Raw genomic sequence first — 72,089 nt, forward strand, 5'->3', positions numbered from 1 at the left:
CTGAGTCGTGGACAAATCCGAGACCGACGCGTGCCTTCTTCGTGTCAGCTTCTGATAGGCCCGAAGCCGAGGTCCAATAGAAGAGCGACGCGCCTCGCATCGGTGTCCCTTCCGAGCCTCGCTGGCCTTCGCTGCATCCGACGCGTGTTCGCTTCTCGACCCTTCGCATATCCCGCCTCCGTGTCTCGCCCCTTCACTGCCACGTCCTCCCTCCGTGTCCGAACCTGGCAAGCACTACGTGGAGCTTCCTCAGCCACGAAGCCCTTGGCCTCGCACCCTATATAAAGGGGGGCTGCGAGCCTTCTCGTGTACTTTTGGAAATTTGACATTTTTCACCCTTAAACTTATATTTTGACTATTTTGACTTCCCCCGAAGCCCCGATATCATTTTTAAAGCCCGAAATACGTCCCGAAGTTCCCGAAAACCTGGAAAATTTTATCTTTTCAGTTTTGAAGCTCCAACTCTCGCAAAGCCCGGTTTCTCAATAAAACTCCTGGTTTTATCAGAAACGATCATTTTAAGGAACGAATTACTGCCCGATTATCATCAAATCAAGTGAGTGTATAGTCACTTTCATCTTACACACAGATATGAAGTATTTTCTATAAAATACGTGTTATGTTTAATTATATTGATTGTTTATTTGAGACGATTGTTGAATACAATGTTTTATACAAGTTACAAACTGTATATGTATTTTATCTACAAATATGTTGGGTAAAACATGGGTAGACGAAATAGTTGATGTGTGTTAAAATGATGAGAGGCCTTGATGTTGTTGTTCCAGTCATCTAGCGGAGTATGGATGACGACCACAGACTTTTCTAGACAGTCTAGTGGAAGGCTAGCAGGCTCGCAACCTGTAGGTGTTTGTGAGCTTGATGTTCACCGGTGTACTCCATCCCCCTCATGGTTGCCTTACGTACATATATGGCTGAGGAATCCCCTTAGCAGTAAAGTCCATCCCGATGATAAAATCCTTAGACTAGGTCCCTTGTATAGGTGTTTAGGGACGTAAAGTGAGGATAACGGGAATGGGTAATCAGGGTTATTGTTGGTTTGATGAAATTAATAAATTTATTGTTGATCGATGAAATGAATAAATTTATTATTATTATTTGTGGGTTGAAAACCCAATATGCTCACCAGGGTCCCAAGCCTGACCCACTCAGTTTTATGTATTACAGGTAGTGGCGCTCGAGCATAGTTGTGATGTGTTGGGATGAAGGATTACGGATATAGGCCTGTAAATATGAAATAATGTAGTAAGGTTTATATTGTATTGTTTATACTTATGTACTGTATCGAACATGACATCCCAAGTCTTTTAATGAAATACATTTTAAGGAAATGCTTTTGATAAATCTTTATCATATTATTGTTTTGGGACAAATTCCGCAATTCTTTTATTAAAAGGTTACTCTGATTTTCAAATAAAGTATAAACAAAACTGGTCTTTTCTGGCCGTGAAATTGGGAATGTCACACAAAGCTTCCCAAGACCGTACGTGGGGTAGATTCTATCTGGGTCATCGTGGATCGGTTGACCAAGAGCACACATTTCATACCGATCCAGGAGAGCATTTCGTTCGAGAATTTGGCAGACATCTACATCATGGAGGTAGTAGCTCGGGATGGTGTGACAACCCGATATTTCAACTCTTTGTAACGACCAAAATGGGTCAAGTATTGTAACCACTTCTGAGTAATAAAATTTACTTTCATAATAAATGTACAAATAAGTTCTATTTTTTTTCCTTCTATGATTAAATGTCTTTGAACCATGATCGTACGTGAAAAGACCGCCCAAATCCGACTTCATTTAGCAAAATTATGAATTTTCCAAATTCGACTCAGCAACAGACAGCTAAAAACTCGAATCAGAAATCGAGTGACTTTTGACCGGAATGACCTAAACGAGAATCGAAGGTCTCAACAATGGTATTCTAGCGGTAAAAAGTCTGGCAAAAACCGACATCAGATAAAGAAGTTACGAATTTTCAAAGAAATTCCTTAAACACGATAGATTTTATATTTAATAAAAAAATAATTTTGGAATTTGCCGACGGAGTCTAAACGAAAGTTGAAGAGCGTAGTCTCACCTACGCGGGGATATAAAGATCATCGAAAACGGAGTTCGTATGAAGAAGATATGAATTTTTGAAGTTTATTAAATAAATTATTTATTTATTTAAATCAATATTCGGATATTATCCGAAGGGGAGTCAGCATACGCGTTACGCGCCGCGTACTGCTGTACGCCCCGCGTACCCGAGAGTGCTCGGTCTCAAACAGTCCACGTCGCACGATCCGAAGACCCGACCCGACGTCCCATCCGACCCGCGTGCCAGCGATCCGTCCCATCCGACCCGCGAACCCAGGAACCCGTCCCGTCCGAGGCAGAGGCGGTCGGGTTCGGTCACGCATGACGCACGCGTACGCGCTGCGTACTAGCGTACGCCCCGCGTACCGAGGCAGACCAGCCTCCCTATAAATAGCATGCGAGGGTTTCCAAAGAAGGGGCTCATTTCTCTTCTCTCTCACTCTACTTTACCTCGTTTTCCGTGCCCTTTCAAACCCGAAGCTCTGGTCTTTTTGGCTCAAGTCCCGAAGGTCGTTTTTACTCCCGAGATTCCCGAGAATCCCGAGGAAAATCCGTTTCCCGAGACGAAACTCTGCCCGGTCTTCCATCTCGCTATCTCCAAAACTTTCAGGTGAGTTTCATACCCCTTAATCAACCGTTTTAATTATTCTAAATACTTTTATATGCTTTCAAAGGGGGGGATTACAAGTAAAACACACGAGTATTATCGTGTGTTACATAAAGAAACTCTTTTATATACTGTTAAATACTCAAATCACATTCGGTTTATAAACTTTTAAAGGAACTTTTATATATAAATACAACACATATGTTACAATAGTATTCGAATCTTTTAAAATATGAAGTTGTTGTAATACATGTGTAAAACTAAACTGTTCTTAAATTATTCTTTTTCTAAGTATTTCTAAACAAATAAAGCACACTTTTCGAAACTATAATAGGTATAGTTTTACGAATAGATTTCTAACTCTTATGTACTAGAAACATATATTTCAAGAGGTTTACCTTCGTATACAAGAACAAACGTAACATTTTAACAAGTTGATCTGTTTTTATACCACGGGTTTGTGAGACACTAACTTCATGTACGTTCGAGTACACATCTCAAGTCCTGTATTATATACCAGAATCCCTTGGAGGGGGAGCATGGTGTTTGTGTATAGATCTATACGGGCTTGACAACCCGCGCCCTGACTGTTAGCTACAGTCCACCGTTTGGGGTGACAAACGTCATAACATTCCAACGCCTGAAGAACGTTGTGTATAGGCATTTCGAGTCAATAGTATGGTTATAAAACTCACAAGGGGTATTAAAAACGCATTGATTTACAAGGTTTTCAAACTCATTTATTATTTTACTTTTACATACATTTTGGAAACAAACATTGGTCTCGAGTGAAGGCTACTTTTATGCTAGTAGAAAATATAGGATTTTCTAAACACACACAAGAAAAGATAAAACATTTCATTTCATTTAAACATTGTCATTTAAATACTTATGGAATTCACCAGCTTAAATGCTGATCAACTCTTTCAAAATTACTTGTATGTCCCAGGGATTCAGTAAATTTCAGGTACTAGTATGCTTTTGAAGAAAAGATGCTGCGGCGCCAGTTTAATCTCATATTTTGACATCATATTGTAATTGGTTTTGAACATGTAACTTTTGACAAATGTAAACTTTCAATTATATATATGATGGTTGTATTGCTTTCTTTACTATGTATTCATTTGTTACGCTACCACATGAAGTCATCCACCCCCGAACATTTCCGCCGTTCAGGTTTGGGGGTGTGACAGATTGGTATCAGAGCAATGTTTATAGTGAACTAAGTATATCGAACCACATAAGATATACAAACTATAAATGCTTAAGGGACTAATACTCTCTAACAAAATAAATTTCTTTTTACACTTAAGCAGCATTTCGTTCAACTTAAATTAATAGTTCGTTTAAGTACAATTACATGCATACCACAAACTATTTTCATGTTATACAATTTTACAAGTACATAGGCAAGTTGATACGCACGAATCAAGGAATGACCATTGTGAGCAACAAGTCAAACCTTACCAAGTCATTACAAAAATCAAACACAAAAATTTAAATACTATAGGAGTATTTGTTATCTAAAACTAGTTTAACTTACACGTTTTACATGTTCCGACGTTATTCAATTCTTATAACCTTAATTCTCGTATAGTCAAATGGCTGGATTTCACCACCCTGGCGATCCCTACTTTCCCAACCAAGGTAACGGAGGATGGATCGAAGATGATCCCGAAGAGGACGAGGAACCCATAAACGTGGGTGATGACTCCGGTACCGACTCAGAGCCGGATGTCATCGATCCACCACCCATTCAACCTCCCGTCTTCATAAGGAACTTTCAAGGACCGACTCCCGTCTGGGGAAGTCACCTCCACCATTGGAGCCAACAGCAGAACCTACGCCCTCCCTACGGCATGTGCCGGGACTTCTATGATGTCCGCGGCGGAGGTTCGGCTGATCGAGCACTCCCAGTAATGGTGGGTAAGTTAGCCAATCAGTCCTATCAGTCTGGAGTACAAGCTAGTCGACTCCGGGATGTCAACGTGGAAGTGCAGGTTCACACTTCTGACATCCGTAGGTTGGACAATAGGCAAGACAACGCTCAGTTCCAAACTGAAGCGTTTCAAGCGCAAATTATTGCAGCCCTCGCCGAACTAAGGGAACAAAAAGCCGCTTTAGATAGACGTTTAATGGAGTCAAAGCAATCAGATACGGAGTCAAGCTCCAAACACAACTTTCGACGCAAGTAGTGCTTGTCAAGAACTCAAAATTTTGTTATAGCTTAGGACCTCGGCTAAAAGTCTTTAAATTTCTTAAACTTAGTAAACGGAGATCCTTATAAAGGACAAATTTTCTTGATCGTTGTAACAACTGTTATATTAATATAAGTGGCACTATTATTACTATGTGGAGTATTTCGTTCGAACCTTGAATGGTCCTTGGGAACCCAAATACTTGTTTCATACCTTCAGTCTTACAAATAACTTTCATTCTTCTATTTTAAGACTCATGCTATCCTTTGTTGTTGAATTATAGTGATTTAATTCATGAGACACATACATTTTCCATTTCATGAAATTCTTATCATTGTTTTTCCTTCCATCTATAGTTGAAGGATGCCTCCGCGTAGGAATCCAAGGCGATACAACAATGAGGAAATACCTATACCACCACCTCCACCACCCCAATTTGATGCTGTAATGTTTCAAGCAGCCGTCACCGCAGCAGTGGCAGCTGCCATGTCACAGATCAATAACTCGAGTGCTAATGTCTCGGGATCTGGCGTACACACGTCCAATCATGGCGAGAGTCATGGACCACCTCGGGAATGCAACTATAAGGACTTCACCAATGCCAAGCCCCGGATGTTTTATGGTACTGGTGGTGTGATGGCCCTGAGACAGTGGATTGAAAGGACGGAGGCAGTCTTTGAAATATGCTCCTGTCCCAAACACAGCAAGGTCAAGTTTGCAACCTTCACCCTTCTCGATAAAGCTTTAACTTGGTGGAATGGCCACGTTAAAGTACTTACCCTAATCGTGGCAAACTCCATAAGCTGGGAGAGCTTGAAGGCCATGATGATGAGAGAATACTGCCCGCGGGGAGAAATTCAAAAGCTTGAACACGAACTATGGACTCTCGGAATGGTGGGTACCGACATCGCTACTTATACCAACAGATTCTGCGAACTGGCAATCCTTTGTCCAGACATGATTGCTCCCGAGAGCAAGAAGATAGAAAGGTACATCTGGGGACTGACGCCCCAGATGCGGTCAAGCGTGTTAGCTTCCAAACCTGACACCTTCGAAAGTGCTAAGGAACTGGCACAATCTCTGATCGACTACGGAGGTCATCAGAACTCAACCACTTCTGCACCAGCACCACAGAAAGGAAACAACAACTACTACAACAACAACAACAATGGCAGGAAGAGAGCGTGGATCAAAGGAAAGGGTGGATCTTCCCAAGAATCCGCAAAGAAACCACTTGTGTCGGTTAATGCTGCTATTGTACCTGCTACAGTCCCTACAAATACCTACCCAACAAAGCCTTATGTAGGCAACCTCCCAAAGTGCACCAAGTGCAATTTCCACCACCATGGACCGTGCCGAGATATGCAGTGTGCCAACTACAACAGGAAAGGACACACGGCTCGTTTCTGCAAAGAACCCGCAAAGCCGATCACTCAAATTCCCGGTGCGGGTGTAGGGCAGGCTTGCTACGGTTGTGGCGAGGTGGGCCACTACAAGAGGAACTGTCCTAAGGCAGCAGGCACTGGAGGTGTAGGACGAGTTTTGGCAATAGGCCACGACGAAGCTGTAGCTGACCCAACTATAGTTGCTGGTACGTTTCTTCTCGATAATTCATACGCATGCATATTATTCGATAGTGGAGCGGAGAGAAGCTTCGTAAGTCAAAACCTTATCCATTTACTTAAACCTAAACCTAGCAAGTTAAAAGAATCATTCACTGTAGAGATGGCCAATGGAAAAACCGAAAGCACAAATTACATATACATGGGCTATACGTTAACATTGGACGGCCATTCTTTCCCAATCAATCTCATGCCAGTACAAATTAAAAGTTTCGACGTCATAGTCGGCATGGATTGGTTGAGTCTCTTTCGCGCTGACATCATGTGCTTTGAGAAAGCAGTCCGTCTTAATCTCCCGAACAACGAAACATTAGTTATCTACGGCGACAAACCTAGTACAAACCTTCGCATCATTTCGTGCATCCAAGCTCGAAAGTGCTTGCGGAAGGATTGTCAGGCATTCCTAGCACACATCGTCGATACAAGTCAAGAACTGAAGGACATCAAGAGCATCTTGGTAGTACGCGACTTTCCCGATATCTTTCCAGAAGAACTACCAGGATTACCACCGCAACGCCAAGTCGAGTTCAGGATCGACTTAATTCCAGGAGCTACCCCAGTAGCGAGGTCGCCTTATCGCCTCGCACCAGCAGAGATGCAAGAACTTTCCAGTCAACTTAACGAACTCCTTCGCAAAGGATTCATAAGACCAAGTTTCTCACCTTGGGGAGCACCGGTCTTGTTTGTAAAGAAGAAAGACGGATCGTTCCGTATGTGCATCGACTACAGAGAGCTGAACAAACTTACTATCAAAAACCGCTATCCTCTACCCCGTATCGACGACCTATTCGATCAACTGCAAGGGGCGAACTACTTCTCAAAAATAGACCTACGATCCGGATATCACCAATTACGAGTTCTAGAGGGGGACATTCCAAAGACAGCTTTCCGAACTCGTTATGGACACTATGAATTCGTGGTGATGCCGTTCGGATTAACCAATGCACCAGCAGTATTTATGGACCTAATGAATAGGGTATGCCGCCCTTACTTGGACCAGTTCGTCATCGTCTTTATCGATGATATACTTATCTACTCTCGAAGTGAGGAAGAGCATGGTCAACACCTACGAAAGGTCCTAGAAACACTACGAACGGAAAAACTGTATGCGAAGTTCTCTAAATGCGAATTTTGGATTCGAAGAGTCGAATTTTTAGGTCACGTTGTTAGCGAAAAGGGTATACACGTGGACCCCTCCAAAATTAAGGCTATTGAGAATTGGTCGGCACCAAAGACACCTACTGAAATTCGTCAATTTCTAGGTCTAGCTGGCTACTATCGCAGATTCATAAAGAACTTTTCGAGCATTGCGAAACCTCTTACTTCATTAACCCAGAAAGGTGTGGCCTTTGACTGGGAAAGGAAACAAGAGAAGGCATTCCAGACACTAAAGCAGGCCTTGTGCACCGCACCGATACTAGCCCTCCCCGAAGGAATAGAAGACTTCGTTGTGTATTGCGATGCTTCAAATCAAGGACTAGGTTGTGTTCTTATGCAGAGGGGAAAGGTTATCGCTTATGCCTCCCGACAGCTTAAGACACACGAAGTGAACTATACGACACACGATCTCGAATTAGGAGCTGTGGTATTTGCTCTGAAGATCTGGAGACACTACTTATACGGAACAAAGAGTACCATCTTCACCGATCACAAGAGCCTTCAACACATTTTCGATCAGAAGGAACTCAACATGCGACAACGACGATGGGTCGAGTTACTGAATGACTACGAATGTGAGATTCGTTACCATCCTGGAAAGGCCAACGTAGTAGCCGACGCCCTCAGTCGAAAAGAATACACTGGTCGGAGGGTCAAATCTCTGACCATGACTATCCATTCCCACTTATCCACACAAATTAAGGAGGCACAAATGGAAGCTTTGCAACCCGAAAATGTGGCAGGTGAATCCCTGCGAGGAATGGAGAAGAATTTAGAAGTCAAGGGTGGCGGAGCCTACTATCTCATGGACCGAATCTGGACCCCAAAACATGGTGGTTTCAGAAACATAGTCATGACTGAAGCTCACAACTCAAGATATTCCGTTCACCCGGGTTCAGATAAAATGTATCTGGATCTTAAGAAACTGTACTGGTGTCCTAACATGAAAGCAGAGATTGCTACCTTCGTGAGTAAATGTCTTACTTGCGCTAAGGTTAAGGTCGAGTATCAGAAACCGTCAGGACTACTACAACAGCCAGAGATACCGGAATGGAAATGGGAGCGGATTACTATGGACTTCATAACCAAGTTACCCAAGACGACATGTGGACTCGATACCATATGGGTCATTGTCGACAGACTGACCAAATCCGCGCATTTCCTACCCATCAAGGAGACTGACAAAATGGAGAAGCTTACAAGGACTTACTTAATGGAAGTAGTGCGACTGCATGGTGTTCCGATATCCATTATCTCCGATCGAGATAGTAGATTCACTTCAAGGTTCTGGCAGTCACTACAAAGTTCCCTGGGAACTAGGCTGGACATGAGTACGGCCTACCACCCACAGACAGACGGACAAAGTGAGAGAACGATACAAACTTTAGAAGACATGCTGAGAGCCTGCGTGATTGATTTTGAACCTGCTAGAGGGCGTTACGAATTTCGTAGTATACTATGACACGTCTATCACAAGCTTAGGTGCAATATTGATGCAGAGAGGATGCGTCTTCGCTTACGCCTCAAGGAAGCTGAAGCCTCACAAGGTGAATTAACCGACACACGATATGGAGTTGGAGGAAGTTGTTTTTGCCCTAAGGATTTAGAAACACCACCTTTATGGGGTCCGCTGTATAATCTACACAAACCACAAGATCTTGAGGCACTTGATGGATCGGCCAAATCTAAACATGAGGCAGCGACGTTGGTTGGATGTGGTGAAAGATTACGACTGTAAGATCCTCTACCACCAGAGGAGGGCAAATATGGTGGTTGATGCTCTCAGCCGCAAGGCGACCGCGACCCCGATGCTGGATATATGCTTGAGAATGGCAGTGACTACTCCGTTGCTCGAGCGGATTATAGGGTAGGTGAATTCATTCGACTATGACAGCTATGGATTGTTGACATTGCATCGTAGGGTTTGGGTTCCTTACTAGGGTGGAGTGTGCCAGGTTCCTATGAAGGAGGCGCACAAATTGAGATTTTCCATTCACCCCGGGGTGACGAAGATGTATCGGGACCTTCGCCCTAATTATTAGTGGCCCAGCATGAAGCGGGACATAGCTTGGTATGTGGAGAGGTGCTTGACTTATAGGAAAGTCAAGGTCAAGCATTAACGACCTCACAGAAAGACGCAACTGTTGGAGATTCCCGTGAGAAAATGGGAAGACATCACCATGGATTTCATCACAAAGTGTAACGCCCGTGTTTCTAGGCTAAAAGCATTAATAATGTTGTAAATAGTCTAGGTCAACCTTTGTAACTCATTTTAAAGTAATAAAGAGGAATTATGTGAATTATATGCTTATTTGCTTAATTATTATGATTTAATTAATTAATAATGAAAATAAGCATTGAAAATAAATATAATAAAAAGCCAATATCTTTTAAGAAAGTTTTAGTGGCCAAAACAAGGATTCCGGAGATATAAAGAACGCCGAAATCCGAGTTATAACGAAGAACTTATGACCTGTCGAAGTTTCGCGACGAAACCGACACGACACCGGGAAGCGTAAAAAGTGAATATTGCGATAAAGTGATTTTTAGCCTTAACAATCTAAACGAAAGTCATATTATTCATTAAACTGAGAATTTTGATAAAAAGAATGTCAATATCTGACTTCGTATGAGGAAGTTATGATTTTTCTAAGTTTTAGCTTAGCAGTAGACAGCTAAATACTTGAATTTAAGATCGAGCGATATTTAGCTGACACAACCTAAACGAGAATCAAAGTTCTCGTCAATAGTAGTACAACGGTAAAAAGATTGACGAAAACGGACGTCGGATGAAGAAGTTATGAATTTTTAACGGATTTTCTGTCCCGATCTGTTAAAAATAATAATATTAAAATTAAATTCAAAATTAGACGAGGAAGTCTAAATGAAAGTTGTAGAGCGTAATTTTAGATACGCGTGCATATAAAGAACGTTAAAAACGGAGCTCGTATGCGAAAGTTATGGATTTTAGAAGTTCGGGGCTCAAAATTCGAAAATTTCGCATGAACAGTAACCGCCCACGTCACCTCGCAGGAAGCTGCTGCGTCACTGAGTCGTGGACAAATCCGAGACCGACGCGTGCCTTCTTCGTGTCAGCTTCTGATAGGCCCAAAGCCGAGGTCCAATAGAAGAGCGACGCGCCTCGCATCGGTGTCCCTTCCGAGCCTCGCTGGCCTTCGCTGCATCCGACGCGTGTTCGCTTCTCGACCCTTCGCATATCCCGCCTCCGTGTCTCGCCCCTTCACTGCCACGTCCTCCCTCCGTGTCCGAACCTGGCAAGCACTACGTGGAGCTTCCTCAGCCACGAAGCCCTTGGCCTCGCACCCTATATAAAGGGGGGCTGCGAGCCTTCTCGTGTACTTTTGGAAATTTGACATTTTTCACCCTTAAACTTATATTTTGACTATTTTGACTTCCCCCGAAGCCCCGATATCATTTTTAAAGCCCGAAATACGTCCCGAAGTTCCCGAAAACCTGGAAAATTTTATCTTTTCAGTTTTGAAGCTCCAACTCTCGCAAAGCCCGGTTTCTCAATAAAACTCCTGGTTTTATCAGAAACGATCATTTTAAGGAACGAATTACTGCCCGATTATCATCAAATCAAGTGAGTGTATAGTCACTTTCATCTTACACACAGATATGAAGTATTTTCTATAAAATACGTGTTATGTGTAATTATATTGATTGTTTATTTGAGACGATTGTTGAATACAATGTTTTATACAAGTTACAAACTGTATATGTATTTTATCTACAAATATGTTGGGTAAAACATGGGTAGACGAAATAGTTGATGTGTGTTAAAATGATGAGAGGCCTTGATGTTGTTGTTCCAGTCATCTAGCGGAGTATGGATGACGACCACAGACTTTTCTAGACAGTCTAGTGGAAGGCTAGCAGGCTCGCAACCTGTAGGTGTTTGTGAGCTTGATGTTCACCGGTGTACTCCATCCCCCTCATGGTTGCCTTACGTACATATATGGCTGAGGAATCCCCTTAGCAGTAAAGTCCATCCCGATGATAAAATCCTTAGACTAGGTCCCTTGTATAGGTGTTTAGGGACGTAAAGTGAGGATAACGGGAATGGGTAATCAGGGTTATTGTTGGTTTGATGAAATTAATAAATTTATTGTTGATCGATGAAATGAATAAATTTATTATTATTATTTGTGGGTTGAAAACCCAATATGCTCACCAGGGTCCCAAGCCTGACCCACTCAGTTTTATGTATTACAGGTAGTGGCGCTCGAGCATAGTTGTGATGTGTTGGGATGAAGGATTACGGATATAGGCCTGTAAATATGAAATAATGTAGTAAGGTTTATATTGTATTGTTTATACTTATGTACTGTATCGAACATGACATCCCAAGTCTTTTAATGAAATACATTTTAAGGAAATGCTTTTGATAAATCTTTATCATATTATTGTTTTGGGACAAATTCCGCAATTCTTTTATTAAAAGGTTACTCTGATTTTCAAATAAAGTATAAACAAAACTGGTCTTTTCTGGCCGTGAAATTGGGAATGTCACACAAAGCTTCCCAAGACCGTACGTGGGGTAGATTCTATCTGGGTCATCGTGGATCGGTTGACCAAGAGCACACATTTCATACCGATCCAGGAGAGCATTTCGTTCGAGAATTTGGCAGACATCTACATCATGGAGGTAGTAGCTCGGGATGGTGTGACAACCCGATATTTCAACTCTTTGTAACGACCAAAATGGGTCAAGTATTGTAACCACTTCTGAGTAATAAAATTTACTTTCATAATAAATGTACAAATAAGTTCTATTTTTTTTCCTTCTATGATTAAATGTCTTTGAACCATGATCGTACGTGAAAAGACCGCCCAAATCCGACTTCATTTAGCAAAATTATGAATTTTCCAAATTCGACTCAGCAACAGACAGCTAAAAACTCGAATCAGAAATCGAGTGACTTTTGACCGGAATGACCTAAACGAGAATCGAAGGTCTCAACAATGGTATTCTAGCGGTAAAAAGTCTGGCAAAAACCGACATCAGATAAAGAAGTTACGAATTTTCAAAGAAATTCCTTAAACACGATAGATTTTATATTTAATAAAAAAATAATTTTGGAATTTGCCGACGGAGTCTAAACGAAAGTTGAAGAGCGTAGTCTCACCTACGCGGGGATATAAAGATCATCGAAAACGGAGTTCGTATGAAGAAGATATGAATTTTTGAAGTTTATTAAATAAATTATTTATTTATTTAAATCAATATTCGGATATTATCCGAAGGGGAGTCAGCATACGCGTTACGCGCCGCGTACTGCTGTACGCCCCGCGTACCCGAGAATGCTCGGTCTCAAACAGTCCACGTCGCACGATCCGAAGACCCGACCCGACGTCCCATCCGACCCGCGTGCCAGCGATCCGTCCCATCCGACCCGCGAACCCAGGAACCCGTCCCGTCCGAGGCAGAGGCGGTCGGGTTCGGTCACGCATGACGCACGCGTACGCGCTGCGTACTAGCGTATGCCCCGCGTACCGAGGCAGACCAGCCTCCCTATAAATAGCATGCGAGGGTTTCCAAAGAAGGGGCTCATTTCTCTTCTCTCTCACTCTACTTTACCTCGTTTTCCGTGCCCTTTCAAACCCGAAGCTCTGGTCTTTTTGGCTCAAGTCCCGAAGGTCGTTTTTACTCCCGAGATTCCCGAGAATCCCGAGGAAAATCCGTTTCCCGAGACGAAACTCTGCCCGGTCTTCCATCTCGCTATCTCCAAAACTTTCAGGTGAGTTTCATACCCCTTAATCAACCGTTTTAATTATTCTAAATACTTTTATATGCTTTCAAAGGGGGGGATTACAAGTAAAACACACAAGTATTATCGTGTGTTACATAAAGAAACTCTTTTATATACTGTTAAATACTCAAATCACATTCGGTTTATAAACTTTTAAAGGAACTTTTATATATAAATACAACACATATGTTACAATAGTATTCGAATCTTTTAAAATATGAAGTTGTTGTAATACATGTGTAAAACTAAACTGTTCTTAAATTATTCTTTTTCTAAGTATTTCTAAACAAATAAAGCACACTTTTCGAAACTATAATAGGTATAGTTTTACGAATAGATTTCTAACTCTTATGTACTAGAAACATATATTTCAAGAGGTTTACCTTCGTATACAAGAACAAACGTAACATTTTAACAAGTTGATCTGTTTTTATACCACGGGTTTGTGAGACACTAACTTCATGTACATTCGAGTACACATCTCAAGTCCTGTATTATATACCAGAATCCCTTGGAGGGGGAGCATGGTGTTTGTGTATAGATCTATACGGGCTTGACAACCCGCGCCCTGACTGTTAGCTACAGTCCACCGTTTGGGGTGACAAACGTCATAACATTCCAACGCCTGAAGAACGTTGTGTATAGGCATTTCGAGTCAATAGTATGGTTATAAAACTCACAAGGGGTATTAAAAATGCATTGATTTACAAGGTTTTCAAACTCATTTATTATTTTACTTTTACATACATTTTGGAAACAAACATTGGTCTCGAGTGAAGGCTACTTTTATGCTAGTAGAAAATATAGGATTTTCTAAACACACACAAGAAAAGATAAAACATTTCATTTCATTTAAACATTGTCATTTAAATACTTATGGAATTCACCAGCTTAAATGCTGATCAACTCTTTCAAAATTACTTGTATGTCCCAGGGATTCAGTAAATTTCAGGTACTAGTATGCTTTTGAAGAAGAGATGCTGCGGCGCCAGTTTAATCTCATATTTTGACATCATATTGTAATTGGTTTTGAACATGTAACTTTTGACAAATGTAAACTTTGAATTATATATATGATGGTTGTATTGCTTTCTTTACTATGTATTCATTTGTTACGCTACCACATGAAGTCATCCACCCCCGAACGTTTCCGCCGTTCAGGTTTGGGGGTGTGACAGATGGGGTGCTGGTTTCAGTGATTTCTGATAGAGATGTGTGGTTTACTTCTAGATTTTGGAAGAAGTTTATGATGAGCTAGGCACTCGTCTACATTTCAGCATGGCTTTCCACCCGTAAACGGATGGTCAGAGCGAACTACCCATTCGGACTTTGGAGGATATGCTATGGGCATGAGTATTAGACTTTGGTGGTAGCTGGGATACCTACCTTCCATTGGCAGAGTTCTCTTATAATAATAACTACCATGCCAGTATTGATCGACCTCCCTTTGAGATGCTTTATGGGAGGAAGTGCAGGACCCCGATATGTTGGGGTGAGGTAGGACATAGGCTCATGGGGAGTACCGAAGTTGTACTCAAGACGACGAAGAAGATCCAGCAGGTTTTGAGTAAACTCTAGACGGCCTAGAGTTGACAGAAGAGCTACGCTGACAGACACCAATTGGACCTGGAGTTTCAGGTTAGGGATATGGTCCTTCTGAAGGTGTTACCTTGGAAAGGTGTCATCCGCTTCAGAAAGCGGGGCAAGCTGGGCCCTAGATATATCGGACCTTTAAAGGTTATAGCCCGGGTGGGTAATGTGGTGGGATCCTAGATATATCGGACCTTTAAAGGTTATAGCTCAGGTGGGTAATGTGGTGTATCGGTTGGATCTTCCAGAGGAGCTTAGATAGATCCACAACACTTTTCATGTCTCCCAGATGTGGAAGTGCTTAATAGATGACTACACAGTTGTGCCTTTAGAGGATATTCACGTGGATGACAGCCTGACTGTGGCAACACTGCAAGGGCTTAGAATGGATGTGGAAACCGGAAGTTGAGATGAGGGAGCACTACCTAAAGCTATTTCCAGCTGCAGCAGATTTTGAGGAAGAAGTTTAAGATAAGTGGGGGAAATTTGTAATGCCTGGTTTCTCGTATGCATTTAAAATCATAATTTATTCACTTTCATAGAGGAACTCGATGAGTTAGGAGCCCCAGACTCGTCGAATAGGAATAATTTGGGACGCGGGTGAAGAAACCTACTCGACGAGTTGAGATGCCTCAACTTGACGAGTAGGCCAGCATAAATGAAACCCTAATTTTCAGGGGTTTGTACCCTATTTAAGGTCTTAATGTTTCATTGTGGCCTCCCTTATCGTCTCCTCCATCCAGTAAAACCCTAAATCGTGTTTTCTATCAGTTTGAGTGTATGTGAGTGTAAAGAATGTTTTCTTTGGTGCTTTCTTGAAAGATTTTGAAGTTTGGTGTTGCTTGGTTGAAGGGATAAGCTTTGGATCCAAGAATTTCTCTGTTGTGGTAGCTATATTAAGGTATAAAGTTAAGGGAAATCTGCGAAAAAGTCCCAATATTTTAGGCCAGTTTATGATTTAGTCCCAAATTAAATTTTGTTTACAAAAAAGGACAAATTACCGGCTAAAACTTCGAACTAGCCCTTCGTGGCCGGTTTCACAGATTTAGCCGGTATCTCGTCTTTTTTCGTTAATTAATCCAAATTTTGGGGCTTTTTCATTAATTAATCAAAATTTTAGGGCTTTTTCATTATTTATTACCAATAAACCAAAATATTTGGACTTTTCTGAAGATTACCTTTAAACTAATATATATTATATTATATGATCTAATTTAATATGTACTATTCCATATCTTCTTTCGTATGCTCTTCTAGGCTCACTGTGTGTTTTTATCGGTGTCGTCAAACCCAACAACAAAAATCTCACTCACAAACCTCGTTAACTCCATCAATTTTCCAAAATTATATATTCACAACTCTATGATCATCTTTCAATCTCCAAATAAAGAATGGAGAAAATCCTTGTTGATTATGTGGATGTCCCTATTATCTAACCATGACTTAAACCGTGGTTCCAACACTTGGATATTCCTATTACCTAACCATGACTTGAACCCATACACAAATGGCGTTGTCCATACTGTTGTTAACAATAGAAGACGAATCTCACATGTTCAATCACTGATACATTGGCTCAAGTCTTACTTGACCCTTGTTTCCTTACAACACTATAGAAGCCCCAACATAAGATGAATCCCACATGGTTCATCATTTATTGGTTTTTTCTGTCAAAAAGTAAAGCATTTTGGAAGTCCCAAATAGACTAAAACGTAATAATGACAATTATTGTAATATCACACAAATTGTCATTATGACTTAAACGTAACATCACAACAATTGTCATTATTACATTTTAGTCTATTTGGGGCTTCCAGAATGCATTAGTTTTTGGTAAGACAAAAACCAATAAATGATGAAGTTTTTGATAAAGATCGGAACACAATCTTATTGATGGATCCAAGAGGTCCTTCTCGTCCCAAGCCTTTTTCTCCTTAATCTTCTGCCAAAAAATGCACTACAATATGCAATATTATCCCCTCTTTCTCTCCTACAAGCATATAGCTCAATTAGGGTTTCTCTCAGAGTGTTAAGATGACAAGGGAGGCGGAAATGAAGGCTTAAGGTCCTTTAAATAGGACACAACCCCTGAAAATTAGGGTTTTCACACTCAGCTCCTACTCGTCGAGTTGGGGTCCTCCAACTCATCGAGTAGACTCTAGAAATTACGCGACCATTAACACTCTCTACTCGGCGAGTTGGGGCCTCTAACTCGTCAAGTTGATAAGAAAACAAGAATACAAATTAATTAAATATTATACCTGGGAGTCGGGATGTTACACCTATTGTAAGGAAACAAGGGTCAAGTAAGACTTGAGCCAAGGTATCAGTGGTTAAACCATGTGGGATTTGTATTTTGTTGTTAATAAAACTATGGACAATGCCATTAGTGTATGGGTTCGAAATAAGGTTCGAGTCATGGTTAGGTAATAGGAACATCCGAGTGTTCGAACCGTAGCTCGTAGGTATACCAAATTAATATTTTAATAGTTTATGATGGATAGCTTGTTGACATTTTTTTTACAATTAGAGTTAACATTCTTCATGGTTTTCAGTACATAATATCGAGTTGGTTTTTTTTTACCTATGTTGTGTTTTTTAAGCTTAATTGTTCATTCTTCATGGTTTTCAAGCCCTATTGTAAGGAAACAAGGGTCATGTAAGACTTGAGCCAAGGTATCAGTGGTTAAACCATGTGGGATTCGTATTTTGTTGTAAACAACACTATGGACAATGCGTATAGTGTATGGGTTCGAAATAGGATTCAAGTCATGGTTAGGTAATAGGAACATCCAAGTGTTGGAACCACGGTTTATGTCATGGTTAGGTAATAGGGACATCCACGTAATCAACAAGGATTTTCTCCGTTCTTTATTTGGAGATTGAAAGATGATCATAGAGTTGTGAATAAATAATGAAAAAACCCTAAAATTTTGATTTATTGGTAATAAATAATGAAAAAGCCCTAAAATTTTGATTAATTAATGAAAAAGCCCCAAAATTTGGATTAATTAACAAAAAAAGACGAGATACCGGCTAAATCTGTGAAACCGGCCACGAAGGGTTAATCCGAAGTTTTAACCGGTAATCTGTCCTTTTTTGTAAACAAAATTTAATATGGGACTAAATCGTAAACTGAGCTAAAATATTTGGACTTTTTTGCAGATTTCCCTAAAATTAATACCTTGACCATTTGTTTGATAGATCTCTTTGTTGAGAAGTTTATGGCCTTTAGTAGCTTATTTTGGAATCATCCTTGGATTTGAGCATGTCTTGATGTTATGACTTCAGATCTAGACATGTCATGGCATTTTGAGACGTAAAGTTGCCAACGTTATCAAGTCTTGACCCTCCTTCATGCCCTTACTACAAATAAAATTATATTTAGTGGCACAATTTTTTAGTGGCAAATTGTTTTTGTACCACTATAATATGTGCTTTAGTGTCACATATTGTGTTGTGACACAACAAATTTTAAAAATCAATTTTTAATTCCCTCCTACTTTCCCCGATGTTATGTCTAAAGGACAAAACTGCACAAATGGTCCCTGTGGTTTACACAAAATTGCCACTTTGGTCCAAAAAAGTTTTGGCTAGCACCATAAGTCCAAAGTTTCCATTTTCTTGCATATTTGGTCCAATGGGTTAACTTCCGTCTGTTTCCCTCTGTTAAGTTATGTTTGACTAGTCAAATCAGGGGTATTTTGGTCATTCCCTATTTATGCCCTTTATTTTATATTAATAAAGGAGAGTTCGTATGTATGCATTGCCATACGGATAATATCGAGCCTAATTCACATTTATAGTCCTTAAAAACCGTGAGTCGATACAATTTCCCTCCTCATTGACTGAGGATCAAGAACCCTAAACTGATTAACAAGGTTGATAGCTTCAATCAGGCGAGTTTCGTAGTGAATGCATATACCAATGTGGCACTTAAGGTTGTCAAGCACGTCATTCGACCCAAGGGTGGTTTATGGTACGTAATTTTGTTTTTGATCATTTTGTTGATTTTCTTACAAGAAATCATACCTTCTGAACTTTTTTTTTTTGCTCTTGTGTTGAAGATGGACACCCTACATTGTTTACCATCAAGCTACAGCATGGAGGTGAGTTCACAAAGTTTCCAAATGTCAACTACATTGAGGGTACTGTGACGTATGTAGATATGGTGGATATAGAAGAGTTTTCTATTCACGAGATGGATGCGATTATAAAGGGTTAGGATACTCAGTTCTTCCAGTTATCTACTATCATTTTCGAGTGCCAAAGGGAGACATGCATTTTGGGCTACGGGCCCTAGGAAATGATGATGATGTCCTCAATCTTTCCCAGTATGTGAAGGAGCATAAACTGATAAGGGTTTACACCGAGCATGGTATTACTAACTTGCTTACTTACTTTATGGCTCCTAAACCTGTAAGAAAAGTTATTATTGAGCAATTAGAGGAGATCGATGAACATCAAACCCCCCAACTAATAACCAACCCAGTGGCATGCCATAAACATGCATACCACCTGTGATAGCAAATGAAGCTGCTTTAGCCTTGTCAATATCCCCTGGATATAATAAGAAAAGGGAATTTATCAAGGACAAACCATTGTCATCATGTATTAAGAAATTGGTGATGGATGATGTTAGTGTTGATAGGATTGGTGGGAATAAGGATGATGCAGATAATGAAATTGACCACGGATTTAATGAATTTGATGAGGAATGTAATGATATTAACCAGGATTTTAATGAATTTCATGAGGCATGTAATGATATTAACCAGGGATTTAATGAATTTGATGAGGCAGCTAATGACTTTGATATTGGATTGTACCAACAGATTTTACAGTCTAATGAACAGAATGTAGATGATGAGGTTCATGAAGGTGAGGAAAATATAGTTAATAAGGAAGTCACTGAAGAAGAGAATCATGACAGAAATGAAATGAATGATGAGAATGTAGAGATGAGAGATTTTGCAGTTGATGATGGAAGTGAAGATAACATAGAGATTGATGAAGACAATACTGAAAGAAGTGATGAGAGTGAGGACAGTGATGATAGTGATTTCTGGGTGGATGAAGACAACATCATCCCTGATGTAGAAGTAGACATGAGGGATTTTTACATGAATATAGATCTTGAAGCAGAATTTCTTGAAAAAAGATTACCAAAGCATAGAGAGAATGACAGTGATGAGGTCAATGAAGAGTTGGATGTTATAGATAATGATCAATGGGATTCATTGGATGAGGGTTCTGATATAGATAGGAAAAGAAGAGCTGTAATAAAGGAATTGGGGAAGGAGACTAGGTGCTCTCAAGGTGAGATACACAAGGTAACTTTTAGGATAGGACAAAAATATAAAAATAAGAAGGAGTTAAAGGAAAAGATACAATTGCATGCACTGGAAACAAGAAGGAATATATTCTTTGTGAAAAACAACAAAATGAGGTTAAGGGCAATCTGTAAAGGAACTGTGGCCTTTAATGATGGTCATGTCGGTCAACCTACCCCTTGTCCTTGGGTGATACAAGGTTCTAGGTCAGATGTAAATAGTAATTGGTTCATAAAAACTTACAACAACGAACATAAATGCCTCCAGACAAGAAAAGTTAGATCTGCAACAGCAAAGTTTATCTCTAAGCAGATAATGGACCAGATTGAATCCAACCCAACAATCCCAGTCAGAGCTCTTCAAGAACAACTTCAAAAGGATTATCAAGTTGGATTCTCTATTCACAAGGTATTCAGGGCCAAATCAACTGCAAAAAAACTTGTCCAGGGTGATTACAAAAAGCAATATGATGTTCTTAGAGATTACATCCTGGAGTTGCAGTCTACTAATCCAGAAACCACTGTGAAGTTAGAGTTTGATTCAGAACCCAACCTAAGTGCTACCTCAAGAAGGTTTAAAAGGATGTACGTGTGTTTGGGTGGAATGAAAAAGGGCTTTAGAGCTTGCCTGAGGGATTTTTTAGGTTTTGATGGGGCATTTATGAAGGGCCCTTTCCCAGGACAAATTTTAACTGCAGTTGGGGTAGACTCCAACAATGGAATATACCCCTAGCTTATGCCATTGTTGAGACTGAGAACACTGACAGTTGGAAGTGGTTTCTAGAGTGTATTGCAGATGATCTGGACCTATATGCAAACTCAAACTTCACATTTATAAGTGACAGACAAAAGGTTTGTAATTTGTTGTTTATATTTGACATATTTGGATGTGTTATATTAACTATGTTTTAATTCCTTTACAGGGATTGCAGACTGCCATTTCTCAGTTGTTCCCATGTGCTGAGCACAGGTTTTGCCTTAGGCATATACATGATAATATGAGAAAAACATGGAGAACTAATGAGTACAAAGAACACTTGTGGAATTGTGCTACAGCAACAACAGTACTAGAGTTCAATCATAGGATGCATCAATTCAGCTCATATGATGTAGAAGCTTATAATTGGTTGAAGCAGATTCCCCCACAACATTGGGCAAGAAGCCACTTCACAGGTATATACTTCAACTTCCAAATTTACCCTTTTGTGTTGGTATATGTTTGATCCTTTTGTATTAGTATATGTTTGATCCTGACAATATTGTGGTGTTTTCAGGCAGAGCAGTTTCAGATATGCTTCTGAATAATCTTTGTGAAGTTTTTAATAGCAAATTGATTGAGGGAAGGGACAAGCCACTGATATCCTGCTTGGAGTACATTAGGGAGTATATGATGAAAAGAATATGCAATGTCATAAAGGTTCAAAAGAAGTGTGTTGGTCCACTAACCCCATCTGCAACAAAGATCATGGAGAAGAATGTGAATTGGGCATCTCAGTACACAGTTAGGTGGAATGGGTCAGATAAATACCAAGTGCAAGGGCCATGGCAGGATCAACATGTTGTTGATATGGTTGAAAGAGTATGCAGTTGTAGGAAGTAGGAATTAACAGGACTCCCTTGTAAGCATGTCATTGCAGTCCTAAATGACAAAGCAGATAATGGTGAGGAAGTTGGAGAACTGCACACTTATGCCCACATGGTGCACTGGCTAGAAACATGGAAAGCAGCTTATGTGTACAAGGTAGAGCCTATTAAAGGTCGAGCAATGTGGCCTATAAGTGAATGCCCAATTAATATCACCCCTCCTATACACAAAAATCAGCCTGGAAGGCCAAAGAAAAAGAGGAGGCGCTCTGCTGAGGAGAAAAGCCAGAAGAAGGGAGACAATGTTGCTAGTGGTAGTGGGAGTCAAAGCAATATTGCTAGTAGGAGTGGAAAGCTTACAAGAAAGTTTATCCAAGTAACCTGCAGCAAGTGTAAAATTAAAGGGCACAATGCTAGAACTTGCAAAGGCCAAGGGGGTAAGTGATTGGATTTCAAGGGATTTTGATGTTTGTAGGGGTATAAGTGTCTTTTTGGGATAATGTTATGTTTATGTGTATTGTATGTTTAGTACTTTCTGTGTTTTGGGGTTTAACCATTTTGGATGTTACTTTTGGTACTTGATAGTGTACCCCTATGATGTATGGGAACAATTTACACTGGATTTAATGTAATGATGTCTTGATGTTATTGTAATGTATAATTTTTTGTTGTAGAAGTTGACCAGTATACCCTTTTAAACAAAACATACATTTGTCATTGATAATGTGTAAACTACATACAAAATAAATTGACCAATATGCCCTTTTAATCAAAACATACATTTGTCCATATACAAAATAAATAGACCAATATGCCCTTTTAAACAAAACCACTAGACAAAACTGCACACATGGTCTCGTGGTTTACACAAAATTGTCCAATATAAATTGACCAATATGCCCTTTTAATCAAAACATACATTTGTCCATATACAAAATAAATAGACCAATATGCCCTTTTAAACAAAACCACAAGACAAAAACTGCACACATGGTCCTGTGGTTTACACAAATTTGCCCAATATAAATTGACCAATATGCCCTTTTAAACAAAACATACATTTTTCATTGATAATGTGTAAACCACATACAAAATAAATAGACCAATATGCCCTTTTAATCAAAACATACATTTGTTATTGATAATGTGTAAACCATATACAAAATAAATAGACCAATATACCCTTTTAAACAAAACCACAAGACAAAACTGCACACATGGTCCTGTGGTTTACAAAAAATTGCCCAATATAAATTGACTAATGCCCTTTTAAACAAAACCACAAACAAAATAAATTGGTCAAAATGTACATACCAAATATAATCACCATTGACAAATTCCTGCAAAACATGTCTTACATTGCTTACATTATAACCAAAAAAGACTACCACAAAGTATTGCCCAAAAGATTACATTGCTTAAACAAGATACTACCAAAAACCTTAAAACACTACCCAAACCATTACATTTCAATATACTGCTTAGAAACCAGCCAAACCATTACACTTACAAACCACCCAAACCATTACACTTCAATCTACTTCTTATAAACCAGAACAAACACGAACAACACCCAACTGCATAACAGGTAACACTTGAGTCTTGTGTTTTGTGACTTCACTTTGTTGATTGACCTCAGCAGCCCAGGTATAATAGCTTTTGAACGTTCACAAATTGGACCATCAAACCACCCAATAAATCGACATTTGGATCCCTTCAAAATTTAAGAATCAAAAGAAGATCGTAACATGTAATGGGAGATTTATACTGAAATCCAAAAAAAAAATGCGTACCTCAGTAGGGCATCCCCAGAAGCGTCTATCTGGATTTTTATCAGTCCATGCTGTGCGAACTATGACCATTTTACCACAAAAACAAAGCACCATTTTTTATTTTAATTTCTTGAAGAAATCGATCGGAGAGTTGAAGAAGACCAAAATGAGAACGACGACAAAGAAGATGGATTGGGATTCGTTCTTATTACTCTCCTTTATTAATATAAAATAAAGGGTATAAATAGGGAATGACCAAAATACCCCTAATTTGACTAGTCAAACATAACTTAACAGAGGGAAACAAACGGAAGTTAACCCATTGGACCAAATATGCAAGAAAATGGAAACTTTAAACTTGTGGTGCTAGCCAAAACTTTTTTGAACCAAAGTGACAATTTTTTGTAAACCACAAGGAACATTTGTGCAGTTTTGTCTGTCTAAAGTTTCAAAGATATCCAAAAAAAAACGCAGCTCCCCTGAAATTCGATAAACACCCGACGAATTTTTTTGAAATATAACAAATTGTTTAGTGAAAAGTTTGAAAGGGAAAAACTAATAAATTTTCACTATTGCTTCGTCCCTCATCGTCCCTTCTTCCTCGTCGCTCACCTCTGGTCGTCACCTCCTCACCATCGCTCACGCCTCACCTCCTAGTCGTCACCTCATCAATGACACTCACTTACCGGTAGCTCACGTCGTCTCCTAATGACCATCGAACCCTTTGTGGTTGTTACCTCCAATGTCAGGTAACCATGTCGTACGAAGCTATAGCAGGAGATGGGATACGCCTGTGATGACTTTGGATGAAATCATTGTTTTTTTTATTTTTATTTTGGGTTTAGCTTCGTTTATCTGTTCCCAGTTCGTCCTTATCAGCATATTCTAAGGTATGATTAGATTTGGCCATGTTATTGATTAATTTATTAGGCCGATTAGGTGTAAATGTTGATATAGTTTTGAGAAAATCGAGAATTAGATTAATCAGACGGGGCACTAGATGTAACTTATGAAGAGCTTAAAAATAGAGATGAGTTTTCTGATGCACGTAACCTGTTTGATGAAATGTCTGAGATAAAAAGTTCAAGTTAAAGTTAATATTTTAATCAATATGTGGGGTGAAGATGATGAATCAGTTAAAATAGATAAAATGGTACTCAAGTCGATTTTGATTTTGGGTAGAACATAAAAAGATTTTATATTAGGAAATCACAATTTTTTTCCTTTCTTTGGTCCTTCAACTGTGATCACAAGAAATTGGAATGATCAATTTCTGTTCCACAGGAACGATCCCAAGCAAGTTATCAGTATAGTTCATCTAAAACCCATATAGGTTCTTGTAACTCTTTTTAGTGCTGAATGTGTATTAATTTCTTGCCACCTTATTTAACTTTTGAAACCACCCTGATGCTAGTGTTCCTTGACCATCTATTACAGTTGCATGAGTCTCGTTTTTATGTAATTTAAATTTCATGTTTTTTGCAGGTTGGTAATGATTTTTTGAATTCAGAAGGACAAAATTTAAGATTAAGGGAGGATCATAAGGTATATTATATATATCATTATTCAAGATGACATGTTAGTTTTGTCCTATTTTATTCATAATTCTATATAAAATGCCTTTTCGTCTTCAATATTATATGTTTTAATTCTATCAAAATCTTGCAAATTCTAAATTAAGGTACACAATAATTGTTGGTTGTTGGGAACCTATGTTATCTCCTGCCATGCCTTTTCCCTCATTACAACAGGAAAGGGTTTGTCTATTCTATGTTTTACTCATATATTTAATCATTTATAGGTTATATTATAAGAGTTTTACCCATAGTTAGTTAACATTTTTGTTATGTGATATATTTGTTTAGTGAATGTAACTGATCTTCTTGTGATCTTTGGTACCACAGAGCAAATGTACGTAGGTTCTATTCCACAAATTTTAATTTGCTCAGCACCAGAAGTCGCACAATATTTACATTGGTAACTTTGTGAATTGGCTAAACTAATTCATTTTTAGGTTAATTTTTTAAACATTTTATTACTTCATCACCTTCCAATCAAACAATGATTTTCATATATCATTAAAAAATGAAACAAAAAAAAAATGGTAGATAATCGTGGAGCCTGAACAACTAGTACTCGATCTAATAGAAGCTGATGCAGACATACTTAATGTCCATTATGAGCAATCTTCGACCATCCATTTAACATTACACTGTTAATCAAGTGATTTTTCATTTGTAACCAAAACTTGAGAACAAATCCCTAAACATTTTTATTTTTATCTATTTTTACAACAACAAAAGGTATTAAAAGCAGCACAAGACCAGTAGCAATTTTTGCATAAAAGGTATTACCCCTATATATTCACTAATTGCCACTTGGTATCTATATTATATAAATTTAATTGTTGCTGTATTTTGAATATGCAAATAACTTTTCACAGGAATGTAGAAATTTTAGATTTTTAGACAACGGGGAGGATTTTATACCAAGTCCCACATTGATCATGATGTTGTGGGATGCTTGTAAAAAAGGAGATGATACTGGCAACATAAGGTCCGTAAATTGTTATGAAATTGTGATGTAATTATTCATTGCTTCTTGATTGTTGTAAGCATAAACATAGTAGAGAATGAAACATAAGTAGCAATTTATGATTTTTTTGAATACTTGATTATTATTAAATTCAAAAGACAATTCATTGCGTGTAACTTTTATTTTATTTTATACAATAACAATTTATTTTGTATACATGATCTAGTTTTTGAATATAATTTTCTTGTGGTGAAAAAATGTATCATTCAAAGCATGAAAATAGTATTTATATTAGCAATTATATTAGTGGCACAAAAAATGCCAATAAAACCCAATAGTGTTTTAGTGGCATAATAAAAAGTGTCAGTAATAAAACTCCATAAATCTACAGCGACACAACCAAAAAGTGTCACTAAAGGCTTTTAGTGGGAGCGCTTCTAGTGACACTTTTGTTTTGTGTCGCTGATTGCCAAAGCTGCTTTTAGTAACACTTTTTTGGTTTTCAGTGGCAATTTTTCTATGTCACTAAATGCCATTTTATTTGTAGTGCCTAGGTCCCTTATGAAGCTTAGATTTAGTGTTTTTCGCCTCTTGATACCATGCATGGACGTAAACTTAGCAACTTTATGTGGTATCTCAGCCAAAGGGAACCAAATTTATGGTTTAGAGCCATTAGGCTTGCTTGGAAGTGACTGGATGAGTTAACACTAAGGAAAACTCGACGACTTGTTTATCCAACTCGGCGAGTTGGATCGTGGTCTCCCGACCTTTCTGATTACTGAGTAAACTCGGCGAGTTGAAGAGATGAATCGGCGAGTTGGCAAAGGTTTTTTAGATTTTTCTTATAACTAAAGGAACTTGACGAGTTGATGGATACACTCGACGAGTTGGGTCAACATGGACTATTAACCTTGACTGTTGACCGTGACTTTGATCATGGTTGATCAAGTTTGACTTATAGGGGCATTTTAGGTATTTTGGGATTTTGATAGTTTGATCACTTGGTGAATGTAGGCATTGAGTAGAGAGTTGATATTTGGAGTTAGGCCTTAGCAAGTTCTGTTCGGCTTTTAAGGTGAGTTACCTCCCAGTAGAAGTGGGTCTAAGGCACCAATGTCGGTCCGCTAATAGTTGTTTATAGTAGATACTTGTCTTTGTGATAATTGTCTGGTATGCCACTATCTGTTATGCTTTATGTGCTAGTATGCTATGTTATTAAGTGATAGTGGTAGGAGGGGTGAATTAGACCCCGTAACCGGTTGAGATAAACCGGAGGGTAGGTCGGGCATCCAGATATGCCTGGCAATATGGGTATGATATTTTATTATGTGGTAGTGGTAAGGGTGAAATAGACCCCGTAACCGGTTGAGATAAACCGAACGGTAGGCTGAGCATTCAGATATGCCTGGCAGGGTAGGTCGGACACCTAGATATGTCTGATAGGAGTAGGTCGGGCACCCCGGTATGTCTGACATAGGAAAGTTGAGCATCGAGGTATGCTCAGCAGGGTAGGTCGGACACCCAGATATGTCTGACAATATGTTTATTGTATGATATATGATATGATGAGGGAACTTACTAAGCTTCATGCTTACGAGTTTTTAATTTTGGTTTCAGGTTCATCTTCTTCGAAGGGAAGGGAGTCGACATGATGGCAACGCATCACACCGTTTTCCGCACGTGAGATCTTTAGGAGCTATACTCTGATACTGTTTTCTTATGACATGTTTTGATTATTGACATTGATTTGATATGAGATGACATTATTGATGTTTTTAGAATATTAATTTTATTATTACTTAAATTAAAATAAAAAATTTTGATCATGAATTTTGAGAAAATTACACATTTTTTCTATGTATTTGTACTTTTTTTTTTCTTTTTGACGGAAGTTTTTTACAAGCCCAGTTTCATCACCCTATGGTAGAGTTGCCGACTATCCTATGGTAGGAGTGTTGATGTTGACCTATAATTACTTTTTTATTCTCTATAAAACAAAGAAACATATTGTTACAACAATAATCTATCTTCAATTAAAATGATTTAAGATGTATACAATAAAAATACAAGTTAAACGTGTTTCCACTTTCCGGTACCAACCTAACTGAATGTCCCGTTCCATTTTGTTTAACCAGTTCGACTTAAACGATAGCCCAAATCAACCTGTGAATGTGACACATGATATCAAAAAAGACACGAGACTGTTTTATTTCGATATATCATCCATAAATACATGGAATAAAATTTTGCATGTTACATATATCACCATCTTACCTTGAAAACCTTACATTCATGTATTTAGATTCTTGCTTTTGGTTGGGTAAACATGCCTCGGAATCATCAACATACAAACTGAGTGAGGATTAAAACAGGTAAATATAACAAGGTGGAATGAAGAACACCACCACCTCATGCAAAAGTTAAACTACGTCGTTGGATAACATGATGATTTGAATAATTTGATCATAGTCGATGAGTGAGGTAAGGATAAGTTGCGCCGGGACCGGCGACAGGCCCAAAAAATAGCGTCGTGAACCACCCAGCCTGAAGCTGTTCTTCCCGTTCCAACATGATTCGTTTCTCTTCTTCCACGATCTTATCGTACAACTTCTTGCTCATATACACCATCACCGCTTCCACACCTTCCGCCACCACCTCCGGAGGAGGATCCATCAACGGATTATGGTCAACTACGAGTCTGTTTAGATTCACGAGACGAGCGAATGTGATTGGAAGTTCGCTGATTTGGTTGTTGCAGACGTCCAGTTCCCTAAGGCTGGTTAGATTTCCGATTGAATCCGGGAGGTATGTAAGGTCGTTGAAGTTGCTACCGATGTTAATGATCTCCAGTTTTGTTAACTTTCCGATGGATGATGGGAGACCTCTGAGTTCGTTGAAGTGTACATCTAGAATCTGAAGAGATGCCATTTCGCCGATGGAGGTAGGAAGGGTGCGCAACTTGTTCAAAGGCATCATAAGCTTTCTTAGATTCACCAGTTCATACCCGATGTTGGCGGGGAGATACGAGATCTTGTTGAAACTTGCATCGAATTCTACCAATGATCTGAATTCAATTAATCAACAACATTAATTAATTTGTGAGTTTAGAATGATGCAGAGGGACGGAAGAAGAGATTAAATTTGGTTATTTACCTGCATTTACAAAGTCCATCGGGCAACGAAGTGAGCTTGTTCCTCGATACATTTAGGATCTGCAACTTCTTTAGCGATCTGATGGCATCTGGTAGTGATTCAAATAGATTAGCAGAAACATCAAGTTCCTCGAGATTCGTGAGTCCTGCAACTGAATCTGGAATGGCCTGTTTCAATACAAAAATGTTTAATTAAAGCAGAATCGAGAAAGCTGAAAGAGATCTGTGATTTGATTCCTTTAGATCGATCTGAAGATGATTGGAAGAAGAAATAATAGAATGTTAGAAGACGAACCATAAGTTTATTGGAGGATAGGTTAAGGGAAACCAATGTACGAAGCTTCCCGAAGGCTTCAGGGATGAAAGGCAACCGGCGACGAGATAAATCAATCCGTTCGACACCGTTAACCAACGCATCCTGAAGAATGTCAGCCATCTCCTCCTTAACCTCCTCGGCGATGGTCGGAAGCATGGAAGAAGCCCTCCGGTCAAGGACGTTTAACTTTCCTGCCGCCTTAGCCGTCTCATAAAGCTTCTGAAGCCTCCTCTCGGCTACAATCAACAAATTGGCATAGCTGTCATGCATCTCATCCAACGAGATCAGGGCCCTGAACATCTGTTTCTCCCTCTTTACCGCTTTCCTCCTCGATTCCACCTCCTCAACGCCGCCTTCGGCCATCGCGATCTCATCCAACTGCTGAGCGAAGGGCGATTCCATCTCATGAAGCTTCACCCTGGCGGACTCAACAGCCTCAGGGTCGGGACGCTCGCCGAGTGTTTTGAGGACGGATCGAATCTGCGAGACCTCGACGACGACCGAACGGATGGTGGCGAGGATGTCATCGTCCGTAAGACGAGCCACACGTTCGGCGAGTTCGGTGTAGGATTCACGTTCGGAGAGTTCGGAATAGGTTTCCGGTAAATAAGACGCCCGGATTTGTTTTTCATTCTCAAGCTCCTGCAATTGCCGGCGTTTGAAACTAGGAATTTTTGTCATAACATAAGAAAGAATTCGCATCTTCCTTGGGCTTGGATTCGGATCCATGGCGCTAACGCTAAGCTAATTCAAAAGATATATATGATTGAGAGAGATGAATGAACGTGACGCAGGCCTGATCGATCTAGCTTCTATAGTTATTGATTATATGTTGATCGGTGCGTCACGTATGTCTCATCCGAACGGGAGAATTAGAGAAAGAAGGAAGCCAACAAATAATCGAAGGACGATGACAACGGCATTATGGCCATGATTGCATCAATTTGAAGATAACTTTTTGCAACCATGGCTTCCATATTTTCAGGTCATCTTTTCGAACAATTTCATTCATTCATTCATTCTATGGTAGCAATAGAATTTACATTTTTTTTGAAAAAGGAAAAAAAAAAATTGGAATAATTCTTACACTAATTTTAATTAAGTTAAATTAAAATTAACCTGCTGAAATATACATTTCTTAAAATAATAACGAAATGTAATGAAAGCATGCATGCGTATATATAATTTGCGTATCACAATGCAAAATAATAGATTTGTATTGGTTGGTATAGATGTCCGTTTGATCATAGATAACGGCTTGTATATATGATCGTAATTGCAACGACATTTTAAATGATCCTTCATCTTTTCGTTGAAATTTTAGGATATAATATCAATAATTTATAGGATAAGGGTGCAACACCCACTTTGGGATAATTCTTTTATTTTATTAAACTAATTACGATTTAGTTACAAACGAATTTGAAATTTGAAACTAGATGCCTTATGATTTATAAGAAGTGGGTAAGAGAATGTGCTAAGATTAATTTGTGACTTTCACTTAACAACGTTATCATTATGTTGGGCTATACTTGCCACATAATTTCAAATTTGGTTTCAATCGTGGGTTAGGAGATTTATTATGTTAAGAATTGATATGTTAAGAAAACCATTGCTCGAGTATCGACACTACAAGATTAAAGACTTTTGGTGGCCATGCCTTTAGCAATAATATCTAACTTTCACGTTAGATGTCGCCGCTAAATGTGGCAGTCGCTAAAGATTCACGTCAAAGGCATTGTTTAACCCTTATCTGTCGATCCGGGACTAATACAACTTCTCACTTTTTTTTTTCTCTTCTCTCGAGCGACCATCTACTGAGTTGAGTGTTTGCTTTTGTGTATTAAGAATTGTTGACCTTTAAGCTTGGGTTGTCACCATCGCCACCACTGTTGTCGGATTTTCTGCCACCACGGCACCTCCACAACACCACCACTCTGATTTCGTTTCACCACAAGTTCTATTCCATTTTATGAAGTATTTTCATCTAGTTCTTCATATTGTATGTATGTAATGTGTATGGTGTATGTATGTGAAATAGTATGTATAAATGTAACGTGTGCGTATGTCTATATATATATATATATATATATATATATATATATATATATATATATATATATGTGTGTGTGTGTGTGTGTGTGTGTTAACCTTGAAAAAAGAAAAAGTGTATGCTATAATAAAATAGTACAATGTTATAATAGAAAATGTCAAAAAAATAGGATGCTATAATGTATATGCAAAATGTGTAGAATTTATGTTTAAGTGTATTTGTATGTATATGTATATATATTGTAACACCCGAACTCCCAGGTAGGGGTGTGCAAAAAAACCGCAAAACCAAAAAACCGAGCCGATCCGATCAATTCGAAACCGAAAAAACCGAAACCGAATTAAACCGAAACCGAAAAAACCGTCTATCTATGGGTCGGTTTCGGTTTGAACATTTAGGTATCCGCGGATACCCGAACCGAACCGTTATATATATATATATATATATATATATATATATATATATATATATATATATATATATATATATATATATATATATATTATTAATATAGAAATATTAATAATACAGAGAGTGAACCATCCCTAAGCAATAAATCAATAAATAACAAAGGTAAATATTATTAATATAGAAATAAAACATAATAAAAATATTTCCTGTTTACAGTTTGCACTTCACCGTATGTAATCTTTTTGCATGGCTAGATTAGTTGACAATTTTTTTTATCAAGAAACATGATACGGCCGACCATGGGAAATTTCCAGTTTGCACTTCTATATATTCATCATGTTTCTTGTTATTTTCATTATTATAGTTATTATATAGATTATACTATATATTAAAGTTCTCCATCCTTAGCTACAGTACCTGACCAGGGTACTGTAGCTTGGGTTACTTACTTCCACCCTGGTTAGTATTCGACCCTTGTATGTTAAAGGTATCCCGATCCTTCCACCGTCTTCCTTTTATCTCCCATCGCTTCTTCATCTCCATCCTTCCACAAGGTTTCTCTTAGCAGATTCTCTATTCCCACATCGACGAGGAGCACGAACGCAACAGATCAGGGAGGTGGGGAGGATGGTTCGATGGTGCCAAATTTGTTGAGTAGCTCTGGAAAGCTCCTCCACCGTCATCATCTACTGGCCTTCGTACTGTTATTTCCGTTTTCCCTTTAATTGATCTTCTTGCCCTAAGTAAACCCTCACCATCTTCATTGGTGGTTGTCGCTTACAGTGATGGTTAACCGACATCTGTATCCTCCACCAGTTTTTGTCTTCCCGATTATTCCACTCTTTTTCTACTTCATCTCCCTTCACTCTTACTGATCCAGACAAACCTACAATTGGTGTCTCACACCCTTTTTTTTCCAATCGGAGCTATTCGTGAGAAAAATCCAAGCTGAAGGTAAACCGAAATTGTCCCGACGATTACACCTTCATCGACTTCGTTGCTATCGACGCCTCACTCATTCTACATCTACAGGTGATATCTCTCTGCATTCCTGCTCTCTCCCACGTAATCTACTTCTTTCCTTCTTACTTTGATTTTCATATTTCTGCTGCTGTCGGTGGTGTTGGCTACCACCGTCGACTACTTCTCTCTCTCATACCACAACAACACACAGAGACCATAAATCGAACCTACAGGGGTTTTTCTATTCGATTAGGGTTCATTCGGAATAAGAAAGAGGAATCGAGACATTGAGGGTGAGGCGTTCATTGTTTTCTTCCTTTGCTTCGCAACACCCATACGATCTTGGTGCTGATAACCGTTGAAGCCATCACCACTGTTTGCTCGATAAGATTTCCCATCCCTCCTACAGCATGGATTCATTGAAGCTTAATTTTGATAGGTATGTCTTAAATTTTTGCAAATTCAGTTGTTTGGGCGAGTGATTTCAACCTCAAATCGAAGCTATAAGATTAGGGATTTTTTTTGTTGCAGCTTCATCTAAACTCATAATCCTACCATAAAGGTTTGAGTTTTTTGGAACTGACATTTGTGATTCCTGTCATATGGTTGGTCACAGTAATAATCCTCACACAAAGTTCGATCTGTTGTGTGTGTTTTTAGCACCTCTCTCTCGCAAAGGTACTTCTTTCTGTCCCTGTTAAAATCAGTGCACTTCACATTTTTTTTTAATTAGTTAGGGATTTGGTTGTCATTTACATTAAGCAGGATAGACAAAAATTTGATCCTAATATTCAGATGTAGACACCTCACGCCTTCTTCAAAGCCGATATATGGTCAAGTAAGTATTTCTTGAAATAAATTTATGTTTAATTTAATTTACTATATCATTTTCTTAATTTCAATATTTTTTCTTTTTTCCATCAAAGATAGCTATGTTTTGGTGAAGTTCATTAAGCTAATTAAGCAAGCTGGAGTCTATGCTTATCTGAGAATTGGTTTGTCATTCTAAAACTTCAACTATGATTCTAATGCAACCAAAGGTCGCTATTTGTTACATTCTTTGACTCTGTCTTCCCTACCACCGCCATTGATTGGTCGACGTTTGGGAGCAACACAAGTGATGAACTGAACCTTTATGTTGTAGGTGTTTCCTTCTACCCATCATGCTTTATGTTGTTCTTCCTTCACTAATTTCTATTTACCTGATATTGAGCGACTTTTGAAAGACTCATCACAGCTTCAGGTTTAATATTATCCACTCTCAGTTCCTCTTCTGCTGTTGGTGGCCCCATTTCCATTACTCCTGAGCTGGGTTTTGCCATGTAACACTGTACCGTCCTGTACCCACCAACCGTTTGATGAAATTCATGTTATTGTACGTCTTCCCTTTTCACCTTATCTTAGTTTTGTTATAACGAGTCTTCAATTAAATCTTTGTTAGATTTATACTAAAGAGTGTTATAGCCAATGCCCAATTTATACTAAAGAGTGTTATAGCCAATGAATGCTTAAAACAAAATTCATTATTTATACTAAAGAGTGTTATAGCCAATGCCCAATTTGAATCAGACATCAAGTGGTGAAGGAAATTGAGGAGTTTTGCAGCCATTTAGTATTTTGTTTCGTTCCCTCCATGACATAGATACATATACGATTGGTTCCCTCATGGGAATAGTGATGGTCTTTTAGGCATTTTCAGAGTTGTGACACAGTGTTTACCTGGACCTATAAGTATGTTTTTGCTTTCTACTCTTATTGTTAAAAGTTGCACATAACTTGATCTAAATAAAGTGTTGTATGGATAAATAGTATTTGAAATGGAAAGAGGAAAGAAACGAAGTCAAATTTGTAAAAAAGTCAATCTTTTCTTGACTTTCTCAATTCAGTCGTTAGTTCAACATGCTAAATCAAAATTTTATTTTTTCAAATAGTATATTATAATTATATTAGTACAACCTTAATCATTTTTTATTTCTCTTCCTTTCTGATTTTTTTCATACATAAGAACTTAGGCTTCTACTTTTTCAATTCGAAGGGCGTATATGTCTACATATTTTACAATTTTCTCATTGTATCCGAAATATAAGATTTGATGAGCAAAAACACTAGATAATGATTAACCTTTTGGTAATTAATCCAATCTTTATCGTTTTCTTATTAATTTGGAGGTTGAAATTTGAAGAATTACATGGTCTACAGGCATTTGCAAATGCCTGTTACTTTTTTATTCTTTTTTGTTTTTTACTTTAGGGATCTGTATTATAATTAAATAAAAATACCCTTTTTATTACCAACAAATGGAAATGAAGTCATTTTATATCACTTATGGAAATGAAGTTGTATGTAGGTGTAATGCAGTAAGGAGGATAAAATTGGCATTGCTAAGGTGTCTTCAATTACCGGTGGAATGGACTTTCACTTTGTCACCTTTGGAGGATTCAAGGTGCAAGAGTTATATATAGGGGTAAGATGGTCATTTTAAGTGGATTTAATATTTTTTTGTTAATGGTGGCAGTGAGATGGACCTAAAACATTAAAAAAGTTAAAATGATGACCAAATTTGCAAAAAAGTTTTTAATAGACTTAATTCAAAAATACATGACATGGACATAAACTGTAACTTATTTATTTATTTATTTTAATTTTTTTCTCATTAAGCATCATTGTACTTTGAAAGCATGTTTCTACATTTAAACACAGGGATCAAATTTGTGTTCTACTTGTATTATTATTTTTTTTATTAATACCAATTGGTTTTTAACTTATGCAACTTCTGTAGAGGGATTTTGAAGTTATTGGCAAGGAAAATGTTATACTATTGTAGGGACTGAAGAGGAAATGTTGAAATGGTACAAAATAATGAAACTAAAATTTTAAAAAAGTGTTTTTAGAACTCATAGAGTACTTTGAAAAGGTAATCCCATTAAACCATTGTACTTTATTAGTAATTATAGCATTGTACTTTGAAAATATACTTCAATCATGGTTTTAAGGCCACACACTTCGCCACACACAACCACTTACGCACAACCACACACATCACACAACGTGTGTGCTGTTTTATGTATATGGTTGTGTGTGTATGATTGAAGAAAATGCCTTGAATATTTTTTTTGTCTATTTCTACTTATTTTAAACAAGCATCTACGAAGACGCGGAAGATTTGTGTAAGGCGTCTATTGGTTAAAAAAATTATTGTAGATAACTCCACCCTATTTTAATATATATATATATATATATATATATATATATATATATATATATATATATATATATATATATATATATATAATGTTTTTTCTTGAAAATATTTCTCTTTTAATCACAAATGATATGCATGTGTTGTGTTACCAAAAAACAAGATTAATATTTCTCGAGGTTAAATGCAGGGTGAAGGAAATTCCAACATACAAAAAAACTCAAAGCTCCTAGGGCCAAATGGTCAATCACTGGAAAAACCTCAAAACCCGAGTGATATTTTGATGAACCAATTAGAGGTTCTTTTATTGGGAATTCATGTTAAGGTGAATGATATGTCACCACAGATCCATATATTGTTTTTATCATTATGTGTTTCAACTCAATGCTTATTGCCTCCCCTATTGGTTTACTTATTTTGAATGTATCACCCCTTTATTTGTACAATAACAAACATTTATATTTTGATGATTATGTTGAATTTTATGTGAAATTTGTTGTTTTTTGCTGGTTGCAATGATGGATCAGTAGACATTTAGTTGTTTTTCTTTTGCTTATATTAGTTTGGATATCGGTAGAAGAATAACATGTGTTTCATGGTTTTAATGTTTGGCCCCCAAGTGACTTAACAAACAATCAATTACGACGATGCACTAAATGCCAAATATAAACATGTTTTGCAATTTTCCCCGACCCGTAGCGAAGCGAGGGCATTCCTTCTAGTTATAATTAATGTTATTTGAACGTCATCATCATTTTTGAATCACTTGCTTACTTATTTTCATAAAGAAATTATCGAAATAAAGTTTGTAGTTAGGATTAAATTTGACGTGCATATTTAGCGGGTATCCGTGAACCGAACCGTGGTTACCCGTCTTCACACTGTTCGGTTCGGTTTGGTTTTTTTGCCAATTCGGTTCGGTTTCGGGTAGTGCACATGAGGTACCCGACACCCCTACTCCCAGGTATGTTATTTACTTATTTATTTTTGAGATCTATTGAGTAACTTGACGAGTTGGTGCCTCAACTCGTCGAGTAGAGACAGATTGACCACGTCAGTCTAAAAACCGACTCAACGAGTCAGAGAGCTGACTCGCCGAGTAGGCGCTGTGAGATGAAACCCTAAATCCCCAGGTTTGGGGCCTATTTAAGGTAATTTACGTCCTCATTTCCGCCTCACTAGCTGCCCAACTCCCCTGTGTGAAACCCTAATCGACCATTGTGAGAGAGAGAGAGAGAGAGAGAGAGAGCTAATATTGAGTGTTTTGGTGGATCTTTTGGAAGGAAAGGAGTTAGATACAAGCAAGGAACGAGGAGAGGTTGTGGGATCTAGCATTCTTTCACTTGGAGCTTCCGTGGAAGGTAAAAAGCTTACGTCTTTCTCATCTTATTAGTTGGATCTCTTGAGTATGGAAATTAGGGCTTTTACCACCTTTTGTTGGGACAATGAGTGCATGGAGTCTATTAGGAGGTCTAGACTTCAGATCTGGACATTGTGAGGTCCAAAGAGTCCAAAGGTTCCAGCTTTATTCAACCATACAAAAGTTAATGTGCTTAAACACCCTTGTTAGAGTTGTATTGGCATTTTGGAGCAAACTATGCCATACATGAACGTAAAGACCGAAAATTTATGTGACAATCGAGCCTTGGGAACCTAGATCTAGGGTTTGGAGTGGTAGATCTGCCTTAAAACGTTTGAATGGGAAACTGACTTAAGCGAATCACCGAGTTAATGAGCTGACTCAACGAGTCGGCTAGGGTTTTCCCCGATGAGTCTAGACATGGGTAACTTGGCGAGTTGATGAGACAACTCAACGAGTTAAATTGGATGTTCACGATATTTCAGAAGAAACAAGGGGACTCGACGAGTCACAAAGATGCACTCGGCGAGTTAGGTCAACATGGACTGTTGACTTGAGTATTGACTTCTGTTAACTTTAGGGTTTGGTCAATACATGGATTATGGGGACAATGGAGGGGTAAAATGGTCTTTTACCCATTTCCAAGAGTTAGAGAGAGAGAGAGAGTAACTTTTGGATTATTCTGAGTTGTGAATAGAGTGTTAATTAGAGATAATTATCATATGTGTTAGGCGGAGGCTAGTTCGTGATTCGTGTACAAGGTTATTACGTGCTTGCTTACGAGGTGACTCTTCTCACTATACTTTACCTAGAGTGGTAATCTTCATGTGACCAGAGGGTCCTATGTGCTTACTTAAGTTGTGTGATATTATGCATTTTATCTATGTGATATATATGATATATTATGTGTTTACTGAGATAGGACAGGAGGGGCCAAATCGAGTAGTGGGACCGGAGGGTCCAAACCGAGCTGTGAGACCGGAGGGTCCTCACTGAGACACATGACAGGAGGGTCCACACTAAGATGCATGAGACCGGAGGGTCCATGCCGAGTTATAGACATGAGAGGCTTATTATCTGTGTATGTGGTATTTTGGGGAACTCACTAAGCTTTGTGCTTACCGTGTTGTGTGATATATGTTTCAGGTACTTCTCAGGACCGCGGGAAGGCGTCGGCATGATTGTACACACTTGTTTGGGATTATGTTGAGGATTCTAGGATTTGACTTTTGTTTGTGGATTTATGTTGACATTTGAGACACTTATGGTTTTTGTGAAATATAATATATGATTTTTATGTGTTTTAATAATGAAAAATTTGGTTTGAAAATTTACGATGTTACATATATATTGATTGGAACATTACTTAACTTTTAAGAGATTATTTGGAAAGTACAATGGTATAATGGAAAAATGATAAAAGGTAGGATATCATAATGCGTATCCAATATGTATAGGATGTATGTGTAAGCATATTTGTATTTATATGTATGTACGTATCGATTAGAACATCACTTACATTTTAAGAGCTTATTTTGAAAGTACAATGCCTTAATGGAAAAAATGAAAAAAAGGTAGGATGTTATAATGCCAAGTATATTTGTACGTATATGCAATATGTGTAGGATATATGTTTAAGTGTATCTGTATGTATGTATTGACTGGAACATCACTTAATTTTTAATGGCTTGTTTGGAAAGTACAATGCTACAATAAGAAAATGAAAAAAGTAGGATGTTGTTAGGGGCAAGATCCCATAATCATATTTAGGATCCTCAATACTCTAAAGTCTCAGTATCCTTAAACATATTTAAGGATCCTGACTATTATCTATAATATTTCCTAACGCTTATAACGTCTATATTCTTCTTTCTTTTTCTCACATGTGCAGACTTAGTCAACACAAGACTCATTCTCAACGGAGAATCACTCCAACCAAGCTTAAGACTTGGGAATACCAAGTCAAACAATGTGCAAATTCTTGTTCAAGGAGGAACCCGGAAATTTCAGACTTCTTTTTATTCAGCTTAGATTATTAATAACACTTGTAAACTGCACACCACACACACAATTAGCTCTACCATTACACTTGTACTCGTATTATCTTTATCATTTATGTAATTTCATATTAAAATCGATAAAAAAAAACAAGGCAGATGATCATTATCACCTCCTAAGGTTTTATGTAGGAGATCCTATAAAGGCTCAAGAGATTTCCTTATAACTCACTTGTATCACTTTGATCATTACTTTACGTTTGCATTATTCTAACACGACAGCCTCTCATACAATTTGGTTGAATTACATTTGATCAATTTTCGACGAAAACAATTTGGCGCCCACTGTGGGGCTATGGTGTACACAATCGTTAGAGTATCATGTCTACCTAACCAACCTTATCCTTTTTCCTCCACCCCTCTCATTTCCTCTAAAAACTTTCCACCACCTCCAGTCAAAGCTCATAAAAAAGCTTCTGAGGCTTCGAAGAAAAACACCTCCCAGGTCGCTACCCAAGGATTTCAGGATCCTCCTGTACTAATTTCAAATAATGAGCTCTTTGCTATGATGAAGAGATTGGAATGACAAGTCACTAAGCAACAAGAAGACAACAAGAAGGTACTCTAGGAAATGGAGAGAATGAGGGCAGAGATCCACAAACCCTAAGAAGCAGCATCCTCAGTCTTGCAACCCAAGATCTTGAGATTTGACAATACAGGATCCTCAACACCGGCCCCTGCTCCCGCTTGGGGTGCAGCTCCAAAAGAGCAAGTTCATATGATTCAAGATCTCGAGGAAACCTTCATCACTCCCAATAACCAGGATCATGGTAACTCTGTGATTAATAATACTTTTAATACTAACTATATGGACGTTGATGCAGGAATAAGCTCGGTACTGCCAGGGTGGTGCAACCTATACTGGAAGTTTCCCCAACGAGCGACAAGATCTCAAGATTTGCTCCAGTGATCGCTGATATTGAAGTCCCGAAGCGCTTCCAAACTCACAACATGAAGCCTTACGATGAGACTTCGAACGCGAAGAACATGTAGCACACTACAGGGAAAAAATGGAGATCATCTCCATCCTCACACATTTGAAGGAAGCTTGCATATGCAAGGGTTTTGGTTCGATCCTCACAGGATCAGAACATTCAAAAAGATCATTAGTGATCTCTATCGGGTGGTTCAGGATCCTAAGGAATCCCTCAGGGATTTCATGAACAGGTTTGGCAGCGAAGCTTTGAGTATCCCCAACATCGATATCGCAACTTCTGTAGAAGCCTTCAAAATAGGATTAAAGGACTCTCCTTTCGACGAAGACCTTATAATGACTCTATGCAAAAGAATGGATGAAGTAAGGAACATAGCACTAAGGTTCATAAGGCTCAAAGAAAACAAGGAGATCCAAAAAAGAAGCAACCCATATGATAACCCTAATAGGAAGGTCGATTCCTCGGTCCAAAGCTCCTATAAATCCAAACCTTATTCCAAACCTGATCATCATAGGGTCCATGCCCTTGAAGATGAAGGGGATGAAGAAGAATTTCCTAAGATCACTGACTATTTTTTTGTGTGGATATTTCAAGATTAATATTTGCTATGCAAAATCTTGGCAACAAAGCAAGAGGGCCAAGAAAGGGAGAAAAGTCCACCTTCTGGAAAGATAAGTCCAAATGGTGTGCATACCATGAGGAATTCGGTCACATTACAGAATATTGCATATCCCTTCGAAAAGAGATCAATTAACTACTTAGCAATGGATACCTCAATGAGATCCTTGGAAGAAAAAAAGAAAGATCCAAAAAAAAAGATCAGGATCCTCATGAGATCTTATAGGAACCAGGATCCCCTCCTATGGATGCCAAGGTAATCAATGTGATCTCTAGAGGATCTAACATTTGTGGTACCTCTTATTCCACAACAAAAAGACATGTCAAAGTGTCGAAAAAGGACAAAGAAGAAAGGCCTCATAAGAATACATCGATAACAAACGAGAAGGAGATTACCTTCAATGAAATGTAATTCTAAATTAATTCTTGACTAATATTAATTAAATAATATGACTTCTCTTTTAAAATATTATTCCTATAATATATTAATAACTCATAATTAGCCTCTTTTCTCATACTTCATCCAGTCAAGTTGCTATGGTGAAGGCAACCCAAGAGGACCATGCTACTATCGAGTTAAGTACATACCAAAAATAGTTACGGGCTAATCCAACAGTCTAATCCACCCCTCCTACCACTATCACTTAATAACATAGCATACTAGCACATAAAGCATAACAGATAGTAGCATACCAGACAATTATCACAAAGACAATCATCTACTATAAACAACTACTAGTGGGCCGACATTGGTACCTTAGACCCATTTCTACTGCGAGGTAACTCACCTCAAAAACTGAAAAGTGTTGGATTAGTGTCTAAGCCCGTAGCCATATTTGGTAAGTACTTGATTCGATTGTGCATGGTCCTTTTGTGTTGCCTTCATCAAATCAACTTGACTGGAGAAATAATAGAGAAAGAGGTTATTATGATTTATTAATATGTTATAAGAATAATATATTAAAGGAGAAATCATATTTTTTTAATTAATATTGGTCAATAATTAATTAAGTATTAATTTTGTGATCAAGTGTAATTAATTAAACTAGAGGGGCTGAATTGTAATTATGTGATAGTTACAAAGTAAGGTAAGGATTATCCTAGATATGGGTTGGATGAAATCTAAAGGATAAGGATCCTTGAAATCGTCCAAAGATAAGGGCATTCAAGGCTTATCTTATTGTTACTTGGTGGGCAAGCAACTAGATAAGTATAAGGACTGAAACCCTAATCTCCACACCTATATAAACACCCCTTTTCCATAAGAATTCGTCCATGCTTGCTAAAGGGTTCTTAGGGCCAATTTCTACCTCCCTCTTCTATCTATATCTTCTCCAATTACTTGTGGTGTTTGTGAGCCATTAGAGGCACTACACTTGTGGTGCTTGCTTTCAAGACTTAGGTTTTGAAGATTTAAGTTGTTATTACAATATAATAACAAAAGGTATGTAATCTAATCTTCATGGTGAATTTCGATAATGGTAGACCACATTAGGGTTTTATTATGTGTTCATAATGTTGTGTATCTAATAGTGAAAACATAGATCCAACTCTACGGTTGCATGCACACATAGGATTGTTTGTACAAAACCCATTAGTGGTATTAGAGCCATTGGTTAACTTGTTTTCAATTAGTTTATTCAATTGTATGAACTTGACATATTAGGGTTTATAGCCAATAAACCCTAGGAGGCTAGGATTTTCGAGATTAGGGTTTCCAAACCCTAATTTGCAAAGGCTTGAAAAAGATTTTCAAATCCTTTCCTTAAACCTTTAGATTTCGAAATCTAGGGTTTATCATAACCCCTTGATTTTCGAAATTGGCCTCCTTCCCCAAGATAAGATCCTAAATTTTAGGGATTTGGATTATCTCATATCTTGTAATTATCTTTTAATAGTTTAATATGTTAATTAAGGATTTTGGAATCTTCCATCCCTTATTTTCGAAATCTATGAAGATATTTAAGGGATTAAGATATCCTAAATGTATAAATGGTAATTATCCTCACGATTTAGATAATCCCTTATGATTTAATAATTAAAATTAATAGTCTAATTCAAGATAATTATTAAATCAAGAGTTTTAATATCTAAAATTTTAATTTAAATGTCATAAATTCGAGAAAAAAATTTAAGTGAGATTAAAACATAACTGTTTTGAAAAGGTTTCAAAAACCTGCCCTCAAGTTTTGGAATTTAAATTGTTGATTAAAAGTTTAATTTTGAAAGTCTAAATTCTAAAACCCTAATTTTGAAAAAGTTCAAATTAAACCCTTATGGTTTTATTAAATTAATTAAGTGTATAATTAAAAGAGAGTTAATAAATCCAGAATGCCATGGTTAATTAAAAGTGTAATTTAAACCACCTAGTATTTTAAAGGTGTAAAATAGACCCTTATACTATGTATAACATTAAAAGTCTAATATTATATATGTATAACCAAAATGCTAGTCTTACCGTTAGTAGGTCTCATTCACGAAGCCGATCTAAAAGGGGGGTATAAGGTTATGGCCTATAAAATGGCCGTTTAATGGGTATCCACTCTTACCCACCGCTTCCTTGATTGGTGGAGGGTCGTTAGCCGAACAGGTAGGATAGGGCAATCCTCTCTTCATTAATAAGTATAATGAATCTATGTAAAGTAACTAAACGCTTTTGCAAATTCCCAATCCTAGTTACTTTAGGCAAAAGTGAAATTGATGCAATCCCATGAAATTACACTTTGCACCCTTGCTAAGAAGTTAGTGGAGCGTGTGTGGTTAACCGACACACTAATTGGTTCTAAACAAAGGTGGCAAAGGGTGACTTATTGTTTGTCATAGTTCGATGGAGCATGTGTGGTTTACCGGTACATCGAATAGGTGACTGTAACAATAGGGGCACCATGTACATTTGCATGGTTATTCACACCGACTTTGTGATCCTCGGCATCCCAGTCACAAACGAGAAGGGCATATCGAGATTTAAACATGCCATTGAAAAGTTCAATGAATCTCAAAGGAAATCTAGGAATTCTTAATACATTTAAACTTAAGCCTTTATGTTTTTCATGGTGAAGAATTAGTGAATCGTCATTCACTTACCTCCAAATTATTTACATGATTGGATTACGGCATCCCTCTTCTAATATGTAAATAATGTTGTTGGATCCTAGCCTTAATGTTTTATTTAGGTGTTTCATTAAGGATTCAATCAACTAACTTGAAATTTCCCCCGTTTTGTAGATGTATGACTCTAACCGTGGTCTTCCTGAATCCCAAGGAAAAGGTGTTCCTGTTGAAAGTAAAATCTTGTTCCAAAGTCAAGGATCAACATGGACTAGCTTGATTTCACTCCCTCCTCCTCCTACCGTTATTCTCCCCGACCCATAGGATCGAATAATTGAAATGTTCAAGATCACCGAAACCCTATTGGCAATGGAACATGAAGATGGTAAACCTGTGTGTGGTCACGTCCTAGGGATGAAATCACACATTGATAGGTTGATTATGTTTGGTGCGACTTTTTCCAATAAGTTGGATGTGGACTGGGTTCTTCAGTCACTCCCTGAATCATATGATAAGTTCATAAGAGAGTATTATATGATGGATCTTGACATGACCCTCATTGACTTAAATTACATGCTTATTGCTGCTGAATCAGAAATGATTTGGCAAAGTAATGGAGCATATTTGTCTGATAATTCAACCAAGCATGCTTCCGTGGACACTCCACAAGATCCCACACGTTTCTGCTGCCTAGAGAAGGGGAAATGGATACAAAGCTACCCAAAGGAACTGAAGAGTCTAAGAGATGAGAGAGTCAAGAAGTATGACCCTACTTCAGGTATAAAATCCACTATCTAACTCCATTAAATTCCTATTATTTATACATAATGTGATAAGATTACATTTTCATGTTTTGCAGGATTAGAGAAAGGAGAGGAAGTTTGATGGAAGAGCAAGATGAGTTTGATCACGAAGAAATGGATTATGATCGCTTGGATTCGAACATCAGATTTTGAGCTTCGGAAGTTATGATAGATTTGTTAGGAGTATTTCAATACATAGTTTTTCATTTGAATTTTGCATTGTAAGGACATGTTTTCCGCTGCTTTTATGAATAAAAATAAATTTTGGTTTTATCTTATTTGTTTATTCTTACAATGGCGTATATGAAAAATTGATGTTTGTGTACTTCTATTATTAGCAAAATGGATTTGATTCTTAATTAGGTTGTTTGTGGAAGTGTCAAGAGTTTACCAAATAGGGAGAGTTTCTCATCACCCAAGTTTCAAGTGGATAGGAACTTGGAATCATGCAACAAGTATTGTATGATGAATGAAAACCTTCGCATTTGGGAAATTAGACTAATTTATGACAAAGTGAAAATTTAAGGACTAAGAGATCGAGTACACTAGGCCGTACGTTGATCAAGTCTACCACAAGAGTGACAAAGATATTCGTCATGATTTACAAAAGTTTAGTGAATATGGTTATACTTATAAGATTGAGTATAATTTTGGGTTGATTAAAAGGGTTTCAATAAATAGCAGAACGAATAAGAAGAATCAAGTAGGCAGAAAGATAAAAGTTTCTCTGTTTTAAGAAGAAGGGAGAGTACGTTTTATTATGTTTTATGATAGAACTTAATGATTAAGAACCATATCTCAATTGATCCTCCAAGTGATTCTTAGTACAATTTGTATGTCTAAGAAAAGGAGACGAGAATTGTGGAAATGTTTAAATCAAGAAGTCAATCATACTTCGTTCCAATGTCAAGTCTTAGAGTTATACTCCAAGATTGTGAATTAAGTAATAAGTCTTAAGAAGGTTTATAACTTTCGTCAAATGTGAAATTTGGAAAAAGGGATTCTCTTGTTCTTACACATTTAAAATTGGTAAATTGTGATGTCTTGGATAAGACAAAGACCAACTAGGACCAATTATGTAAAGTGTTTTGTCTTGATAAAAACTACACTAACTCTTGAATATTTGTTTGTCAAGAAATGTTTCTTGACAAGAGAATCTTATATGTCAAGGAGTCAGTGGGAGTCTTAATGTTCTTGAAAGGTTTCAAGAACAAATCAAGAATAGACCTTATCATTCATCACTGGCACACGACATAAGGTCTACAACCTATCGTGTTGACATTGTTTTTGTTTCTATGCCATTCCAATTGAGTTAATTATGCATGTGAGTTCTATGAGTTCTCGATGGATTGTATAGGGGCAAGGCACCTTGTTCAATGGAAAGTACATTGAAATGAAGGGGTGGGCTGCTCAATAACTTGGAAGTAAGGGTGGGACCCTTGATGGCAAGAAATTAAGAAGAACAAGTTCTATCCATAAGAGTTTGGATTTGTTACTGACATTATCCTGTGATTATGATTATGACGAATTCACATGGACGGGAACGTATACACCACAAAATCTAAGTGTTATAAGGTTTCTTCTCATTTGTGAGAATGATTGTGATGAAACAGTTTCACTAAGAGAGATTTTGAGATAGCATTATGTAATTTGGGTTTCTCAAATTCAACTATGATTACAACATACTTCTTCATAGTTCGAATTGTGGGAAATGGCAAATGGGTCTGAACATTTTAGACTTGTTGATATGAGTCCTATAATCGTTTAGACATATACATATGAGCTGTCCAAGGAAAAGTGTATGAGTTTGAGAAGCTTAGATAATGTCTTATCAAAGCATATAATATTAGAAATATGAACTTAAGAAAATGGTTTCTAGAAGTTCAGCTGATTTCCGAATACATGTCGAAGCTAATGGGAGCATAAGTGTTATGCTGGTAAAGAAATAATCATCTTGTAAGTGGGAGCATGATTATTATGGTATGTATTGCAACTTAGCAATATTAATTATAGAAAACAAGAGTTATACTTTGCAAAGTTGTAAGATTTGAGAAGTTGTTTTGCTGTAATTAAGGGATAGAATATTGTACTTCGTTTCAAAAATCTAAGGCTTAGATTTAGAAATTTTAATAAATTTAGTCAAAAGATACATAGTGAATTCTTAAATTTCGATTACGATTATGGCAACCCTTTTCATAAATAGAATTGTAAGAACGTGACACATAAAATATTATGGCAGAAGATTGATAGAGTATCGCATCTTTATGTAAGACATTATGCATCGTGTCCCATACACTTCGGGTATAGGACCGATTACAAATGCTATAACATTTTACCATTCTAAATTTTTCCAAATGTCTAGCGCATTAAGAGGGAAAAAGGACAAGAATCGGTTTTGACTAAGATATTTAAACAACTGTCAAAGGACAATCCAAAGTTCATTGAGGATTGGTTGCATGTGAGTAGTTGGAAGTATGGCATTGAATGGACCATATCGACATTATTATGAATAGATAAGATTCTATTAAGAATGAGTTGTCATATGGTAAATATGGAGATGTTTCCATAATTGGGAGATGGAAATTAAGAATTTATGTCTAGATTAGAAAATTTTATGCAAAAGGATGTTCAAGGAATGTACTTTGAGTGAGAGACATCACATCTATAGAATTGTTCTGTAACTATTTTGATAAAGTACCTTGTGGTTTCGATGGCCGAGTCTTTGTGAATTTTGTGCCGTAACTTCACAAGAGGATTATTGGATAAAATATTAGAATTTGACATATTCTATAAGTGGCAAGAATTTGATGTTCTTATGATAAGGACTGGGAATTGTGAAATGAGTATCATTGAAAAATGTGTTCATTTGATCTATCTCACAAAGTATAGACCATAGGAAACCAAAGTGTGCATGCTTGGAGCATGGGACAATTGTGATTATAATTCAAGTTATAAAGTTGATCATTTGAAATGTTAAATAATGAGTAATCAATATTGTAATTAAATAAAGGTGTTTTATTTATACTAAAGGGTTGGGACCATATATGATTACTATTACTTTTGTGTTTCACTTTGCATGTTTTAACTTCCAGAATAACTGAGTTTATTAAGAATAATCGAATTATTCAAACGGTCCACAGTCGCTCATATGTTGGAAGTAGGTATGAATGAAGACTGTCATGAATTGGTTTGTAGATTGTCTAAAGCGTATTAGACATAGCAAAGGTTTGCTGAAACGTTCATGAGTGCTTATGAATATGATTTTGAGCATTGGATTAAACCCACGCTCACCTGGATTGCTTCATGGATTTTATCACGAGCAATTGGTGAGATGATAATATCTTGTATTCTTGAAACCGAGATGTGTAAGTTGTATCTTGCAAATCGGTTGCACATTAATGATATGTAAATGCACCACTAACTTGGTGTTATAAAACTTATTGTTGTGTGTGATTTGGTAAGTGAGTGCAAGCAAACATTGAGTCGAAGTTTATCCGTTCCTTTTACCCAGAGTGGGATAAAAGCGATATCTGTGGGCCCCTCGATGATTTAGTGATAACAAACGTAAATGCTCGGTCAGGCTAGGGCTAATTTGATTTGTTTAATTAGTCAGACGTCGTAAATCAGAAATCGAGAAACAACACATAGACTGAGAGAATGATTTAGATCCATGTCCCACGTCTATATGATATCTAGAATGGAGGAATATATGATCCCTTATCTAAAGGACAGGTTACTGATAAGAGCAGAGTTTGACAGCGTCTTTGAGACCTACGACTGCTAATCGAGTTAAACTTATATTTGTGGTTACTAGACTTATCCAAGTAGGAGACTGTTGGATTAGTGTCTAAGCTCGTAACCATATTTGGTAGGTACTTGATCCGAGTGTGCATGGTCCTTTTGGGTTGCCTTTACCAAAGCGACTTAACTAGATAAATAATAGAGAAAGAGGTATTTATGATTTATTAATATGTTATAAGAATAATATATTAAAGGAGAAATCAGATTTTTTAATTAATATTGGTCAATAATTAATTAAGTATTAATTTTGTGATCAAGTGTAATTAATTAAACTAGAGGGGCTGAATTGTGATTATGTGATAGTTACAAAGTAAGGTACGGATTATCCTAGATATGGGTTGGACGAAATCAAAAGGATAAGGATCCTTGAAATCGTCCAAAGATAAGGGCATTCAAGGCTTATCTTATTGTTACATTGTGGGCAAGCAATTAGATAAGGATAAGGACTGAAACCCTAATCTCCACACCTATATAAACACCCCTTTGCCATAAGAATTCGTCCATGCTTCCTAAAGGGTTCTTAGGGCCAATTTGTACCTCCCTCTTCTCTCTCTATATCTTCTCCAATTGCTTGTGGTGTTTGTGAGCTATTAGAGGGACTACACTTGTGGTGCTTGCTTTCAAGACTTAGGCTTTGAAGATTTAAGCTGTTATTACAATATAACAACAAAAGGTATGTAATCTAATCTTCATGGTGAATTTCGATAATGGTAGACCACATTAGAGTTTTATTATGTGTTCATAATGTTGTGTATCTAATAGTGAAAACATAGATCCAACTCTAGGATTGCATGCACACATAGGATTGTTTGTACAAAACCCATCAAAAAGAACTTGCTAAGTCCTAACTCCGAATATCAGCTCTCTACTCAATGCCTACATTCACCAAGTGATTAATCTATCAAAATCCGAAATACCCAAAATACCCCCAAAAGTCAAACTTGGTCAACCATGGCCAAAGTCACTATCAACAGTCTATGTTGACCCAACTTGTCGAGTGCATCCATCAACTCATCGATTTCCTTCAATCTTCAGAAAAACCGAGAAAACCCTAGCCAACTCATCGAGTCATCTTTTCAACTCGTCGAGTTTGCTCAACAATCAGAAAGGTCGGGGGACCACAATTCAACTCATCGAGTTGGATAAACAACTCTTAGAGTTTTCCTTTGTCTTAACTCATTCAGTCACTTCTAAGCGAGCCCAATGCCTCTAAACCATAGATCTGGTCCCGTTGGGTTGAGATACCACATAAAGTTGCTAAGTTTACATCCATGCATGGTATCAAGAGGCCAAAAAACACGAAATCTAAGCTTCATAAGGGACTTAGGTCGTTGAGGAGAGCCAATACTAGATAAATTTGACAAGTTTATGCATCAAAAGTCCATGAAATGTCTAGATTTGAAGTCCTAACTTCAAGACATGCTCAAATCGAAGAGTGACTCCAAAATAATCTACTAAAGGCCATAAAATTCTCAGCAAAGAGATCTATCAAACAAATGGTCAAGGTATTGACTTTATACCTTAATATGGCTGCCACAGTATAGAAATTATTGGATCAAAAGCTTATCCCTTCGACCAAGCAACACCAAATTTCAATCTCCTTCAATAAAGCACCAAAGAAAACACTCTTTACACTCATACACACTCAAAATGATAGAAAACATGATTTAGGGTTTTACTGGACAGATGGGACGATAAGGGAGGCCAAAATGAAACATTAAGGCCTTTAAATAGGGTACAAAACATTGAAAATTAGTGTTTCATTTCTGCCAGCCTACTCGTCGAGTTGAGGCCCCTCAACTCCTCGAGTAGGTTTCTAAACCCATGTCCCAAATTATTCCTACTCGACGAGTCTGGGGCTCCCAACTCGTCGAGTTCCTCTATGGAAGTGAATAAATTATGATTTTAAATACATACCGGAAACCAGGCGTTGCAAAATAAATAAAAATAAGAATGATAAAAGCTCTCAAGTTGGATTATCCAAACATATAAAAATGTCATCTCGCGATGAAGAAAACAATAGCGTTAGTCTAAAAGATGGAACTATTGAGCTAAAAAAATTGTACTTAAAGTGGGGCAAGGCTCTGTAAGAAAAACATGATAAGATCGATAGATGAGTAAATGAGTAAGCTATCATATCTAGCTCAAACAAAGGAAAAAGAGCTACATCCTAAACTACATAAATACTACTATGCTACTCTCATCCTAAGCCTCTATTGTTTCATATCTAAGGTTGTGTCCTAGAAAAAAGATAATTTCATTAAGTATAATCTTACACTATCTAGCTCACTTTATTCTCGGATGACCTCTCGTCCTCTCCCCTCAATTGTTATTGTCTCCTAAAACATGCTTTATATAGGTCAAACATTTGATAAATTATAATTATCATATCAAAACATTAAACACACATGTAAAAATAAAGTCTCGATGTATTACAAATAAACAAAGTTTAAAATGTTCCAAAAGAAAGAGTACAATTATGTATCAAATCAAACATCATAACATAAGCAATAAATAAAGGGGAAATGTCACAAATGTCATATTAACTTTCTAGGGTTTACCTGTTGGTCCCTAATGTTTCTGTGGGCTTTATAGGTCCCTAAACTAGAATACGACCTGCTCTTTTAGTCCTTGTCAACATGTAATAGCTGCTTCATCATGCGACACAGACCAAAAAAACCCACATTGTGCCCTTATAAAGCCAAAAAAAATAATTTTAGGGAACAAATGCTAGTCTCACCTTCATCTCCTCCCAATACCACCCTTATTCCACCGTCCTCACAACAATTTTTTCGACCAATCACCTAACCTGAACCAACCGCTCATCAACATTTTATTCATCCATTACAACCACCATAACCTACCTTAATCACCACCGAATCAATATAACAACAACCCAATCAAACCACCCTTATTCCCCCCCCCCCCCCATTTGTCTCGTGAAATCATCCACCATTAGAGAATCCATAATCCACAAAACCACCAGTCAGCCAGTGTAACCAATCACCTGGAAATCGAAGAAAAAAACTCTCATTTTCTCTGTGAACCTCATCAAACCTACACATCCTTTGCAACCTTGCATCCATCAAACTTGCAACTCGGAGGGAGAAGGAGAGTTAGCTTGTGCGATTTTGAACATAGAAGAAGGAAGGAGGGCGTCAATTCCTTGAAGAGATGAAATCGAATCAAAGACAATAGTGGAAGGGGGTTGTGATCAAGAATCAATTAAAAGGAGAATACGATTGCGATCTTCGGTGAGTGTATGTATTGATCGAGGGTGAAGATGGAAAGAAGAGCAATGATCAATTTCTTGGGAGGGTATGAATTGAGTGTGAATCGGCTTTAGAAGAAAACAAGGAGAGCTAATAAAGTCGATTTAGTTTTTGGATGTTGGTATACACGAAGACACAAAAAATCGAACGGGCTGCTATCTTTTATTCTTCTCGCAAATCACTTTGATCACGTGGCATAACCATTTTGATCCCCGAACTTTTTTATAGCTTTATAGAGGCACAATGTGAGTTTTTTTTGGTCTAAATGGTCCCTATCGCATGGTGAACCAACTATTACAGGTTGACAGGGACTAAAAGAGTAGGTCATATCCTAGTTCAAGGTTCCATAAACCCGAAAAAAAACTTTAGGGACTCAATGGGTAAACCCTATAAAGTTCGTAGGGCATTTGTGTCATTTCCCCATAAATAAATCACTTGTGGCTGTCTAAAATCTACAACATTCGCAAACATTATCACTTCGCTAATTGTCAAAATACGTGGTTTAGACTAGGAAAGCCTAGTAACTAATACATGGACGCAACACCATGTACCAGGTACTTACACTTCCCTTCACCAATGAACCACCCCCAAAAATTTCTAAAAAGTATATTTGAAAGTGAACATCATATATACGGAAAAATAAGCATCAAGATAAATGTAATTTTCCTAACATAATAAAAGTAATGTATATTTGTTGTCATTATATATGCTAAACATCACGTGTTTGGACTATTTGGTCGATGAAATCACGTATGCACACCGCTCATTTGGATCGTCCAGTTAATGACAACACGTATGTTAAACATCGCTCGTTTGGACTATACGATTAATGAAAGCATTGTTGGGTTAAGGTGTCTAAGCCAATAGCTAAATTTGTATATTCTTGAATTAGAAGCAAAGTCCTTTTTGGGTTGCCCTCATAACTATTAACTGTATAAAATAACTTTTGGAGACAGAGAATAATTTGTTAATTTATTATATGATTAGTTAATAAATTAGAAATTGAAATAAATGATTTATTAATACACAATATGATTAATATATTAATTTGAAATAGTAATAATTAATTTAGAATTAATCAAAAATTAATTAGAATAAACTTCGAGTTAATTAAAATTAATTGGAAATGCAAGGACTTAAGTTGTAATTGTTCAATAGTTGAACGAGGGAATTCTAGAAGCTTCCTAGCCCTGGCTGGTTTTGGGTAGGATAATTAGGGTTTCTGAAATATTCCTTATAGATAAATAAGGAGTTGGATAATTACCTTATTTTAAATCTTATTATTATATTCGAATTAGGGTTATCCAATACTTCCTGTTTCAGCTATAAATAGACCCATTGACCTATTGTTTTCAACCATTCCTTCCTACTCTCATAGAGCTGAAATTTTGCTCTTGCCTTCCCTCTCCTCAAGTCTTCTAGTTGCTAGGGATTTGGGTACAAGCCATTAGAGGCACTTAAACTTTTGGTGCTTGCTTTCCAAGGAACTTCAAGAGGATTTGGTGTGATTATTTAATATAATAATCAAAAGGTATGCCTTAGAGACATTCACCAATATCGTGAATCTTGTTCCAATAGAGAAGGTTGCAAAAACACCTCATGAGATGTGGACATGGAAAATCCCTAGCTCGCACGTATCAAGGTTTGGGGTTATGAAGCACTCGTAAGACGAGAGACTCGCGATAAGCTTGAGCCTAGAGCCGTGAAGTGTTATTTCATTGGCTACCCACATAAGTCCTTTGGATACTTGTTATATAGACCTAGTGAGAACGTAGTTTTTATAGCTCGAAGATGAATCTTCTGTGAGAGTGAGTGTGTGTGTATGTGTGTGTGTGTGTGAGAGAGAGAGAGAGAGATCATATTCAAAGAGGACAGTGGGATTGCTATTGATCTTAAAGAAATTCAATAGTCATCCAATGAAGGAACCTCATACAACACCAGCACTCAACTTGAGGAAGAAATTCCAATTGACTTGTAACACTCGATCTCCAGGTAAAAATTCTTAATATATATGTAATATTGAGTTTGTGAGTTGGTCCAATACGCTGGGTGTAATCATGGTATGCTGGGTGTACCATGGCAAGCTTTGGACATAGGGTTTTCCCCGAGTACGCTGAGCGTACCTAAGCCAGATTCAAACCCAAAATTTTAGGGTTCGGTCCCTATTTAAGCAACCTTATTCCCCAAGGTTACCAGCCTTCATTGTCCCTAAAAGAATTATCTGGAACACTAACCCATTTTTAGAGAGAATTGATCATTGTGTGTGTTTTGGTGTGTGAATGGTACATCTTGAAGAAGAAGAAGCTTGGTGAAGGAGCATTGATCAAGTTGGAGCTTGTAAATCTATGGTTTATTCATATTTCTTAGCTTCCTAGAGGTATAAAGTCTTAACCCTGGTTATGCTATGCTTAGATATAGAACTAGTTGAGGTTTGAGCATATTTTGGTCCCATTAATGAGTTCTTGTGGTAAATGTTACTCCATAAGTTTTGAGTTGTCCCTTTTGATGTTTTTGAGGTTCTTAGTTCATAAAGTTTGCATCTTGATGGGTGTAAATCAATCATGCATGATTTAATGATCATTTGATGGAAGTGAAATGCTAAATCTAGGGTTTGAGTCTCTTTGAGCCATGCAAAGGCATCAAGTTGGTAAATTTAACATTTAAGACATTCCCCAAGAGCTAGACCTGCAAAATAGACATTTAGACTTAAAGCATTAAGTGCTTAATGATGTTTTGGCTAGCTGGAGCGTACATAGAGTATACGCAAGTGCATGCTGAGTGTACACTTTTGAGTCCCCGTTTCCTTTTAGTAGCGAAGCTATACACTGGGCGTACTCAGGTGGTACGCTTAACATACTCACCAGGCCCCTTTTTGGGCTTTAAGTGTTTTGGGTGATTGTTAGGCATCGGGTTTTTGGGCCATTGTATGGCCTTAGGTTTTTGGGCCATTTTTAGGCCTTATGTTTTTAGTCTATTGTTGGGCTTTAGGTCTCTTGGCATTTGTTGGGCGGTTTAGGGGCCCGTTAAGGGAAGGGTAAAATGGTCTTTTACATAGGACTCAAGATTAATGATTTAGACTCTCGATTATGATTTATGGCCTAACTGTTAATTAGGGTTTTATTATTTATGATTTACTATGGGGATTTTTCGGTTTAGCAGCTCTAGTGTTATTTGTTTATCAATGGATTGAGGTGAGTCTTGTCATAGTGTTTTAACGGGTCGAAGGCACTAATGCTGACCTATTGATTTTTGTTATCAAAATGTTATTTGTCTGTGTAGCCCTGACATGTATTTTATATGTTTTTATGTGTGTCGGGCGGGGCCCTATGCTAGGCGAGGCCTGATGAGTATGTTGTGTGGCGCCCATCACATGTTACTGATAAATCTATACCGGGTGGGGTAGATGTTGGGTAGGGCCCGATGGAGGTTGGGAGGGGCCTTTTGTATGTATGTTATGTGGTATTATGGGGAAAATTCACTAAACTTTTTACTTATGGTTTTTAGTTTATGTTTCATGTACTTCCGGTTCGAAGGGGAAGAGCTTGGGTGTAACACCGTGTTCCGAATTGACTCCTAGTCTGAGGCTGTGGCCCAAACTTCACTCATCGTAAGTATTATGGATTTTTAGAAGGTAAGATCTAGGCCCATTTAGGAGCGGGTGATGTATTAGAAGTGATCCGGGTGTTCAGTTCGTGTTTTGAAGCCTAGGGGTACTTCGTTAAAGTTGCAGTTCGGGTTTTTGTGGAAAATGGATTTTTGTTCGGAAGGTCTTAAGAAAGGTATGAGTTAATAGAAGTGTAGGGTTTCTTGTCACCTTTCCGTGGATATAAGGATCATTGAAATCAGGTTTACAATGAAGAAATTATGGCCTTCAGAAGTTTCGTGATTTTCAGGCTTAGCCGAGTACACGGGGCGTACACAAAGAGTATGCGGGGTGTACCTTGGAGTACGTTGTGCATATTGATTAGGATCATCACAAATGTTCTTTTGAGTATGCTGGGCGTACCATAATTACACTAGGCGTACGCCAGTCAGATCAGAACCCTATTTTAGGGTCTTGGATACTATTTAAGCTCCTCATAACCTAACCCTAATATCTTCAGCCTCCCCCCTCTAAAACCCTAGAATTCGTCCTTAACCATTCATGGTGTCATTTTGAGCTTATGGAGCCCATTTTTGGAGTGTTTGGCCCATTTTCAAGAAAGTGGAGTTTGATGCAAAGATGGGGATCAAGAAGAATCTTATGAATTTGGATTTTGTGACTTATTGTCAGCTTGATGAAGGTATAAAGCTCTGAACTTGACCATTGATATCTTATATTTCTCATTTGTGAGTTTTAGTTCATTTTTGGTCCCAAGGATGAGATCTAGTGGTCTTGATTTCATTCAAGGTGCTTTGAGTTGCTCCTCTTAGTGTTTCCGAGGTTCAAGGACCATAAAGTTGGTACTGTTAGATTTTAAGACCATCTATGTGAGAGTTTGAGTCATTTCCATGAAAGTAGAATGCTATTTGGTATTTTTGGAGCATGCAAAGTCATAAAGTTACCAACTTTATGCCTTAGGACTTATCAAATAACCTAGATCTGAGTTTGGGACGTAAAGTCTTCAAGCACTAAGCACTTAATGGATTTTGTGCATAAACTATTTGGATGTTGGGCATACAATGTAGTACGTTGCACGTACAACCCTTTTTCCCAGTACGATAAGCGTACAGAAGAGGTACACTAGGTGTATGCTCTCAGGAGGACTTGGGCCTTAGTGGACATTGGACCTTTGGGCCATAATGGTTTTGGACCTAGTTTTGCTGATAGTTGGGCCTGAATGTATCTTTGGGCCAATAATGGAATAGTTGGGCCTATTGGGCCTTGTGACCCAATATAGAAATGGACTTCATATTTATGGGACTCAGTTTGGGCATATTTCTGGACTAGGTTGTTGTGGGCCTTCATGGGCCGATTGGAAACAAAATTATGGACTAGAGAAGCATTATTGAGCCGTAAGTTAAGGCCCATGTGAAGGGATTGGACCCAATTGAAAATTGTGCCTTGTAGGAGTCTTTTGTTAGATTTTGATCACTATAACACTCCTATGGTGCACTTGCAACCCTAAATTCTTTGTATCTATGTTTTCTCTAATTATACATGCATTTTCAATTTTCCAAAGCATTCTCCCTAGCTAGCATACAATTGAAGCTATACAATATAAACTTAGTTTGGATGCTTACCTCTTGAGTAGGGTAGAATTTTTGACCTTTGAAAGCTTGAGCACCTCAAGTGTGATGCCTCTAATGGTTCACAAACACCAATATGCAAGAGGAGGCTTTATGAGAATAAGTTACTTGACTCAAAAGAGTGTGTCGCCGATTTTCGCTCATGGGGGTCTATTTATAATGTGGCAAATACTAGGGTTACACTTTGTAAACCCTAATGCTCCATCACTTTTCACATTCTTATGCTCCATGGGTGTAACATCCATGGACTATCGATGTATTACCTTATTGGTTTAGCACATAATCATGGATGATTAGCCCACATTATAAGAATCATGGATTTACATAATCAATCCCCATATATTTAATTAGTCTCTTTTGACCACAAAATTAATTCCAAATTAATTCTTGATCAATACTAATTAAATAACTTCATATTAATATATTATACTTGTAACATATTAATAAACCATAAATAACCTTATTCTCAAAAGTCCATCCTATCAAATTTCACCAGTGAAGGCAACCCAAAAGGACCATACTACTATCGGGTCAAGTACATCCCAATTATAGTTATGAGCTTAGGCACCAAATCCAACATGTTTATCTCTAGTGGGCCCAATGATCCAGGTCCGTGGGCCCTTGAAGAATTATTATTGGACCATTGGAATGCTAAGGGTGTTGGACTAAAAAGAATGATTGGGCCTCATGGCAAGAACTATGTAGAGGTTTGGGTCTAATTTGGAAAATTGGGCCATTGATGCATTTATAGACATTATAGTGTTGGCCTTTTGTTTTGGGCCTTAGTTTTGGATTATATAGGGCAAGGATAGAATGGTTATTTTACCCCATGCATGGATTGAGGATTATGGTATGGCACCCAATTGCTAATTTGGTATATTGATTGGTATTGACAACTCAGGAAGTGGATAAGACAGTAGCTAAGGATTTCATTCGGGAAACGTCTGCATTCGAGGTGAGTCTCCACACCATACCAATGGTTCGAAGGCACCAAGACTGGACCATTTACCTAGTTGTAATGATTATTGTGGATATGCTATCGATACCTTATGTATTCATGTGAAGACCATGCGGGCGTTCCCATGGCAATTAAGTTATATGTAGTATGTCAGTTGTCTTCGTAACTCTTGCATTTAGTGGATATTTGCAAATGTGTTGTCAATATGTTATGTATTTATGCGAAGACCATGTGGGGGTTCCCATGGCCTATTTTATGTTATTTGGATTGATAATTGAATATATGACATGTTGCTATGACACTGGTATGGAAGTCCCCGAGGGGTTCTCATGGCAGTATATTAAGAGCATTATAAGGTTCCTATGGCAGTTGGTATAACTCCTTGGATGATTTCCATGGATTCCTAGTATGTTTATTTGTTTAGATTGTGTGATATTTACATGATTAATGTAGACCGTGTGGAGGTTCCTGCGGCAATTAGCCAAGACCACGTGAGGTTCCAGTAACGGCTAGTAAAGACCACGTGGGGGTATCCCGTGGCACTTGGTGTAAGACCTTGGAAGGTTTCCAAGGCATCACTATATGTTTATATGCATGGCTTATATGGTTTATGTAGCTTTCATTGCTACTATGGATTATATGATTATGTGGATTGTGTGGGGTATGATCTGGGGAACTCACTAAGCTTTGTGCTTTCAGTTTTGTTTATTGTTTCAGGTCTCATCAATTTGGAAAAGAAGGGATCGGATTGATCGCAGTGCACACACCGATGATTTCCATAATAAATGATTTTGGAACGAACTCTAATAAAGGTTTTAATTAACAATGTATTGGAATGTTTGAAATAAATGGTATCAATGTTTTGGCTATAATAAAAATGAAATTTTTACCCTTGATTTTTGGGTCGTTACAAGTTGGTATCAGAGCCTTGGTTTGATGGATTCAGACATACTTTCGGTTGTGTCTGAATTCAAACTGGGGATCTGCAAAGTTTTTAAAATGATAAATGTTTTCAAGGAAAAAAGTCTTCTTTGACAATAAAGGGTGTGGTACATGCAATCAACTGAGATCAAGTAAGCTTCCACCAGAATACCCATATATGTTATATGTTATGAACTGATTTATGAATCTAAGAATCGCATGCTAGTTAGGGCTAGGAGAGATGCCTTTATGTGTTGTATGAGTTGGTAGACTTACATGCCAATGCTGAGTAGTCAGCTATAGATAGGTCTGATATGTGATGCATGTAGCCTTGGAAATATTGTATGCTATGCTAGAATGGGAATGATTATTGATATTGGTAACTACTAAGTGTATGATTTGAAAATTATATACTATTAGGATCTTATAGCCTACAATAAATGATTTGGCCTTATCTCCTTTTCCTCGTATGATTGTGGTCCTAGGGTAGAGTCTATTATTCGACAGTCTATTAGATCTTGTTCTGTGTATAATTTGCATGCATAAGGCAGCCGACACTGAGGATGGATGGATGTGGATAACATGAGTAGTGGTATGTGGGATGAGTTTTCTATGATATTTCTTTGGATTGGAGTGCTACTACATGAATGTTGCTTGCTTTATGCTTTGTGGAACTCTTGAGTGATGGGAGTCAGCTACTAAGTGGATATGGCGATATCCAGGAGGTGGATGGTTGGAATCATGAGGAGTTCTTCAGTAGCTAATCTTAGGGTGAGGTTGGGAACCTAGGAAAGCCTAGGATATGCTCCAGTGAGTTAGTGGGGGCAGTTCGGTGAGCTTGGGAACATAAGGGGAGCCTAAGAGTTGCTTTGGTGGGTATTGTTTTGCTGTTTAGCGAATATTTGGTGCACCAACAGAGTAGGTGACTTGGATGATTTGGGAGGATTTCTAAGGAAAGTATGGATACGTATGGAAGGTAGTATGGGCCCGTACTACTGAAATCACAGGATCCATACTCGAATCGGTGAGAGTCTTGGAGAATCTAAGAAGCTAATCGGAAGGAGAATTCTTGGTTATGCTTGGACCATGGGAATGGCTGCTTTGCAGAGTGTGGATGAGTATGCACGGGAAGGACCAGGGTTTGGTCCTGGCTCTGGTGGTGAGCCAGTTAGCGGAAGGACCACCAGGGATGTGAGTCTGCATTGGACTAAGTATACGGAAAATGCTCCTGCACTAGTTCTTACCCCTTAGGAGCTAAGATTCGGGCGAAAAGGATTTATTGGGGATTGATTTCATGATCTACTGCACTTTCGAGATCGGAGACTATGTATTAAGAGGATTTTTTAGCCCGATTCAGGGCATAGGCTATTTCTGCTACCGTAGTGCAGCCATGGACAATCGAGCGGGTGAGTGTGTCAGGGCGGAAGACTCTGAATGATATGATTTTAAAGCCTAAGGGCGGAACATCGATTTGGAGTACCTCAAGAATAGAGGTTCAGGTCATGTGCATTTATTGTAGGGTCTCGGGAGGAGACCCAAGACTTCTAAACAGCTTTTGAGAGGGCCATAAGTGTTGGAGTCAGTACGGAACACGCAGTGAACAGTTCGATGGAGTTATCGCTCTAGGAGTATGGCTCGTTACAAGCATAGCAGGATTGATCGTGTCAGTAGGTGACATTACAAGTAGATGCTTGACTTAGGGTATCTGATCTAATGGATTGATGGTAAGATGTTGGACATCTGATCTAAGTCTACGGGATAACCGCAACATTTATCGGCCCATAGGAAACGGTAAGATGTTAGTAAATTTGTATTCAGCTTCAGATTTCTTTGGTAAAAGGGTGACTTAGGAAGTGATTGGATCATCCGATTGGTTAAGAATACAAGAGTATTCTTCAGGTTTTCCAAAGCTAAGTGATCATTGTGTTAAGGGGCGGAGCTTCAACATTTTATTTGGGGGGACCATAAATATAATATGTATAAAAATCGATAAGTAGGGGGGCCACAGCCAAAATTTTATATTTTTGGGCCTAATATGTATAAAATTAAAGCATAGGGACTAATTGTGATAAAAAAAATCAGGGGGGGGGGGCACAGCCCCCTAGCCCTAATAAAGATCCGCCCTTGATTGTGTTTAGATGACTATGGGGCACTTGTGTTGTTCGACAAAAGATTTGGGTGAGTCATGCATATTGATGGAATTGGATTGGAGATCCATAAGGATTAAGAGGTGAAAGAGCATTGTCGAGTCCAAGTGGAGGAGAAACAAGTGCCTACTTAGGCCTAGGTTGTGTTGGTGGGAGTTCATGAAACTCCCAATTGCCGATTGGCAGTGGGAATCCATAGGTGCGACCCAAACTCCTAATGGGATATAGGATTTGGCTCGATAGGTGTGACGATGTGATAGTGGAGTATGGAAAGGCCATGGGTGGTAAGCATGGTTGGATGGGAGTAGTGTTAGAATGCGATAGGATCGTAGCATTCATCGGTCCGAATGAGACTATTTATGTGATGATCACAAGCATGAAAGGGAGATAAGCTCATGCTTTGGGAACACTGGTTTGGAATGGAAATGAATTACTCTCTGTTCTAGGATGAGAATCTTTGGGGTTCGTGGGTGAGCCCGATCGATTATGGGAATTTGGGAGAGAACTAGTAGAGACCATGGAGTCTAGGGTTGGATCTTGAGTTGCAGGATCATGTTGGTAATCAAAATGTGACATAGTAGAGTTTAGGCTGGGTAGCCTTGATATTGACCTCTTGGGGAACCTAGTTGTTAGACCACGTGCGAGACTAATAGTCTCGGGGATTTGCTTAAGGGTAGTTAGGTGTTGGTCAAGTAAATGATGTCCGACAGTTATGGTGCATTATGCAAATGCAGATTCGAGGATCTCGGGGTAGGAGCAGAGTATCGGTTTGGTTTTGGGTAAGATCTCGAATCAAGGTTTGCGTGTGTTCAGTGTGAGACTTCCATTCTAGTGGAATAATAATTGAGATAGTTATGTGTTGAGGGCATCAATCGCAGGGTTCAAGGGTAATGGATGGGTTTAGTTGATGACAGTTAGAGTTACCGAGATGTGTCTTCGGTTGGCTTTATCCGCGAAGGAGCCATAGCATGTTTGAAGTGAGGAAAAGATGGGTTGTTGAAGACCGGGTATCAGATGAGATTGCAGTGGGTCAGGTAGTGTTTATTCTATTAGCAAAAGTTTGATGGCAAGGTGAGTAAGCAAGTCCGGCCAGTCGGCTTTTTTTTTCGGGAAATGCGTGGGATTGTTGTGTGTGTGTTTTTGGCCTAGCAATCGGTTAGATATATGGTTTTTCAAGTAGTTGAGAGGTAAGGGGGAAACATAGAGGTATAGGCTGCTTCTAAAGAGCAGCAAGTGGTAGCAAGAAGAGTCGAAGTGGGTCCAGTGACTTGGGATTCATGTGTGAAGTTGCTTGTATTCGGGGTACACGCTAATTTGGTTGCAAATGAATTAAATAACCTCAGGATGGCCGATTAGACCCTGTTACACAGATCTTGTTTGAATTTAACCATTGCAAGGATGAACCTCCTACTCGAAGGATTATTTGATCCTCCTATCAAGTTGAGCATTTTGCAGCTGCATTTGATCAGTGTTTTTGTTCTTGGGGAATCCTCAATGTATTATGGGTGGAAAGTATTCTATTTAGGTTGGTTTTCTTACGGAATAAGTTTGATGATGGTTCAGTATGGGCAGTTGTTGATAAGCTAGGTCAATTTGAAGTTTCGAGTTTCGAAAGGATAGAAGTGGGCTTCTGCAAGGGATTAAGGATTCATTTTCTTTGAGGTTGGAAATTTCTGTTAGGGATAGTTTGTTACCAATGGAAGGTTGTGGTATTCTTGGGTTTGTGTCCATATTGTTCAGGTCGTCTGGTATGTCGGGGATGGTAATGAATGATTTCGAGGACGAAATCTAATTTAAGTGAGGGAGAGTTGTAATGCCCTATTCCGAATTAACTTCTAGTATGAGGTTGTGACCTGAAGGTCGGTCATCATAAGGATTATGGCTTTTGAGAAGGTAAGATCTAGGCCTATTTGGGTGCGGTTGATGTATTAGAAGTGATACGGGTGTTCGGTTCATGTTTTGGAGCCTATGGGTACTTCGGTAATGTGGTAGTTCGGGCTTTTGTGGAAAATAGATTTTTTTCGGAAGGTCTTAAGAAAGGTATGAGTTAATATAAGTGTAGGGCTTCTCGTTACCATTATGTGGATATAGGTATCGCCGGAATTAGGTTTATAACGAAGAAGTTATGGCCTTCAAAAGTTTTGCGGTTTTTAGGCTTAGCCGAGTACATGGGGCGTATACAAAGAGTATGAGGGGCGTACTAGTGAAGAAGGCAGTACGTAGGGCGTACCTTGGAGTAAGCTGGGTATACTGACCAAGATGGTTGCAAATGTTCTTTAGAGTACGATGGACATACCATATTTATGTTCGGCGTGCGTTAGTCAGATCAGAACCCTATTTTAGGGTCTTGGACCCTATTTCAGCTCCTTATCTCATAACCTAACCCTAATATCTTCAGCCTCCACCCTCTAAAACCCTAGAAATCGTTCTTAACCATTCCTGGTGGCATTTTGATCATATGGTGCCCATTTTTGAAGTGGTTGGCCCATTTTCAAGAATGTGGAGTTTGATGCAAAGATGGGGATCTCCCGTATGGCTAGGAAATGGACACTCTTGGTCAATCGATCCACGATGACCCATATAGCATCAAATCCCTTCGCCTTCCTTGGTAACTTGGTAATGAATTCCATCATGATCTGTTCCCATTTCCAAATGGGAATCTCTAGAGGCAGCAGCTTGCCATGCTGCCTCTAATGCTCAGCCTTGACCATCCTACAAGTCAACCACCTCTCAACATACCAAGCGATTTCTTACTTCATGCACACCCACCAGCAGCTCAGACTCAAATCCCGGTACATCTTAGTGGCTCCTGGGTGAATAGAGAAATGATACTTATGAGCCTTCTCCATAACCTTCTGCCTGACCCCACCATACATCGGAACCCATACCTAGCCGCATCGGGTCAACAATCCCCGGCTATCCTGCACAAATTGGGCGTTCTCGCCCCTGATCCTCTTTAGTTTCTAGTTCTCTGGTCGCATTCCCTCATCCTGAGTATCTCTAATCAAACTAACGAGTGGAGAATCCACTGATATCCTCATACATGTTGATGGTATGGAAGACCCAGCTGACTTGCAGCTCAGAGCGTCCTCCATCACGTTCTCTTTTCTTGGGTGGTAAAGGATCTCACACTCGTAGTCCTTGACTACGTCTAGCCACCTGCACTGCATCATATTCAGGTTCGACTTATCCATGATGTGTCTCAGGATCTTGTGATCCGTGTATATGGTACAACGGACCCCATAGAGGTAATGTCTCCAAATCTTGAGAGATAATACCACCGCTCCTAATTCCAGATCATGAGTAGGGTATCTCGTCTCATGCGGCTTTAGCTATCGTGATGTGTAGGCCATCACTTGTCCTCTCTGCATGGGGACCTCCCCTAGTACCGTGATGGACACATCACGAAAACCTACAAAATCCTCGACTCCCTCCGGGAGAGTCAACACTGGAGCCTTGCATAGTCTCTATCAGAAGGTCTCAAACGCCCTCTGCTGCTTGGGGCCCCACCGGAAATCCACCTCCTTCCTTGTCAGACGAGTGAGGGGTACTGCAATTTTGGAGAAATTCTATATGAATCTTCGGTAGTACCCTTCCAATCCCAAAAAATCTCCTGATATCCGAAGGAGATTTTGGAACCTCCCACTACATAACCGCCTCGATTTTGGCCAGATTGACCAAAATCCACTCCTATTTAATGAGGTGTCCGAGGAAGTGAACCTCCCATAACCAAAACCCACACTTCGAGAACTTGGCATAAAGTCGTTCCCACCTCAGAAATTATAATAACTCCCGAAGATTCTCCTCATGTTGCTCTCGGGTCTTGGAATATACCAAGATATCATCTATGAACACGATGACCGAGCAATCGAGCATCGGTCTGCAACCAGATTCATCGAGTCCATGAATACTGTTGTGAGTTGGTGAGACGAAACGGCATCACCAAGAACTTGTAGTGTCCATAACGAGTCTGAAACACGGTCTTCTCCACGTCCTCCTCCCTAACTTTGACCTGATAGTACCCGAACCTTAGGTCTATATTGGTGAACCAAGATGCTCCCTGGAACTAATCAAGTGATCATCTATCCTCGGGAGTGGATAACAATTTTTCACTGTCAACTTGTTCAACTTTCGATAATCAATGCACATCCAGTGTGAACCATCCTTCTTCCCGAAGAAGAGAATCGGTGATCCCTATGGAGAACTGCTTGGATGAATGAACTATTGGGAAGAAATGGACCAGTTTGAGGAAGTGACTTAGAGGATTCGGGAGGATTGCTGAGGAAAGTATGGATAGGTGTGGAAGGTAGTATTGGTCCCGTACTACTGGAAACATAGGATCCATACTCTAATTGGTGAGAGTCTTGGAGAATCTAAGAAGCTTCGAGGAGGAGTTTGTGACCCAGTTTAGGGACAGAGGATGTTCCAGTTGTTGCAGCTTAGCCATTGGCAAGTGAGGTAGTGAGCGTGAGAGGGTGTCAGACCCTAAAGGATCTGATTTCCAAGAGTTTGTAGATGCGAAATCGATTTGGATCACCCTGGGAAGAGAGGGTCATGCCAGGTGTAACATCCCCTTCTGGCACGTATCACAATATTGTCCGCTTTGGGCCACTCGGCACGAGGACTTCCCAGGGGGTCACCCATCCCGGTACTACTCCCTCCCGAGCACGCTTAACTGCAGAGTTCTTATGGGATCTGCTGCCCTCAAGGCATTAAAACGCGTTGTGACAAGGAAAGGTATCCACACCCCTTATAAGGAATGCTTAGTTCTCCTTCCCAACCGATGTGGGATCAGATCTAACCCACTTTTGGGGATGAAAGGGACTATGCACCAACTGTGACATCCCCAAAATCACGGCCAGAAAAGACCGATTTTGTTTATGCTTTATAAAAATCAGAGTACTTCATTTTATAAAAAGGTTGCGGAATTTGTTCCCAGAAAAACACGATAAATACGTTATTAAAACATTTTCGAAGAAACGTATTTTTATTCATCTTAAAACGTTTGGGATGTCATCGTTAATACAAAAACATAAGCATAAACAGAACCTACATTTATTTACACTAGTGATCTACATCTCTTTAAATCTCTCAGTGTAAAGTGACTTCATATGAACACCTGTGATATACATAAACTGAGTGGGTCAGGTTGGGAAACCTGGTGAGTACATAGGGTTTTCAACCCACAATAATATAAATGTTATGTTTAATCATCAAACAATTAACCCCATTACCCATCCCCATTATCCTCTTTACTCTTAAGGATTTAACCTAAGAGTCGTCTATCCTGCATTTGTTTATTCCGAAGTCCCTTACTTCCAGGGTTATAGGACTGGCACTAAATCCATAGCTGCCGATGTTAGTTCGTAAAGCACTAATTCCATAGCTGTTATATCCTACTCATCGGGTACTAAATCCATAGCTACCAGCGTTCAACAGGTACTAAGTCCATAGCTACCAATTCCTACAGGTACTAAATCCATAGCTACCAGCGTCTAACTAATAGGTACTAAGTCCATAGCTACCGGTGTTGGTCCCATAGGCACTAAGTCTATAGCTGCCAATGTATACTCACGTCATCTTCTATCTCTCATCATCTTTCTACCCATCATCATACCCCACATATTCGTATATATAAAATACATATACAGTTTAAATCCTTTAAAACATGTATAAAACGTTCATCCAACATAGACAGCAAGTATTCAGATAATATGCACACATAGCATGTAGTTTATATTAAATACTTCATATCTATGTGTAAGATGAAAGGGACTATGCACTCACCTGATTAGGTGGTGATTCCGAACTCAGACAGCACTTCGTTATCTCAAAACAATTTTCCTCGACAAAACCTAGTATCAATACCACTAGGGTTTAGTTTTTAACGTTAACCACGACTAATTAATAGTCTAGCTATTATTACTATTATATAAGCGTTAAATAACACTCAATATAACTCATAATAATAGCCCAAATAATTATTTTGAGGTCCTAATAATGTTACTATAATTAAATAAAATCTATATTAAATATAGTATAGGCGTAGCTCACTTACAGCGAGTTTTTATTAAAAACCGGGCTTCGCTGGAGCAGCGTTTCCAAGCCGAAAGCTTTTCTTCTCGGAGCCGTCGAGCGCTCCGGGACTTTCTTCTCATGCTAGGGAGGTTCCGTAGACTTGGGAGGGGTTTAGGGAGGCTAGAGAGAAGTTAGAGAGAGAAAGAGAGGCTTATGGTGTGAAGAAAATATGAGGAGTTCACCCTTGTATTTATAGGAGCTTTATAGTAAAGTAGTCTCTAAGCTTCGTCCGTAACTTTTGCATACGAGCTCCGTTTTTGTCTGTCTTTTTACCGTTGAGTTCCTATTAATGAGATCTTTAACTTTCATTTAGACCTCGTTGGCTAATTATCATTCTATCTCGGATTTTACAAAACTGTATCGAATTCGTCGCGCTCGAAAAGTAGGGACTAAGCTTCGTCCATAAATTTCGCATACGAGTTCTATTATCGACGTTCTTTATATCTACGCGTTGGTATTTACGAGTACTACAACATTCATTTAGATCCCGTCGGCTAAAAATCGACCGATCTAAAATTCAGATTTCGGGTTGTGCACTACTATGCTAAATCTTAGAAAAATCCTAACTTCCTCATACGAAGTCAGATTTGGGCGTTCTTTTTATGGATTTTCTCATTTTAACATACTCTACGACTTTGGTTTAGATAACTTCCGCTGCCCTAACATCCTTCAAACTTCCGCTTCTCTCCTACCTTATCTTTTTCTAGACCTTTTTCTCTTATCTGGGCCTCTACGTTCTTAGCTGCCCTAACAGCTGCTTTCAAAGTAGTTGCCATTTTGACCATTGGGCCAAAGTCAATGGGCAGTCCGTTAGCAAACCTATCAATCTTGGAGAGTTCAGTAGGCACCAAGTAGGGGAATAGCTTCATCCTTTCGGTGAATGCGGTGGCATACTCGTCAATACTCATCTTCCCTTTCTTCAGCATCTGAAACTCGTTGTTTAGGTCTATCAGATCTACCTCCGAGCAGTATTGCATTTTCAACTGCTCCAAAAACTCTTCCCACGACATCCTTAAGGCTTCTCCTCGTGGCATCGTATCTGCCAATAGCTTCCACCAGCTCAAGACTCCAGCTTTCAGTATTCTTACTGCGAAGACAGTCTTTTGTTTTTCATTACAGTTGCAGCTCTCAAACACCATCTCCATCTCAGAGATCCAATCCATAATCTCAACCGGCTTCGGGCTTCCTGAGAGACTTGGGGGTTTCGCACCCAAGAAATTCTTGTATATCCGCCCATCCTTGTTGTTTCCTATTAATGAGACACTTTTGTCCATACAAGGCTTGGTATTTATTATATAATTTACGTGTTGTGAGTACATAGTCCCTTTCATCTTACACATAGATATGAAGTATTTAATATAAACTACGTGCTATGCGTGCATATTATCTGAATACTTGCTGTATACGTATTTTATATATACGAATATGTGGGGTATGATGATGGGTAGAAAGATGATGAGAGATAGAAGATGACGTGAGTATACATTGGCAGCTATAGACTTAGTGCCTATGGGACAAACACCGGTAGCTATGGACTTAGTACATGTCAGACGTTGGTAGCTATGGATTTAGTACCTGTTAGAAATGGTATCAGCGCCAGGGCATGGGTCGATGTGTTCGACAGGGAAGTCGAACCCTATAATGGGGGGTGAAAGTGGGTTAGATCTGATCCCACATCGGCTGGGAAGGAGAACTAAACATTCCTTTATAATATCCCCCCTCTGGCACGTATCACAATATTGTCCGCTTTGGGCCACTCGGCACGAGGACTTCCAAGGGGGTCACCCGTCCTGGTACTATTCCCGCCCGAGCACGCTTAACTGCAGAGTTCTTACGGGATCTGCTGCCCTCACGGCTTTAAAACGCGTTGTGATAGGAAAGGTATCCACACCCCTTATAAGGAATGCTTAGTTCTCCTTCCCAGCCGATGTGGGATCAGATCTAACCCACTTTCACCCCCCATTATAGGGTTCGACGTCCCCGTCGAACACATCGACCCGTGCCCTGGCTCTGATACCATTTATAACATCCCCCTTTGGCACGTATCACAATATTGTCCGCTTTGGGCCACTCGGCACGAGGACTTCCCAGGGGGTCACCCATCCTGGTACTACTCCCGCCTGAGCACGCTTAACTGCAGAGTTCTTATGGCATCTGCTGCCCTCACGGCTTTAAAACGCGTTGTGATAGGAAAGGTATCCACACCCTTTATAAGGAATGCTTAGTTCTCCTTCCCAGCCGATGTGGGATCAGATCTAACCCCTTATAAGGAATGCTTATTTATTCTAAATAACCAACTGTGACATCCCCAAAATCACGGCCAGAAAAGACCGATTTTGTTTATGCTTTATAAAAATCAGAGTACTTCATTTTATAAAAAGGTTGCGGACTTTGTTCCCAGAAAAACACGATAAATACGTTATTAAAACATTTTCGAAGAAACATATTTTTATTCATCTTAAAACGTTTGGGATGTCATCGTTAATACAGAAACATAAGCATAAACAGAACTTACATTTATTTACACTAGTGATCTACATCTCTTTAAATCTCTCAGTGTAAAGTGACTTCATATCAACACCTGTGATATACATAAACTGAGTGCATCAGGTTGGGAAACCTGGTGAGTACATAGGGTTTTCAACCCACAATAATATAATTGTTATGTTTAATCATCAAACAATTAACCCCATTACCCATCCCCGTTATCTTCTATACTCTTAAGGATTTAACCTAAGAGTCGTCTATCTTGCATTTGTTTATTCCGAAGTCCCTTACTTCCAGGGTTATAGGACTGGCACTAAATCCATAGCTGCCGATGTTAGTTCGTAAAGCACTAATTCCATAGCTGCTATATCCTACTCATCGGGTACTAAATCCATAGCTACCAGCGTTCAACAGGTACTAAGTCCATATCTACCAATTCCTACATGTACTAAATCCATAGCTACCAGTGTCTAACTAATAGGTACTAAGTCCATAGCTACCAATTTCTAACAGGTACTAAATCCATAGCTACCAACGTCTGACATGTACTAAGTCCATAGCTACCGGTGTTTGTCCCATAGGCACTAAGTCTATAGCTGCCAATGTATACTCATGTCATCTTCTATCTCTCATAATCTATCTACCCATCATCATACCCCGCATATTCGTATATATAAAATACGTATACAGTTTAAATCCTTTAAAACATGTATGAAACGTTCATCCAACATAGACAACAAGTATTCAGATAATATGCACACATAGCACGTAGTTTATATTAAATCACACAACTGTGACATCCCCAAAATCACGTAGTTTATATTAAATCACACAACTGTGACATGTACTAAGTCCATAGCTACCGGTGTTTGTCCCATAGGCACTAAGTCTATAGCTGCCAATGTATACTCACGTCATCTTCTATCTCTCATCATTTATCTACCCATCATCATACCCCACATATTCGTATATATAAAATACGTATACAGTTTAAATCCTTTAAAACATGTATAAAACGTTCATCCAACATAGACAGCAAGTATTCAGATAATATGCACACATAGCACGTAGTTTATATTAAATACTTCATATCTATGTGTAAGACGAAAGGGACTATGCACTCACCTGATTAGGTGGTGATTCCGAACTCAGACAGCACTTCGTTATCTCAAAACAATTTTCCTCGACAAAACCTAGTATCAATACCACTAGGGTTTAGTTTTTAACGTTAACCACAACTAATTAATAGTCTAGCTATTATTACTATTATATAAGCGTTAAATAACACTCAATATAACTCATAATAATAGCCTGAATAATTATTTTAAGGTCCTAATAATGTTACTATAATTAAATAAAAGCTATATTAAATATAGTATAGGCATAACTCACTTACAATGGGTTTTTATTAAAAACCGGGCTTCGTTGGAGCAGCGTTTCCGAGCCGAAAGCTTTTCTTCTCGGAGCCGTCGGGCGCTACGGGGCTTTCTTCTCGTGATAGGGAGGTTCCGTAGACTTGGGAGGGGTTTAGGGAGGCTAGAGAGACAAAGAGAGGCTTATGGTGTGAAGAAAATATGAGGAGTTCACCCTTGTATTTATAGGAGTTTTATAGTAAAGTAGCCTCTAAGCTTCGTCCGTAACTTTTGCATACAAGCTCCGTTTTTGTCTGTCTTTTTACCGTTGAGATCCTATTAATGAGATCTTCAACTTTCGTTTAGACCTCGTTAGCTAATTCTCATTCTATCTCGGATTTACAAAACTGTATTGAATTCGCCGCGCTCGAAAAGTAGGGACTAAGCTTCGTCCATAACTTTCGCATACGATCTCCATTTTCGACGTTCTTTATATCCATGCGTAGGTAAAAATAATATCTACAACTTAGGAGTTGGGTACAAATTTGTGTTTAAGTACTGCTTACCATCCGCAAACTGATGGTCAGAGCGAAAGAACGATTCAGACGCTGGAAGATATGCTGAGAGCATGTACCCTCGAATTCCAAGGGAAT

General features: G+C 38.5%; 1 protein-coding gene and 2 long non-coding RNA genes across 10 annotated transcripts; 2 read left to right on the forward strand and 1 right to left on the reverse strand.

Moving 5' to 3' along the window:
* The first annotated feature begins 24,232 nt into the window (after positions 1-24,232).
* LOC145038726 (uncharacterized) lies at positions 24,233-28,102 on the forward strand. 4 transcript variants are annotated; one of them, XR_013679523.1, is made up of 5 exons: positions 24,233-24,490; positions 25,227-25,286; positions 26,045-26,088; positions 26,185-26,297; positions 27,894-28,102. It is a non-coding gene; the product is annotated as an uncharacterized LOC145038726 (long non-coding RNA). The 4 variants fall into 4 exon arrangements; XR_013679524.1 differs by lacking the exon at positions 27,894-28,102 and having other exon boundaries at positions 24,233-24,631; positions 26,185-26,408; XR_013679522.1 differs by lacking the exon at positions 27,894-28,102 and having other exon boundaries at positions 26,185-26,408.
* Positions 28,103-28,255: 153 nt separating this feature from the next.
* Positions 28,256-30,698, reverse strand: LOC145042509 (plant intracellular Ras-group-related LRR protein 9-like). Of its 2 annotated transcripts, XR_013680680.1 has the most exons (4): positions 29,724-30,698; positions 29,430-29,596; positions 28,551-29,340; positions 28,256-28,439 (listed from the first exon to the last, which is right to left on the reverse strand). XR_013680680.1 is itself a non-coding variant. In XM_078990952.1 (3 exons), exons 1-3 carry the CDS (start codon positions 30,471-30,473, stop codon positions 28,740-28,742), a joined length of 1,518 nt encoding a protein of 505 aa, XP_078847078.1. In that variant the 5' UTR covers positions 30,474-30,698; the 3' UTR covers positions 28,461-28,739. The 2 variants fall into 2 exon arrangements, 1 of the variants encoding a protein (XP_078847078.1); XM_078990952.1 differs by lacking the exon at positions 28,256-28,439 and having other exon boundaries at positions 28,461-29,340.
* Positions 30,699-32,740: 2,042 nt separating this feature from the next.
* Positions 32,741-34,544, forward strand: LOC145038727 (uncharacterized). Of its 4 annotated transcripts, none has more exons than XR_013679528.1 (4): positions 32,741-33,849; positions 33,937-34,009; positions 34,102-34,311; positions 34,398-34,544. It is a non-coding gene; the product is annotated as an uncharacterized LOC145038727 (long non-coding RNA). The 4 variants fall into 4 exon arrangements; XR_013679529.1 differs by having other exon boundaries at positions 34,409-34,544; XR_013679527.1 differs by having other exon boundaries at positions 34,102-34,166; positions 34,316-34,544.
* The last annotated feature ends 37,545 nt before the right edge of the window (positions 34,545-72,089 follow it).

This window comes from Lactuca saligna, chromosome 4 (genome assembly GCF_052625555.1).
Source record: "Lactuca saligna cultivar CGN05327 chromosome 4, ASM5262555v1, whole genome shotgun sequence".
In the NCBI taxonomy this organism is placed as follows: Eukaryota; Viridiplantae; Streptophyta; class Magnoliopsida; order Asterales; family Asteraceae; genus Lactuca; species Lactuca saligna.

Excerpts from the sequence above, each read along its gene's own strand:
- LOC145042509 (XM_078990952.1), bottom strand. The coding sequence starts at position 30,473 with ATGGATCCGAATCCAAGCCCAAGGAAGATGCGAATTCTTTCTTATGTT. Across the intron at positions 29,597-29,723 it reads TATCCTCCAATAAACTTATG|GCCATTCCAGATTCAGTTGC; the intron begins GTTCGTCTTCTA and ends GTATTGAAACAG. Across the intron at positions 29,341-29,429 it reads GATGGACTTTGTAAATGCAG|ATCATTGGTAGAATTCGATG; the intron begins GTAAATAACCAA and ends AATTGAATTCAG.